The following is a 72,089-nucleotide window of genomic DNA, read 5'->3' as shown; positions in this document are numbered from 1 at the left end:
CTTTATAATTTATTAATTTTTAACTCTATTTATGTGTGCTACTACCAGTCTATAATATGCCAAATTTTTTTGTAATTTGTTGCTATATAAATCATAAATTTTAAATAAAAATGATTTTTAGTTTCACCTGAATTTAACGATGGATTTTTATATTTCAATTAAAAATCAATTATAATAATAATAATCAATTAAATCAATTATAAATATATTTTTGATAATACGCTCAATTGAGTAAATCTTTTTAACTACTTTGGTTTGATTGGTTCATTTAATTAAAGTAAATTATTAAAATTAATTAAGTTCTGAATATTTCAATTGCAGAATTTTTTTAAACACCAAAAGTTATTAGGATATGATTACTATTCTTTCTATTTCAGTTATCTATTACGATAAAAATGCAAAAAAATCGAATTTTTCTAATAAATGTAATTTAATTAGTAATTATAAAATTTCCAGATTGCATATTAATCTTAAAAATTTCATTTTTTTCAATTTAATAATGTCAATTTCAAACTTGCAAGTTGAACTATAAGTTATGGTAACAAATTCATTTTTTAGCTTCGATGCGAAGCTGAGAAGGTATTTTTCATTAAAACTTTCACTTTAAAAGACAATAAAAAATAGGTTCAAAATGATTACCTTTAACATATTAAAAATCAAAATCAGTATTAATTTAATACAATTTTTTTTGTTCTTAATTATTTTTTTTTATATGTAAATACTTATTTTTTAATAATAAGTAATAATATTAAAACTTAGAAGTAATAGAAAAAGTTTAATTGCACATTTGAAAACATCACGAAAAGTTTATTTAGAAAAGTATATTTTTTTTCTGATGAAAGTTCCTTTTGTTTAGTGTATTTATTCATAAGTAACAAAATTTTTTTATTAAAAAGTATTGCATAAATTCCTTTAAATTTGTATACGCATTAAAAGTATATGAATATACAACTCCTTTTTATTTTTATAATATCTCCGTAAAAATTACAATATTATATTATTGAATACCACTTTCATACTCAATTTAATTACTGTAATTATTATGTATTCATATATTATAGTTATAAATCGGGGTAAAATTAAGGGAATAAGTGTTATTGTTGTTTTTGAAATAATCTACCAATTTCATTTTTTTCTATTTAATAATATTTATTTCAAACTTGCAAGTTGAGTTAAAAGTTATGGTAATAAATTCATTTTTTTTTTATTAAAACTTTCACTTTAAAGAACAAAAAGAAGTAGGTTCAAAATGATTACTTTTAACATATTAAAAATCAATAATAATTTGAAAATAATTAATTATAAAAATTATATAATATATAATTAAAATAATTACTAATCTGGATATAATTAAGGAAATAGGAGTTGATGTTGGGTTGGGTTGGTTACATTTTTAACTTTATAATGCTATAACTCATTGAAAAGTGTATGAATCAACACAATTTTTTTATGAGAAATAATATTTTTTAATAATCCCTTTTTCATTCGACATACTTTATCTTAATCAGGGTATTAATAAGGAACTAGCAGATAATGCAGCTTTTGTAATTATCCACCAATTTCTTAGAATTAAACACTATCTACTGATTTGCATCGAAGCGTTTCTTATGATAGTGATTTTAATCACTGTCAGATTAAATCTATACTGGACCCAACTATGCAACGTCCCCACTGTGCTGGGTTTTTTTTTTTGTTCGTTTAGGTCTGAAAAACCTAAATTTAATTTTTTTTAATAGGAACTCCTATTTTTAGTTTTATTGATTTAAAAAAAAATCCAGCACAGTAAGTACATAGTAAATTTGAATACGTATTGATGATATCTCACAATGATTAATATTATTATCATAAAAATCATTCAATGGATATCTATAGAAGGTATTTAATTATTTGAAGAATCTATTAGAAATATTCCAAAAGCTATATAAACTCACATTTCTTTAATTTTATCTTGATTACAAATTTTATTATATATAAGTGTAGTATTTGAATAAATACTTATTGAAGTAATTAAATTTAGTTTATTTATAAAATTAAGTTTAGAAATACAACCTTGAATATTTGAACTAGTTTAAATTGTCCTATTTAGCTATAAATTATTATAACGTTCTGTTGCCGTGTCAATAACAACAGAGTGTTTTACGCAAGGGGTACGTAGTGTTGACCCCATCTATCGAAATGACTTTTATCTTCGACGCTAAGCTGAGAAGGTATTAATTTTACTATATGTTTTTTTTTTTGTATCTGTTACCACTTTTTCTCAGCTTGAATCAATTTTTTTATTATGGAAAACAAATGTCTTTTTTCTTTAAAATTGACATTGTCTTTATATACAATGTCTTCATTTATACGGTGGATATGGCTACCGTTTGTACTCTTGTGTTAAAATACTCGATTTCATATAATACATATATATTTGTATATTTTTAACTTTATAACGCTATAATTTTTTGATAAATCTATGGACCAATACATTTTTTTTATGATAAATACTATTTATACACCTCTTTTATTCGACATATTTTTTTTTTAAATCGGACCATTTCCCTCTATACAAGGTGTTTCAAAACTTAAAAAGCATACTAAAACTTAAATATTCCAACAATTTTTTAAAATTAAATACCATCTACAGATTTGCATCAATAGTGATTTTAATCACTGAAAAAAAAAATTTAAATCCGAAAATCTGTTATTTATTAAAAAAATATTTTTATTTTTTGGTTATACTTTTATAACCTATACACAAAGCTCAATTTTTTAGGGACACGAAAACTATTCTTTGTGTTCTTCGAGTGATTTATTATAAACATCATTATATTTAGCAATAATGTCTTTTATAAATTTCTTTTCAACATCATTCAATGATTTCTAGAAAAAAAAATTCATTTAGACAATATCAAATTGTATTTATTATAACTAATTATAAAATTTACAAAATTACATATTAAAATTGAAGTTTTTGAACCCACTAATTTTTATTTCATAAAATAGTTTCAATTCATAATGAATAGTTAAAAAAAAACTTTGTTGACCCTTAAATGTTTAACATAAGAGCATTTTTATCGTATTTTGAGTAAGTGTATTCTGGAATTTTTCACGAGGTCATATACATCAGATATCTAACTACTATCATCAAATATTACTTTAGATGTGTAATTATTACAGATGTCCATGCGATCTATTATCCATGTTTTATTTCCCTTAAAACGCCCTTAATTATTCCGTACAACATTTATTACAAACAATTTGAACTTACCCAAATTTCAATTGTAAATTTATTGCTTTCATGGTTAAGTAAGTCATAAGCAAAATTTTTAAAGCAAGATTTGGAGATTTTTATGCAGTCTTCTTTATCTAACGTATCATTTTTATTGTTATTAATTTCATTATTATTATTTTCATCGTTATTATTTTCATTGTTATAATTTTCAATATTATTAATTTCATCGTTATTATTTTCCTTGTTATCATTTTCAATGTTAGTATTGTTATCTTTATTATTTTCATTGTTATCATTTTCAATGTTATTAATTTCATCGTTATCATTTTCAATGTTTTTGATTTCATCGTTATTATTTTCATTATTATCATTTTCAATGTTATTATTGTCATTATTATTATTTTGATTATTAAGGTGTAATGTTATATTATCATTATAGCAAAAAAATTCAATGACTTTTTCAATATTTATCATTACATCATAATTTGTTTCCAGGAAATCATAACAAATATCAATTATCATTTCGTTACATTTACCTTCATTAGTTTTAATGCATAAAAAAATATATATTAATAAAATATTATCTTATTACAATTTGATATCTAATTATATGGTTATTATAATAATTCTTATACTATAAATAAGTGCACCAAGAAGTAGTGATCTTATAATTATGCATTAACAAATTATTTGTAAAGAATGGTATACCTAAATATTATATTTAAATTTTTACGTTTAATATAAGTAAGGTGAGCTCTTAACTTATATTTAGCTAACTTAAATATTATTTTGTTCTTAATATTTAAAATAACTTACCAACCATACGTAGTAATGTTCCAAAGGTTGTGTCTAAAATTAAATAAATATTCTTTTAAAACAAATTTAACTATTAAATTTCTTTAAGGTACAAGTTTTTCTGATAAAAAATATTAATTTTCCAACACAAAATTTTGTTCAGTCAGAATTGGTTAAAAAAACGAGTTTTCCTTGATATTATTTTTTTTTGAAATTATCGATATGCAAAGCAGTAATTAAAACTTAATGTTGAATAAATGTTTATAATGTACATTAATATGCGGACAACGTAACTACAGGTTTGAGTGCATTGGTAGTTTTCTTGCTAGTTCTCTAACAACTAAATGTACTGTGTTATCTTAGTATAATTTTTTTTTTAAACTATACCCATGGTAATGTTTTATAAAGCACATGATTTTAGTATGATAAATATTTTTTACGGATACAAAAATAAATAAAGTTATCTTCGAAATTTTTTTTTTTTCAATATGTATAGATAAACTGGAATTTTGTTGAAAAACTCTCATATACGTATGTGCCTATGATTGCAAGCTCAATATCTGTTTTATAACAAAATTCATTTTTATTTTAGTGCAATAGCATTCTTAAAACATAAATTAACTTTGATTATCAATCATTCAATTTTGAGCTCATTAAATCAGAATTTGAATATATTATTTACTTAGATGATCTAATTCTAATTACAATTTTCTTTAATTGTGATAAATCCATGTAAATTAATCATGGTGAGAGATGATTATCATAGATAACAAAGAAAATTTGTCGTTGTATATTTTAAATTTAGAACTTTGTTTGCCTAAAATTTAGTTTTGTAGCAATGTGTGTTTTAATGAAATGTTGTAGAAGAAAAGAGGCCTAAAATCCGACACCTTTTGAAAATTATAAAACCGAAGCCCATATATTGGTTTCGGTTTCATATATGAAATCTAAACAAAAACTGTAACTATAAAGGAAACTAGAATTCAGCATGATTTTTATTTTAGTTGTGTGTTTTTAGCATATATTAATACCACAATTAAAATAATGAGGAGATGGGACAAATTTTTTTTCCTTTCTTAATATTAGTATTAGAAGACTATGCTCTTTTAGTTTCTCTAGATCATTGATTTAAAAAAAAAAGGAAACATTATAGGGTTGCGGCACAGTTTAGACGTGGCGTAGATGGGACAAGTATAAATAATATCTGACAGTGATTAAAATCATTATTATAAGAAACGCTTCGATGCAAATCTGTAAATAGTGTTTGATTTTAAGAAAATTGTGGATTATACCAAATGCAAAATTAATTCCATTTCCTTCATTATTCCTAATTAGTAGTAATCTGATTTAGAAGTATAGTACATGAATAAATGAAGAGTGAATGTGTCAAACGATCTATGTGCCAAAAAAGTGAAAATTGTTTTATTTCTGATTTATGTTCTATGTGCCAAAGGCCACAATCTTGTATGTGTTTCAAATGTCAATTAAATTTTTTACTTGTACAAAATTGCATTCATAGATGGTGTTCGATATGTTAGACATGCCCATGTTACCATTGTTTTTTGTGTTTTCTGAACAAATATGTTTTTGGCACATAAAACGTTTGACACATTCACTATTCAAATAGTTATTATAGCAATTAGATATAGTATGATATTGATATTTAATAATTTAGTATTGTAATTTTTACGGAAATTATAAAAAATTATAAAGTAGTTGTTACTTTTATGGAAAATGTGTATAAATATTAGAGGGCTTGATATAAAACTTTTCATATGACAATTTTTTGATATCTATGAATTAATAGTTTTACAGGAATTTTCATCATATTCTAAAATATACTTTTACAATTCAATTGTTAGTGCTTATTTCAAATTTCATTTTTTGTATCACCACTAATTTTTGATATTATTACTAATTAGTTAAAAACTACAAAATATAACTATAATAAATATAGTTCTAAATATTTATATTATATCATGTATTTAAATACCAAGAGTTACATAGAAATAATTAATATCTCTATTGAAATGATATATTACAATAGTATAGGATAAGTATAAAAATTATAATAATTGATTTTGACAAAATGTCGGGCATTTTTCATAAATTTTTAAATGTAAATACTTGTTTTTATATATAAGTAATAATATCAAAAAAAAAAAGAGGCGATGGTTAAAATCTAATTGCAGTTAATCAATATAAATAAGATAAAAATCAAACAAATTTTGAATTCTTTTCATTGATGTAATTTTTATCAAAATTGGTGTACTCATTACTATGGCAAATCCTTGTATGGTATTTTAATACAAAAATTTTATAGAAATAAAAAATAAAAATCTAGAAATTCATCACAAAAATAGCATAATTTTGAATACGGTAGCCAATTTCACCTTGTAGACAATAAAAAGGTTTATAGTTTTATAAAAGTAAATGGTGTTATTTGAAAATTAAGTATGTCGTATAAAAGGGGTGTTTTAAAAGAATATATAAAAAAAAATTCTATTGATCCGTACATTAAAAAAAAAATATATATCAATATAAATTAAAAAATATCAAATATTAAATCGAGAATTTTTTTACAAAAATCGTACGTTTTCCTTTAACTTTGTTCTTCTTTTCTTGCCTTAATCCCAACTACTTAAAGTCGGTCACCCTTATCTTAAATTTCCACTTGACACGATCTTCATGGCATTATCTACGCTTACATCACCCGTCTTCATATTGCATTCAATTACATTCCTTCATCTCTTTTTTGGTCTTCCTCTATCTCTTCGTTCTTCAACATTCATTTCTATAATTATTCTTGCAGCTTCCGATTCCTCTCTCCTCATAACTTGACCAAACCATTTAAGTCTATTTTCTTTCATCTTATCTACGATTGATGTTACATCTAAACTCCCTCTATATGTTCGTTCCTTATCCTATTTTCTCTAGTCACTACACTCATCCATCTAAGCATTCTCCTCTCTACTATACTTATTCTCTGCTCTACTCTCTTGTCAACTGCTCAACACTCTGAACCATACATCATAGTTGGTTTTACTACAGTCTTATAGAATTTACATTTCAGCCTCGTTGGAATTATTTTATCGCTTAACATACCAGACGCTTCTCTCCATTTAACTACACTCACTTAATACTGTGTCTTACATCCTCGTCAATACCACGATCTCTTGCACAACTGATTCTAAATACTTAAAACTATCCACCTCTCCTATCACGTCCTCGCCTATTGTCACTGAACTCCTCATTTCACCTACCTCATGTTCTCCTTTATCAAACTCGTACTCTATATACTCTGTCTCACTCCTACTTATTCTTAAACCCTTTTCTTCAAGGTATTATAAATACGTAATTTTTAAATCGTAAATTTTTACATAATTAAAATTGAAGGGTTTTTTCAATTTTGAAGATGACTTCCTCAACTAGATTAAATTTGAGTTCTTTTAATGTATTTATCAGAAAATTGGTCCAGTGAAAATTCATAAAAGAGACATACATTTTGGTAAATAAAATACTTTCTCAGCGCACATCGAAGTTAAAAAGGTTAATAAATATTTCTATATCACCATAGCATTTAAATAACGTCGATTAATTTCATAACTCGCTTGGATATCCTATTTCACTAAAAAAAATGAAAAATTTTATTACTTTAAAATTTATTTAAAAACCACTCTTAACCATTCGTTATTAACCGAAACCAAAACCTAAACTGTAACTCAAAAAATCATTTTGGTTCATAGTCCTGGAAGGAACATGAGTCAACAGACACGATTATATTTAATAATGTTATCAATGAGTGGTAGAGACTTAAAATTACTTTTCATTATATAAAAAATTTGGTGATAATAATATAACGAATTTTTATTTTACCATCGAAAATACCAACATGAAACTCTTCGTTTTTAAATAAGCAATATTGTATGTTTTCTACGACGGTACATATATTTTTAGATATAATTGAATTTGCTTTAAGTATTAAATTTTCATTGGGTATATCAGTGTTGGTAACATTTGATACGTCTTCTTCATTAATTGCAGGTTCGTGTATTGAAGTAACAACAGATGTAGATATCTGAAAAAGTTGAATAAAAAAATGCAACTTAAGACTAATTAGTGGGACAGCGTGGCTGTTTAACAAGTTCCAATCCCTAGATTATGAATTAAAAACGATAATTGGCAATTTCTTTATATTGTTGTACTATTGAATCTGTACTTCAAAAATTGAATTTATTTTTTATTAAATAATAAATGTTAAACAGATTATTTTAATTAAAAAAAAGTATGTCGGATAAAAGAGATTTGTATAAATTACTTACAAAAAAAAAACATTTATTGATCCATTCATTTTTTAGAAAGTTATGAAAATTGGAAAAATAAAATATGAAACAAAAAATTTCGGGATAAGATTTTTGGAAATTTTTTTTTAAATTATAGTATGCCATAACTATCGCAAACTTGTATCCAAATGTTAAGTATGGATTTTAAGACCAAAGGTTCTCAAAGAATAACCATTAACAAGTACCAACTGCTAGATTATAAATTAAAAATGATACGTGTCAATTTCTTCATAAATGTTTTATTATTAAACTTGTACTTAAAAATTTTAATTTATTTTTATCGGAAAATGTCAAACAGATCATTTTAATTTATTTATAAATGTTATTTTAAGTTATTAGTATTTTTTGACTACAATTTGGAAACAAAATACTTTTTATATGATTTGAGAAGTTAAAAGACTTAGTATAAAGACCGAGTCCACTTTTATAATTTTTTCAGAAGAAGCAGTTAATGAAAAATTGTTTATTAATAATATTGGTAAAAGTATTTGTCTATATTAAATATTTCTAAAAATAACCCTATTATAAAATCCATGTTATTAGGCAAAAAAACATTTATTCGAAACAAGAAAAATAATGTTTTTTAAAAAGATTGGATTACAAGGGATGTTGTACTGAGCCATACAATATTGAAAAAACTTTGGCTATAAATTTAATTATTTAAATTTAAAAAGTAATTGAATTATATTTATACTTACAATTATTACCAAATAACTAAAATTCATTTTTAATTATTGAAAATAAACCAAAAAAAGAAAAATTGTAAGTAATAAATACACAACTTTTTTGTCGTTGATTATATAGAATTTAAAATTGTTTTTATAGGTAATAATTTATAACTTTATGACTTATTGCAAATATCAATCTTTCAACAAATTGTATTGGCCATTAAATACACTTAAATAAATAATTCGTGATATAATAGTGTAAAAAAACTTGACAATTCCTTGCTAATTTTATATGATTAATAATAATATATTGTTAATGTCACATCGAATTTATAAAACTACAACTAAATCAATAATTTCATCTTATTTAAATTAAAAATTCTAAAATAAATTAAGCACATACAAACTTTGACTCTGAAATACGGCCCTTAAATAAAAAATGTTGATTAGTGACGTAAGTAATAATATTAAGGAAAAAACAGAAAATTTCTATATTTTTATAAAACTATAGTGAACATTAAAAAATATATTTTTAACTAATAATAACGCTTATAACTTATGATACAACTATCACTTTATTGACAATTTTTAAAAATAACTATTGCCGCCTTCTTAGACGTTGTTTAATCCATATTTTTTTATTATTTATCACTTATAATTGAATTATTTTTTATTTTTTTCAAAATTTTAAAATAGCTCTTATTTAGTCCCTTTTTAAAAAAAATTGAATGGTTCCATAACAATTTAGCACAAATACTCATTGAGTTACACGCATTTTTATACATAGAATAGATATATAATGAAGGTTGGTGCAACTCGTACTGGTGTACGTATACTCCGCCTTATATATTTATAATAACTTTAGAAAATCAATTTTAATTTTAAGATTTTTGTAAACTAATGTTAAAAAAATCCATTAAATTAAAAACTTATAAATTATTGGTTTCGTAAAATTTAAGGAAACTCAAAAAAGTTGTAGGGATAATGAAATAATAAGGGGCTAAGTTTCTCTAATTTCCCCCTATTTTCACCATTGAGTGGCAGTATCATTGAATTATTTTTATAATATATTATATATATATATATATATATATATATATTATTTTATAAATGTCAAACATTATATTTTAACAAGTTGAAAACAACTTTTATTCCAGTATTTTGGAAGTTCTTTTTATTTTTATATTTAGGCAGAGTACAGTCAGGAATTGACCAGTGATAAAAATATCAGTACTCAACTCCTCACCACGGTCAATACTTTAAATTGTTAATTACTTTTGAAACATTAGTTCAAATGTTGTTATTTAATAGTCATTTTTTAAATTTGATTATTTTCTATTATATAAGATAGTTATATATATAAATGCTTTCATTAATCAAAAATCAAAGTTGATATAACTTTTAAAGTTATATGGATCAAAATCAATAATTTGAAAGACAATTGTATATAATATATGTAGTATGTATAAACATAAGAAACAATTTTTAACATCAATGAGATCCACTACATTTATAAAATGATAGGGAAAAATTCTTGAAGAAATAATATTAATTTGTTATATTCTTTTTCAGTTCTAGATTTTCAAATTGAGTTAATTTAGTTCAATTTTCAATCATATTTTAGCAAAATATAAATAAATTATAAAAGTTATTACATACTGTCACATTTAGTATTTCTTAATTCATAAATCATAGTTATTATCAAGTTTAAACTCTGTATTTAACTATGTTCATAATTGAAGACTTTTGATAAATACTACATTATAAGTATTTATATTTCATATATTAATGTATTGTTCTGTCATAATACAGAATTTAAAGCCAAAAAAATTGCTTTGGTTTAACGTTTTTTTTCAAATGTTACTGACGCTTCATATACATTACACATAATAACACTTATTATTAAATAGGCATCAGCTAACAATTTTCTTCATAGATTTTGATTTTATTATAAACATACATGTAAATTAACTCTTTAATATATTTCGAATTTTATTAAATCGTATATATGAAACTGTATATACTGTATAGCTGGTTATAATTGGTTATAAGAGTTTAAATTTTTAAAAAATCTATTAATAAATTTATTTTAACAATATCATCCTAAAATTTTCTTTAGAAATTAACGTTATATAGGTAAAAATATCAAGTTCAATTTGTAAACACAATAAGATGTTATAATCTATAGAAAGTAAAAATGTCCCAATAAGTTTCATTTTTTGGTAACATTCAAACTGTCTTCTCGGGATGATTATAAAGAGTTGTTAGAATTTTGTTTGTTGTTCATTGGAAAACCGTACAAAAAAAATTATATTCCATTCATCAAGAACAATTCATAGAGCAAGATGGATGGCTAAAATAATATGTCTTAAAATTTATATGTTTCGTACGCAATTTAAATTAACAGTTTCAGATTTAAAGAGTATTTGTTATTTCAATTTATTTGTTTTAAATATGTATATAAGATATTGGTTCGAAAGTTCATATCCAACAAGATCACCAAATAATGACCTTAAACTACTACGAGAACTAAAGCAATTTAATAATATTAAAAAGCATGTAAGTGAGGTAGGGATAAAAGCTTTTTCTGGGCATTTATGGTAATTCCATGACAGTGTCTATTTACAGAGGTAGAGTTACTTAGTTTAGACTTCCCGTGAACAAAATGTAATTAAACGGTAATGATACTAATTTTGTTGATAGAATGTTACCTCAAGTTTTAAGAAAAAAATATGTAGAAGATCATATTTTTACTTTATTAGTAAATTAATTGTAACAATATGATTTATTGAGAATACTAGACCCAAATTTTTAGACCAGAAATTCAATATAATGTATATTATGTTATCACTTATAATATTAACATAGTATATGATAACGAGTAACAGTTAAAGTAATTGTTAAAAAACCAGATTATGATGATTTTATCATTATCACATTTCCGACAAGCCAACCGATAAGTGACTCGGTGGTGCAGTGGCGACGCCACGGAGAGCTTACGGGTTTACAAAATGATGAAAACCAATGTCTGAAGTTATCAAGAAACATTTAAAAATTTATATTTTTAAAAAGATGACATTTAAGGAGGTAAGTAGTGCAAATGACGTTCAAGAGGGAAAAAGAACGGGGTGATTGTAGGCACTAATGCCGTCTAAGAGTTGATTTGAAGTAGCACACAGCCGACTATCTTGCATGCCCACAAACAAATCACATTACCTTATCATAGTACTGTAGATAAACAACGTCTTTGCAACACGTAGTCGGCTCAACCAAAGTAAAATATTAATAAAACATTTGCAAAACATATAAATAAATGAGGGCTCCCTTTTTGTAACCTTACAAAGTATAAATTGATCATGGCAGAGAAAAGAAGAACTGCAAGCAATGCGGAAAGCGGACGATTGGTGCTTGAAATGAAAAAGAACATTGAGAAAATAATGAGTAGACAAAATGCAGGCGAAGTGACAGATGACTATTATGGAAGATTCTCAGTCGATGATATATGGACACGACTGAACAATTCGTAAACGAATGGTAAGGGAAGATCAAATGATAAAAATTATCGTTCTCTAGCCAACAGAATACTTAATTAATCTTGTAAAAGGATTAGTCGAATTTTAGTTTGTAAAAAAAAAAAAACAAAGCATTTTTTAGGAGTGATTAAAGGTTAGTAAAACAACAGAGGTGTTTATTTTATAATATGTATATTTAAACATCTATTAATATATTAATTATAATAATTATAGTAATAACTCTTTTAAGCTTAGTAAAAAAAAAAAACAATTATTTTTTAATGGTTCTAGTTTTTTTTTTAATTGAACTTAAGACGTAAAGAGTTTTTAATGTCTTCCATATCTATAGGTTCCATTTCCTCTGTCCGTTTAAAGTTTTTTAGTGTAGTATTTTGAAAAGTATTTATTAATTGAGCTTTTCGTATTTCGAATAATTCATTTTTAACGTTTTCGTTTATATTATTTAAACAATGCTTATTAACATCATTTATCAGTTTCTTTTCTGAATCTGTCATTGATTTCTAAGACAAAAAAACCTATTGAAATTCTTCAAAATATCATTAAAAATAAAATACAACACCATATTTTTACACCCTAACGCTTAAAAGGTCACTGTTATTATTATATGCAGACAATATTTGTGGCTTATAAAATAAGTCTGCTGTGAAATTTCTTTCCAATAATAAACCTAAATAATGTATTCCATAAAAATTAAGTATAAACTAAAAAAATTACATTTTTTTTTATGAGTTATATTGTTTTGTACTTGGTTTTTCTTATTTATATTAAATTTTCATCAAAATTTATAAAAGTAGTTTCTTTATTTGGATGGAAAATATTAAACTATATTGAATTATACCAAAATTTAATATAATATAAATTTTGTTGTATGGGTCCTATTAAAATTATAGTGTGAAAAATCTCTAGTTAGTAATTTGTAGTAATTAAAACAAAATTTATTATAATAAATGATAATTAATTTATCATACATTAGTTATTCAGTGATATTTACAAGAATAGTTAAATCGTAAGTTAATAAACGCAATTGAAATTAAATGTGAATAAGAATATGATAATGAACGTAGATTTGTAAACTTTATTTACCCAAATATTTTTTGTATTGGTTTCGCTAATGGCAAACAATGTGCTGTAAATATCCACTGTACAGGCCTGAACAGCTATTGTACAGGGATTATTTATATCTATTTTACATAAAACCACATTCAATATTTTACTATCTTCTGACAACTGATATTCATTTTCCAAACATTGGTTAGTGATACTTTCTAGACTGGTGACTACTAGACTCATATTAAATTATAATTAAAATGAGAAGCATATTCGTGTTACATTAGTTTCATAATAATAATATATAATTTTTTTACTATAAAATAGAAAATTGTCTTAGTGAAGTTTTGCCTTGAAGATAGCTAGAATTATATTATTACTTAATTATATATTCTCTCTCCTAAAAAAAATGTTAAGATTCGGTAATAGAGAAAAATAACTACTAACTTGTATGATTTTATGAAAAAAACAAAAACAGTAGAACAGTGGAGTCGTAGCGCAGTGTCGATGTGGCATAGTTGGGAAAAATATAGATGATATCTGATAGTGATAAAATTACTATAATAAGAAATGCTTTCATACAATTCTGTAGATAGTGTTTAATTTATAAAATAAATTGTTTGATTATCCCAAAAGCAAAATAAACTCCTATTTCCTTCATTTATTCTGAATGGTAGTTCTTTGATATATAAGTATACTATATGAATAAATACTTGTAGTAATTACATGTAATTGATATTCAATAATTTTATACAGTAATTTTTACGGAAATATCATAAAAAAATATTAAGTAGTTGTATATTTCGTTACTTCTATTATAAACGTGTAAAAATTTAAAGGCATGATGCAAAACTTTCCAAAAAATAATTTTTTGTTACCTATGAATAAATACACTGATATACAAAGAATTTTCATCAGAGTCAAAAATATACTTTTCTAAACTCATTTTTGACGCTGATTTTAAATTAGATTTTTTCTATCGTCAGTAATTTTTGATACTATTAATAGTTAGTTCTAAACAAGTATTGGCATATAAAAAAAGATAACCAAAAAAATATAGGTTAAATTGAAATTCAACAACACATCGTCAGACAAAATCTTAGATGAAACTAGGCACGAAATATTTCTGAATATCAGTATATTATAGAATACTATAGGATATAGAACATAATTCAAAATATTTCAATTAATGTACATTTTTAAACACCAAGAACTAAGAGTAAATAAAATAATTTAGTATAATAATTTTATTCATTATAATGAATAAAATCATCTACAAATAAAGAAAATTAAAATAACAATAGAAATTACTCACAATTATCCCACAATTTATGGTTCCCTAAAAAAAATGGCCAAGTTATTAGGATATAAAATTAGGTTAATGTTTTCAAAATTAAATGTTTCGTTTTAATTAATTACGAATAGTAAAAGTACGATGAACATTGACAAAAGCCGAAGTATTTCACTAGTACTGGTAACTGACCATTGACTAGCCTGTACTCGTGTAGTACAGGCTGGTGTTTTATATAAGTACTGATCCAATGTTGGTGAACAGTACTTGACTGTCTTTGCCATCACAGTACTGGCGTAATACTGGTTATACAAAACCTTCATTACCAATCTGTCAGTGCAGAAAAACGTTATTATCTCAGACACATGCCAGTATTGATTGATTGACAACTGGTTGCCACTACTACGGCAGAACTACCAGTACTGCGCTATTACTGGGTAGTAGCGGTTGCCAGTGTTAACATATATCTAGTGTGAAAACGCTTTTTCTTGCAGGTAGACAAGTACTGTAAGATTTGTATTTCCCGTATTATGTTAGTATTCTGATAAGTATTAACTGCCAGTATTGAATCAGTAATTAAACAAGATGTCATCCGGATCAACACCAATACGGGAAAGCCAATGCTGTTTCTAGTACTGATGTAGTACTGCGTTCGTTGTCAATACTGATTCTTAACAAAAATGTCTGCTTGGGCTCTATTGTATTTGTTCGCATACGACATAATTAAGTAAATGATTGGTCGACAACAACTATTGGACTAGTATTTCAAAAGTTATTCACATTTTTACACCTAGACGGGAGGAAGGAGTGAAGTAAAAAAGTATCTAGTGATAAAAATCAAAGACTGGAACCATGTTTTTTAATAGGTTCCGGTTGTGGTTCTTTAAAAAAATATATTTAAAGGTACCGGATTGGTTAGATTTCCTTTAAAAATAAAAATATAGGTTAGGTACGGGTTCTTTAAAAAAATAGTTCCGATTCCCAAAAATAAAGGTTCCATCCAAATTATTAAAATGTAATTAAAATCATTAAAACTAAAGTGCAATTAAAAAAAAACTTCAGAAAATAGAAAATGTGAGATTTAAATGTCTTTCCAGTACGTTATATAATGCATTATAAAAGCATTATATAATTACATATAGGGCAGATGGTGATAGGTGATCTTTCGCTTTAACATAAGAATTTCTTTAAAACAGCATAGTTAACGAGTAATAATATTGTATAATATATTTTTATTTTAACCTAATTTGATACAAACGACTTTTTATATTATGAATAAAAAGTATTTATTCTATTTTGTACTTTAATAAACCAACATACATATTATACATACTAAATTTTTTTAGTCATCTCCCTCCCTTTTACAACCACTTTATGGTTAAAGAGACATCCATTCGCATTCATTTTTAATTCATGTGTAAATGTAAAGATATAATGTATACATTTGTCGATCACAAAGTCTCGGACACATCAAACCAAAATATTTAAAAGTCAAATTGTAAAACAAGTAAAATCTAATTATCATAAAAATTTAATTTGACTAACCGTAATAAAAAATAATCAGGTATAAACATAAATTTCAGAATTAATTTTGAACAGATTATCCATAAAATTTATTTTATAGAATTATAAAAATAAATTTTGTACATTTTTATTTTAAATAAGTTTAAAAATTCTTTCTTTTATTATATTATTATTTACTTTCATACTCATATTATGAAATATATCTACGAACAAACTTTTTTGATGCACTTTAGAGCAGTCTTTACATGTTGATGTCTTATTTATGTCAGAGTAGATAAAAGAATTATTAAATACAGATTTACTTCTACTCATGATATCTTATGATATCTTATAAATATATTATTAATTTTAATCAAAATCATTAACATAACAAAATAGCACGCGTTTATTAATGGGTATACATTAGGGTGGATAAAAAAAAGTCGATCTTCGAAATTTTAATGAGAATCATTTTAACTTAATTATATACATTAAATAGACAATTTTTGTACGGTTTTCCAATGAATAACAAACAAAATTCTAACAATTCTCTATAATCATTCAAAGAAGCAGTTTTATTGATACCAAAAAAATTAAACTTACTTTTTTATTGTATTATGTTTAATAAAAAATGAATTGTTTAATAAAAAAAATATATTTGAAAAATATGTAAAGACAAAATCATATTCATATTTTCAAGAATATCGTATATTTTAGCTTATGCATTAATTCTAAAAAAAGTATAAGTTTTTAAGATTAGTGAAGAATTTTTTGTCTACTTATAATAAACATAAATATCAGCCAAACTGCATAAAAAAAATTAATACAAATTTTAAGCTTACATGAGACCTACTAGAAATATACTATATAATGACGGTAATTATGATTAATCCACACTATCAATTTTCGACTTAAAATTTTGAAACTAAAAAATTTTTATTTTACAGTAAAAATTAAACTATTTTGATATAGTGTTCATAATATTTAACCAAAAATTGAATAACAGATGCCTTTTTTTGTTTTTGGGGTATTTTTGGTCAAAATACTAAAAACACGTTAAGCTACCGGTAAACATTTTTTTTAAAAATCTCAAATTTTCAAAATATGTCTATTTTAATGTATATAATTAAATTAAAATGATTCTCATTAAAATTTCGAAGATCAACTTTTTTTGATAGTATACATGTACTATTTGAAATAGAATCCATTAGCGTGCAAAGACGTAAAATAATAATAAAATTATCATCATCACCAAATCTTAAAAAAGTTAAATGTATTTTTTAAGTCGTAGAGCTGGATAGACTGTTAAATGTTTTATCGGTTGTCGCCTTAGAGTAAAACGCGAGCCAAAGTCCGTTAAAAAAAAACACAAGAAACGCAAGCATATAATATTACAATAACTTCTATTTATGACTGTGCAGTTATAAATAATATAATAATATAATAAATAATAATATAGNTCCGTTAAAAAAAAACACAAGAAACGCAAGCATATAATATTACAATAACTTCTATTTATGACTGTGCAGTTATAAATAATATAGAGCCCTATNTATTTATGACTGTGCAGTTATAAATAATATAATAATATAATAAATAATAATATAGAGTAAACAGACATACGGTTATTATGTTTTAAATATGATTATTTCATTTTAAAAATAGAAATATAATATTTTGTGTACGACAAACATTTCTTGAAACACTTTATTAGTTCATAAATTTTACTTTGACAAACTATAATAAAGCATTTACTAATTCTTACCAAAATAATTCTCATTTGTTATCAAAAATATAAAACGTTGTTAAAAATTAACAAATAAAATACTGCTTAACGGCTAAGAACCGTTTAAACGAACCATTATTATTACAGGGTTTGTTTGGTTCGGTTCTGATTCATGACTATCTGAAAATAAAAATTCCTATTTCGGTTCGAGTTCTTCAAAAATGTATAGGTTCCGGTTAAAAAACTGTTTATTTAGGTTCGTTTGAGTCCCTGATAAAAATAGAAGCACCCGGCTTCACCTTTAATCATAACTTCTGAAACACTGGTCTAAAGTTGTTATCTTCTTAAATAACGAAATAATCTAGTTGACTATTTATGTTGTCATTTGAAAAAATAAAGTTTTTAATAAAGGTATAATGGATGAATATAAAAAATACTTAATGATTGACAAATTAAGAATAACATGAAACCAAAAAAAGAAAATTATTAATTTTATTTTTATTTTTCCACCGAGTGGTTTGTAATAGAACAATAACTCTGCATGTTAGTAGCATGAAATAAAATATTACTGCCCTATGAAATGTAAAAAGTTACACAAAATATAAATAATGTCGAGAAACAGTGGAATTTTGGTAGTCTATAATTTTACTTTAATAAAATAGTTATAAATTATAAAACACTCTAATATAATTCAAGAAAGTATCTAAAATTAATAGAAATAATTTTAATATTACCATCTATAGAATCATAAGGAATAGAAGAATGTTTGTTATAACATGATATTGTTCCTGCTATTGCATTTATTTTATTCGCTGACACTAAGTCCAACGCGTTTTTGTTTGGGTTGGGTTGTATGTTGCGTCGTGTACCTGCTAATGCACACGCCGAAACCTTGAAAAATAATTGACCTATTTATATACAAAAATAAGATTCTAAAAAATCTTAATGCTAATTTAATTATATATAAACTTTACTATAAAATAAAAATAATAATATATGATTCAATATTGAAAACAATTCAATTTACAATTAATTTACAATTAATTTACATTTGAATTAATAATTTAATGATCAAGTATAATTTTTTCATATAAGAGGTTTTGTAATAAAAAAAAGGTTAATTAAGTTATTTTTTTCAAAGCTTCAAATTTACGCTAAAAGTAATTTTACATATTATTAATGACTAAATTAAAAAAAGTGATTCTACTGATACTTACGAAAATTGAATATATTAATGAAAAAATGTTATTCATGATGTTTCTTACTTGAAATTTATTTTATTAAATAATTTATTTTAAATTAAAAAAAATAAATGAATAAATTATATTAATAATAATCCATCTACTAAATAATATCACTTCAAAAAGAGTGTTGGTGGTGGGCAGCTTTTCAAATTATCAATTCTCTTCACAAATTCATCGTCATCTTTTATACTTATTGTACTTATATTGTATAGATTCTATAACTCAAATTAAAAAAAAAACAAATTATTTTAAATTTTATTTTTTAAACAAAATTTTTACAAATATTTCAAAGTTGAATTATTTACAACTAAGCAAATATTATTTAATTGTTACAAGAATTAAGTGCGTCATATATGTAAATCAAATTTATATTCATATGGTTAATCACATCTTTTATTCACAATTATATTTAAAAAAGTTTGTTGAAAAGATTAAATGGTATAACTATTAAAAATTTAATATATTTGTAAGTAAATAATACAATATAATAGTTATAAGGGTATTTGTTGTACTTTACATTAAAATATCAATGCAATAATATTTTTTACAAAATTATAATTTTATTTCGAGTTAAAAAAATATGCGCGACGAATTTAATGTTAATAAATCAATATACATTTTGTAATCTAAAATTATGATTATGTTCATAAATTATTTTTAAGTTAAAAACATTAATAAAAATGTGAACAATTCTGAATAACTAAAGAAATGCTGAGCTTAAAAATATTGTAATCTCAACTAATTGGGATCGGTGAACCTTATCCTAAACATCCATTTGACACGATCTGTCACATCATCTACGTATATATCAGCCAGCCTCATATAGCATTCAAAAATATCCTTCCATCTCCTTTTTGGTTTACTTCTATCTCTTTTTTTCTCAATATTCAATTCTATAGCTGTTCTTGCAGCCAACCAAACCATCTTAGTCATTTAAATCTATATCTTTAATATTATCCACGAATTACGCTACATCTATAAACCCTCTTAAATATTCGCTCCTTATCTTATCTTTTCTAGTCACTCCACTCATTCATCTTAGCATTCTCATCTCTGGTTAATTTTATTGTCAACAGCTCAACACTCTATACTATACATCATAGCTTCTCTCACTACCATCTTAAAGAACTTACCTTTCAGACTTATTGAAATTTTCTAAACGCATAACATACATAAGAAAACTTTATTGCTATAATAATTAAAAAACAACCTATTTATTTATATAATAATAAGTATATAATATATTATTACAGCTCAAATACGAGTAGTGTTACAATTGGTATATAAGATTTTTAGTAGGGATCATGAATTTAGAAACTTTAATATTAAACGATTCCAATATGAAACATTACTTTATATCTTTGATCATTCAACAAATATAACAGAACATTTGTAAATAAGAACATTTTACCGATTTTGTCGAAATTGTGTGTATTGTAATTTTACAGGATAATTATAGATTTACGATAAAAAATCACTATCATAATAAATGCTTCGATGCAAATCTGTAGATACTGTTTAATTTTAAGAAATTAGTGGATTATTCAAAAGCAAAATTCTAAGGTTACAATATAAAAAAAATTATTTTAAATTGTTAATTTTTCAAAAGTTATGGCAGTTTTAAGTATTAAAATATTTCATGTTAAAAAGTTATTTTTACATAAAAATTACATTTTTGTTAAATTCGACGGCCATTTTCCCATAGAAGAAAAAATGACTGAACAAATTTTTCTTTAACTTATAGTACATAAAATTAGCTTTATTTTAGCATTTTTTTGAAGCTCGGAGTATTCCCGAACATTTTCAAAACTTAAGTTAAAGAAGTTGAATTTTTGTTGAAGTTACTATTTTGAATCCCCCCATGTGGGCAGGTATATTGCCAGATTTTCAAAAAATTTATATCAAATAAAAGGATAATATCTAAGGTTTCAATTTAAAAAATAATTATTTTGATTTGTTCATTTTTCATTAAGTGATGGCAATTTTTAGAGAAAAAAGAATGAAAAAAATTTCAAATTTACCGATTATGAAAATCGTAATTGTTTGGGGGATTTACACTATTTACGAGAAACGGGGAAAATTTTTTCAATTTTTGAGGGTAATGTCTTCAACAAGATATGATTTGTGATCTTCTGACGTATAGTCGAGAAAAATCGGTTCAGTGAGAGCTGAGAAAAAGTAGTGACAGACAAAAAAAAATAAATAAATAAATAAAATATCATGGTAAAGTTAATAACATCTCAGCTTCTCATCAAAGCTAAAAATTATAACAGTATTAATAAAAAAAAGTTAAAAAAATATCGGAATTTACCAATTGTATAAAACGGATTTTTTTGGAAATTTCCAACATTTACGGGAAAGGAGGAGAAAGTTATTAAAATTTTAATTAATTTTGAATCCCCCCTGTGGGCAGTTAAAGGGTCAGATTTATATAAAAAAAATATATCAAATGATAGGTAAAGACATTATGCATCTATAAAAAAAATTTTATTGATATAATCATTATTGAAAAAGTTATGGCTATTTTTAAGTAAGAAAAAATGTTGCAATTATTAAATTTGTAATCTATTTTGGACATTTCCCTCATTTACGGGGAACGAGGGAAATTTTTTCTATATTTGAGGGTAATTTCTTTGATTAGATACGATTTGTGATCTTTTGACGTATCGATGAAAGAAATCAGTTTAGTAGTGACAGACACACAAAAAAAAAAATTAAATAAACACATCATGGTAAATTTAATATCTTCTCAGCTTCGCATAGAATCTAAAATAATGATGTAAAATATTCTTTGTAAAACAAAGACGCTATCACACGATATAATATAATCAACAGTGTTTGTGACTACTGGTCCACCTAGGTCTATGTTAAAGGCGTTCTTTATCAAACAGTTATTGTGAAAACAAGTGTAAATTAATTCTTGTTTTTCGACTAACAACGGACATTATAAATTTATAACTTTTTTTAATTAAATTTAAGTACCAATTGCAATGTGTTACTTTACTTATATTGTTCAAATTAATTTTTTCTAAAACATATTTTAAACTTCATATCCATTTTATTATTAATAGAAATTCAATGTATAAAACATTTGCTACACCCAAAAATATTATTTTATATATTGTTATTGGTTTTATAATTTTTATAATTAATTTTAAAATTCCATACAATTTTATAGAATGTTTAATGCATGTATGGAATTTTATTTTTATGTGAACGATTCTATTTATAATAATTCTTAACTTTTAGAGCGAATAATTACAATGGTATTAAATTTAACTTAATTCAATTAATTTATCAACTTTTAAAAATAGTTGATTTTAATTGGTTTTCTTTAATGAGCTTTTATAGAGGTTTTATGAACTCAAATTTGAAATACTCTGTGAGTTTGAATAATTTTGTTCTATTTTATATAAAAAAATTATTTTTGCTTTCATATGTTAAGTTTTATAATTTCACTAAAAAATTCATTAATCCTTTCAGATCTTTAGTACACTATTGTGAGTTATATTTTTTTTTAAATTTAAAATTGTAAATTTATAGTAAAACAGTGTTTCCAACACCAAAATTTAATAAATAATGTAAGCAACGAACAGTAAAATTTTTTTTTAAAGTTTTTAAAAAAATTTAAATTGAAAAATAGTTTCTTCAGAAAATAATTTTAGTCTATAACTGATGACCTAATGCCACCAACAGAACCAATTAAAAAAATATTGATAATAAATCATTTTAACTAAAAATGAAAAGTCGGGTCTGAAAAATAATATTACACGTTTATTTAACATGTAATATTTATTTCAGTTTTCCGTGGTGTCGTATTTTCTTAACATAAATTTTTATACAGCTGTGACTATTTGAATTTTGTTTACCCATCATTTTTTTCCTATTTTATAATTCAATTTCAAGTGTAACAGACAATTTTAATATGTATACATTATTAAATTTACTCAAAAATTTTTAATGGGATGTATGTTCATTACCTACAGTAAAATGATTTTTTGAAATAGACCGTGTAACATACACAAATAGTCAAACTAACACTCCTAGACATAAACCAACGTATAATTTCAGAAATGTACTTATATATTTTTTAATAAACAAGAGCTACAATATCTTAAATTAAAATTTTTTTCAATCCTTAATGTTTATACAAGTGGCAAAATTAATAATTGCACTGATGCAATATTTTTTTATATCGTGATTATTTGCAGATATAATTCATACAAACTTCTAAAAATAAAATAAAATCAGTTTAGTAAAATAAAATATTATAATATTAATATAATGTATTCACATAAAGTTTTCAATGATTTATTACGATGTTATTTAAATTTGCTCGAAATACAACAATACGTATCTGGGAGTTTAGACATTTGTTCATAATTTACAAATATATTTGGCGACTTTTACTTTCTAAATTTTTAATAAATCTAACTTTCGAATCTATAAACAGTGTTATAGGCTCGTGTCAATTCACTGACAATTTTCTGGGATTTTTAAATTATGTTTTCACAAATAAATCATGTTGGTTTAATAACACTTAGCTTATTTTCTTTTATGTTATCATTTTGTAGTTTGATATCAGTTATTAGATTAGGGCATGGAAAAAATGTGACTTAGGACGCAAATAAAAGTGGAGAACGGGTCTTTTTCAGGCAATTAATAAAATATAAAAGTGCCAGCTGTGATGAGTTTTATTAGACTCATTTAACCTATCTTTTTTCTTCTACATAAGAAGGAAATAAACATTAAAAATACACTTATTTTTCTTTATAATTTGTAGTAAATATTATGAAGATGTATATTTTCTTTGGCATTTGGCCAATTTTATTAGAGCCGTTGTTTTTTTAGAACACTTATTGTACCAATCTATGTTTTGAATGCGACAAATATATTTAAAAATTAATTAAATTGGGTGATAATCCTGTCGTTGTTGAACTTTTATTACCTAGAAATTTTTTAATAAACTCATTATTTTTTCATTCTTATATATCTTATATAAGTTAATACTGAAAAACCTTTATGGTTCCTTTATATATCATTATTAGATTCGATGCGAAGCTAAATCACTGAACCGATTTTTCTCAACGATACAAAAAAGATCAAAAACTTTATCTAGTCGAAGACACCTTCAAAAATTAAAATATTTTTCCTCATTCCCCGTAAATGGGGGAAATCTTCAAAAAAAATTATCAATGTATAAATCGGCAATTTTTGACATTTTCTTTTGTATAAACTTTACATAACTTTTTTAAAAATGACTAAATCAACACAATTTTTTTTTATAGATACATGCTCATGTAATGCCTTAAGGTATTAACCTATTGGTACATTTTTATAAATCTGACTCTTTACCTGCCCACACTGTATGTCAGGGGTACGAGGTTCTAACCCTACCCATCGAATAGACTTTTATTCTTAATACTATTAAAGAGAAGTTAATTTTGCTTTTGGAATAATCGACTAATTTCTTTAAATTAAACACTGTCTTTAGATTTGCATCGATTTTAATCACTGTTAAATATCCTCTGTACTTGTCAAAACTATGGTACGTTTACACTATGCTGTGACCCCACTGTGCTACTGTTATTTGTTTAATTGTATTCATGTATGGATAAAAAAAAACATATATTAAGTTTATTTTCTGCTTCCTTTTCAATTATATTGATATAAAATTAAAAAAACGGTAGCACAGTGGGGTCGAGGCATAGTGTAGACAAGGCATAGATGGGACAAGTATAGATGATATCTGACAGTGATTAAAATCACTATCATAAGAAACGCTTCGATGCAAATCTGTAGATAGTGTTTCATTTAGAGAAATTGGTGGATTATTCCAAAAGCAACATCAACTCTTATTTCTTTGATTATATCCTAATTAGTAGTTCTTTAATTTTAAAATATAATATATGAATAAATACTAATTATAATTATTAAATTTAATAAATTGATATTCAATAATTTAATAATGTAATTTATACGGAGAAATTATAAAAATAATAAAGAAGTTATATTTTGCTTTATTTTTATGTGTATAAAAATTTAAAGGGCTTGATACAATAAATTTCAATAAAAACTGTTTGTTACTATAAATAAATGCACTGAACTACAAGGAACTTTCATCAGTAACAAAAATATACCATTCTAAATCAACTTTTCGCGATGTTTTCAAATCTGCAATTAGACTTTTTCTATCACTTCTAAGTTTTAATATTATTAAACATTAGTATTTACATATAAAAAATTCGCATAGAAGCTAAAAAATTGGCCATTTAAGCTAACTTAAATTTAAAAATTACTTTTTTGACTTTAAAAAAGTAAAAAAATTTTAATAAGTTTAATTTCTTATGTCTTATGNCTATTTAAGCTAACTCAAATTTAAAAATTACTTTTTCGACTTTAAAAAAGTAAAAAAATTTTAATAAGTTTAATTTCTTATGTCTTATGAACTTTATTCTATGTCAATTAAATTATATAATATTCATGAAAGTCAATATATTCTCCTAATAAGATATTTTAAAATAAAATAAAATACAAAACCTAGAATTTTAATAGAAAAATAGCATATTTTTGAATACGGTAGCCATTGTGCAAATAGATAAAAGATAAAATATAGAAGATAGATTGTCGGGACAAATTTATTTTTCATTTTATAGTACATAAAATAAGCTTTAATTTGATATATGTTTAAATACATTTGAAAAATTTATTAAATTTAAAAAAAATAAATTTAATATATGCAGTATTTCCGGAACATTTTCAAAAATTAAGTTGAAAAAGTTAGTTTTTGTAAAAAAGTTACTATTTTAAATACCCCTAGTGAGCAGAATAAGTATTAGATTTTCAAAAAAATGATATCATATAAAAGGGAAATATCTAAGGTTTTAGTATAAAAAAAAATTATGTTGATTTGTTTATTTTTGAAAAAGTTATGGAAGTTTTAAGAAAAAAAAGTGAAAAAAATGACAAAATTTACCGATTTTTAAATTTGTAATTTTTTTGGATATTTCCCTCATTGGCGGGGAACGAGGGGAAATTTTTAAGGATAATGTCTTCATCTAGATACGANATTTCCCCCATTTGCGGGGAACGAGGGAATTTTTTTCAATTTTTAAGGGTAATGTCTTCAACTAGATACGATTTGTGATCTTTTGACTTATGGTTGAAAGAAATCGGTCAGGTGAGAGCTGAGAAAAAGTGTCAACAAACATAAAAAAAAAAAAAAACACATCATGGTAAAATTAATACCTTCTCAGCTTCGTATCGAATCTAAAATATATGATTTTTGTTTAATTGTTGAAATATTTGTGTATTGTTCATATTATTGTCATAATGTATATAATTATTAATATTATAATTTTCATATTTATTGTTAATTTCATAGATATTTGAATTTTATTTCGAAAATAAAGATGGTTTTTATTATTGTTGCCACTTTTTCTCAGCTCTCACCGGACCGATTTCTTTCAAAAGTACGTCAAAAGATCACAAATCGTATCTAGTTGAAGACATTACCTTTAAAAATTGATAATATTTCCCTTATTTCCCGTAAATGGAGGAAATATCCAAAAAAATTATAAATTTAAAAATCGCTAATTTTTGAAATTTTTGAAATTTTTTTTACCTAAAACTTCTATAACTTTTTGAAAAATCAACAAATCAATATAATTTTTTTTATACTAAAACCTTAGATATTTATCTTTCATTTGATATCATTTTTTTGAAAATCTATCACTTAACCTTCTCATTGGGGGGGATTTAAAATGGCAACTTTTTTACAAAAATTAATTTTTTCAACTTAATTTTTGAAAATGTTTCGGAAATACTGCGTCCTTCAAACATATATCAAATTAAAGCTTATTTTATGTACTATAAAATAAAAAAAAAAATTTGTCCCAACACTTTTTCTTCTACATTTAAACGGTTGCCGTAGTTAAAAAAACACTATTTTTGTGTTAAAATTTTCGATTTTCGATTTTAAATTTTCAACTTAAAAATGCTATAACTTTTTGAAAAATGTATATATCAGCACAAATTTTTTTTTTCTAAATACATTATAAGTACATCTTTCATTTGACATACTTTTTATTAAAATTGGACAATTTCCCCTTATATAGGGGGCGTTCAAAACTTAAAATATTGTAAAAAACATAAATCTTTTTCAACTGAACTTTTGAAAATGTTCCGGAAATACTGCGTCCTTTAAACATATATCAAATTAAAGCTTATTTTATGTACTATAAAATGAAAAAAAAAAATTTGTCCCGACACTTTTTCTTCTACATTTAAACGGCTGCCGTAGTTAAAAAAACACTATTTTTGTGTTAAAATTTTCGATTTTCGATTTTAAATTTTCAACTTAAAAATGCTATAACTTTTTGAAAAATGTATATATCAGGACAATTATTTTTTTTCTAAATACATTATAAGTACATCTTTCATTCGACATACTTTTTTTTTTAATCAGACTATTTCCTTATATACGGGGGGTTTTCAAATCTGAAAAATGCATATAGAAAGTAGAATTCTTTCAACTTAACTTTTGAAAATGTTCCAGAAATATTGCATCCTTTAAACATATATCAAATCAAAAGTTATGTTATATACTATCAAATGAAAAAAAAAATTTGTCCCGACATCTTATCTTCTATGTGCAAATGGCTGTCGAAAATTAAAAAAAAATGTAATGTTTGCGATAAAAATTACCTTTTATCGGGATGTTTTTTGTACTTAAAACTTCCATAACTTTTTCAAAAATGAACAAATAAAAATAATATTTTTTTGTATTGAAACCTTAGATATTTTCCTTTCATTTGTTATAATTTTTTTTGAAAATCTAACACTTATTCTGCTCACTGAGAGGATTTAAAATAGTAACTTTTTTACAAAAAATAACTTTTTCAACTTAATTTTTGAAAATGTTCCGGAAATACTGCGTCCTTCAAACATATATCAAATTAAAGCGTATTTTATGTACTATAAAATGAAAAAAAAAATTTGTCCCGACGACCTATCTTCTATGCGCAAATGGCTACCATATTCAAAAATATGCTATTTTAACAAATTTTTTTTTTTTAATTAAACACTATCTACAGATTTGCATCGAAGCGTTTTTTATGATAGTGATTTTAATCACTGTCAGATATCATCTATGCTGGACCCAACTATGCAACGACCCCACTGTACCGCCACCCCACTGTGCTATCGTTTATTTTTTTTTAATTGTGTGTTGTTATTGACAAAAAAATCGTATATATCAAATATATTACACTATGTGTGCAAGAGGCACTTTTTTTTATATAGGCGTTTCTTAATGAATGTTTTCAAAGTTCTGAATTTTCATATAAGTTACATTGTGTATTACTTTGTTTTTAACATTTATAATAAGCAAAATTTTATACAAGTGGCCTGCGTATATAGATACAAGGTAATAAACTATAATGAATTATTCCAAAATTTAAAAAAATTAAATTTCGTAATGTGTTTTTTTTGCATTCATAGTGCAATATATGTATTTAAATTTTTTTCATATTAAATTATTAAATAGGAGGCAAGTTGGCATTATGATAGCGTAAGTTAGTGTACTCCACTGTTTTGGGATCGATTCTCATAAACTCTAAAAACTTGTTCCAATTTCTCTTTGTTTTCTTAAAATGATTTATAATATACATCATTATACTTAGCGATAATTTCTGATTAATCATTCAATGATTTCTAGAAAAAAAAAATTAATTTAGACAATATCAAATTGTATTCAAATATAACTAAATTTATAAAATTACATATTAACATTGAAGTTTTTGGACCCTCTAATTTTTATTTCATAAAATAGTTTCGATTCATAATAAATAGTTAGAAAAAGACTGTCCGACCTTTAAACGTTTAACATACGCGAATTTTTATCGTATTTTGAGTAAGTGTATCCTGGAATTTTTCACGAGGTCGTATATATCAGATATTTTTTTACTACTTTCATCAAATATTACTTTAGCTGTGTAATTATTTTCGATGTGCAAGAAATCAATTATCCATGTTTTATTCCATGTAAAACACCCTTAATTATGCCGTACAAAATTTATTACAAAAAATTTGAACTTGGAGTTTCACTTGGATTATTGTTACTTTGATGATTAAGTATGTCTTTAGCAAAATGTTTAAAACATAATTTGGAGATTTTTATACAGTATTTTATATAATTTATTATTTTCGTTGTTATGATTGTTATCATTATTATTTTGATTATTAAGGTAGAATGTTATATTATCATTACAACAGAAAAATTGAACTACTTTTTCAATATTATCCATGACTTCATAATTTGTTTCCAGTAAATTATAACAAATATCTATCATATCTGCTTTCATTTGTTTTAGTGTTTATATAAAAAAATAAAATATTATCCTGTTACAATTTAATATCTATTTAAATGGTTATTGTTATAATTCTTATACAGAGTATTCAGAATGTAATGAAACAGGTAGATTATTAAAAGCAACGAGAACATTATAATACTATAAAAAATTGCACCAAGAGGTATGCTTATTATTATGCTTTACAAATTATTTAGTAAAGAATGGTAGACTTAACTACTTTATTTTAAGTTTTACTTTTAAAATAAGTAAGGTGAGCTCTTAAATTATATTTAGCTAACTTAAATATTGTTCTGTTCTTTATATTTAAAATAACTTACGATTCATATCTAGGAATGATCTCACGGTTTTGTCTAAAATGAAATAAAAATACTTATAAAACAAATGTAACTTTTAACTTTAATAGTATAATATTTTTTCTAACTACAAGTATGGTAATGTTTTATAAAGCACATAATTTTAGGTATGATAAATTATTTTTATTGATACAAAAATAAATAAAGTTGATCAATAGAATTTTAAAAAAGTTTGTTATAGTCTGGTATTAATTAAGGCATTCTAACTAAATTTCTAAAAATTCTAAAATTCATTAATTTTGAGCTAGATATATAAATATTGTAAATAATGTCTAAAGTCGATATTTAAATGGATAAAATTTTATTTAAAAATTACCCATCTTGAATAATAGTATTAAATAGATCTTTTAAGTCAGGCGCACAAAACAATTACTTCTTCGAAAATTTTCTATTTCAATATGTATAGATTTCCTGGTATTTTATTGAAAACCCCTCATATATAGTTTGTAAACTCAATATCTGTTTTATGACAGTTATATGTTATGTGATTACACAACAACGTACCTACAAGTCTGAGTGCATTGGTAGTTCTTGCTAATTCTCTAACAAGTAAATGTACTTCATTATCTTAGTAAATTCTTTTCTAATTATATCTATGATAATGTTTTATACAGCATGTATGTCCGGTGGTATTCACGCGGGTTCGTTAACGTTCGTGGTTTTCTTTTGTCTTGAGTCTTTGGCTATGTCGAGAATAAGGAATAAGGTGAGTGGACTGTATGAATGAATTTAGAATGAATTTTACGATACATAATTATAACAATTAAATGTATTATACAAGAATCATAAAATTTTATATACACCAATGTGGATAAGGGGGATATATAATACTAATTCCACAATAGCGCTGATATAAACAAATAATAAATTATAAATGTGTGTAAGTCTTACTAAGATGAACAAGCATTATATTTATCGGCAAATTGAATCAACTAATGACAATGTTGAAGATTGAAAGGATCAATTGTAGTCGAATGCAAGTAGCTGACCAACGTGTACAATATGCTGTGAATAGTACTGTGATGTATCTTAGAAAATATATAGACCCAACGGCGATATACTGAACGCACAGAGTGCGACAATCACAAAGGTGATATATTACTTTTACAGCAAAAACGAATACAAAACTTCTGGCTCGCAAGCGCCATAGAGCTAATAGCTGAAAAGCGCTAAGATGGCGGCCAGTGGCGCAACTACGGGGGTTCTAGGAGGTGCTGAAGCACCTCCAACTTTACTTTAAGCACCCCCAAGTTACACGTCTTTGTAATTTCAAATATTTATTTATATTCTCAATACGGCACATGACCAAATTTCAGTATAATAAACTTAACTTACATGTACAATAATTATATAAAATACAAAAATACAACAATTAATAATATAATAAATCTGATGGGTCCTTATTAGCAATACTCATCATTCTATAAAATGGCTTGTTTTTTAGGTAGTTGGTATTACATTTAGGTACAGAAAAAAGAATTAGATTAGCAACTTCTATACTATTAGTACTAGTAAACCCATTCAAATTAATTGTTTTAGGAATTGACTGTTGAAATTTACTCTTTCTAACAAAGTTCCAAAAATTTTTTGGATTAATACAAAAGTCAGATTCACTCACAGAAAAATTTTCTGTAACAATTTTTCGATAAAAATTTGTATTTTGCACGTAGAAGAGAAAATTTTCTGTAATCGAGTGGATTACGTGTTGCCTTAAAAATGGCGTGGGCTTTTCTTTTTTGGAACACTGTATCAATCAAATCCTTAGAAAATCATCAAGGAAAATTAGATTTATTATAGTTAACACGTGGAACCCAGTAAAGAATAGAGAAGTGTAATGCATCATACAAAGTTGATGTTGCGTAATTAACGTCTAGTTGAGTAAAAGTATTCAACCAATTATAAGATAGGAAAAATCTGAAATACGTGTATAATCTGCTTTCGTAATATAAAAATATGATTCAACGGCATGAAAGAACGGATTTTTTTATTTGTTGGGTAATCAATAGCTAATGCAGGATAATATCGATCTTCAGGAACAATTGGATTGTACACCATATTAACTTTAAAAAGATTCTTATTTGTAAAAATAAGATCTAACATTGAATTGTAAACGTTAAAAACATTATTAACTTGATTAAAGCTTTAAGAAAACAAAAGTCTCAGGAATAGGCTATTTTCGGTAGCTATTGAATAGAAAATACCTAAATTATCGTTAGACCAATTAATATTAGGTAAGTTAAAGTCACCATATAGAATCAAACTATGGGTGCTATAACAACAAATTAGATTTTTAATTGTGCTAGAATAAGTATCATAGGATTGAATAGGAGAGTTAAGAGGAAAATATACACCACCAACTATAAAATTGTCATTATTATAATTAAAACTAACATAAATTTGTTCAATACTTAAATTAGAGATAGAAACAATTTGTGAATGAAAATCTTTATGCACAGCAATAAGGACACCACCACCTCGAGTACAATTACTCATTAAAATACTTCTATCACATCGGTAAACATTATAATTATCCAAACATAATTCAGAATCAAATAAATCAGAATTAAGCCAAGTTTCTGTTAAAACAAGAAATACATAATTAAAGCTGGCAAGATTACACTTAAGAGTAAAAAATTTAGTCCTAAGATCACGACAGTTTTGGTAAAAACCAAACGGAACATTATCATTCGACGTAGTATAGCTAATTGTAGGTAAATCACGAGGACAAGACTTATTAATTTTTAAATTGTAGAAATCTAATATAAAAGTACTAAGAGTGGACTTGGCATTTATTATACAAATATACATGCTCATGCAAACCTAGTGTACATGGCTGAACTATGAAAGTTGAGAAATTTGGTGAATCTCTTGTTGTCGATTGATATGTTTTCACGGACCCGGTATTTTGGAATTAATTTGACCACAGATAGAACACCATTTTTATAATATATACGTAGATTTATTTCACCTTGAGCTGTACGAGACAACAGATCATTGTGACAAGCACGTAATAGTTGTCGTTCAAATTTGGTTTTATCCTTGACAATATTAAAACCATTTTGGAATTAAGTACCTGACCGCTTAACCTGGTTGTATGGTACAGCAAAAATTGTGTTTCCTCTTTGTTAGTATATATTAGCTTAAGTGAGCGGGTAATATCTGGACGTGGTTTCCCAATCCGGTTCAAATTAAGATTCGTTGGAAGGTAATTTCTAACCGGCAACAAAATATTTTTAATCATGAATTCATCATGTAGAACTCTCTCAGAATCAGTTAAATAGGTAGACTCTAATACACCATAAGCAATCACATTGTAAGAACAACGATCTCATTCAAATAGTTCTTGCAAAACCTGGCTAGTGATTGTGGATGGGTTAGCAGACGAATTGTTCTCTTCAAGACTACTAATTTTTGCCTTAAGTGAACCAATATCTCTTTTGAGTATTATATTTTCTGCTTTGAGTTCACTCACTTGCTCAGAAACTTTTAATATTTCTGCTTTAAGTGTATTGAACTGCAAAGATTGCGAGTCAGAAAGTGCTTTATTGGAGGCGAGGACTTTGAAGAACAAAATTTGCATTTAATCTTCATTAGAAATAGTACTTGAAGATTTCGTACTAACACCAGAACGGACAGAAACTTTTTTTAAAGTTGCATTGGTTGCACCAGGAGAAGACATATTAGAAAAAGTACTCGGGGTTAAATTCTTCAAAGTAAGCCACTACAGGTTAGTCTCTAACAAGTGGAACAAGAAACTAGCTAATGTTTTAAAGCGTATGTTGATAGTAGCAATATTATCAAAAAACAAATTATAAAAAAGATAGTACGACTTAATATACGAAAAGACGTAATTATTAAACTACTTATACTTGCATATAACAAATCAACGAAGATTACCACGACGCACAATTGAACACAAAAATATACTTAATACTTTAAACAACAATTGTAAATAAATTATTTGTATATACCAATTGAAATTGTTATAAAGACTGTAAGTAAAAAAATTTATATTATATTTTATAATTATATATTACATAACTAATATTAATTAGTAATTACTGTATATAATTAGTAAATATGTAATGTGTATGTGATTTGTAATTGTAGCACCCCCAAGATTTGAACTCTAGTTGCGCCACTGATGGCGGCGACAATTCAGACATACAGAGAAGACCGTCAACAACTCCATGTAGCACAATAATAGTGTAAATAATCACAACACAAGTTTTTGACAGCATATTGATGTGTATCCAACACGGCACATGATTTTAGGCATGATAAATTATTGTTGTGGGTACAAAAATAAATAAAGTTGATCATTAGAGTTTTAAAAAAGAGATTGTTAGAGTCATGATTTTATTTCGGTTGTTATTTTTAGCATTATTATAGTACCATTATAGGAAAATAATAATTGAGCCTAAAAATGCATTTATTTATAATTAAATAATTAATGTATATTTTCCCTCATTAAAATATGTTGTTGTTTAGGATTTTTTTTTGATAGATTTTAGTTTTATGTATTTCCTGATTTATCAGTTATCAACTAATATTTTAATTCACCCTTTGTATCTAATCGGGGCGTCATCTATTTATAGACAAAATATACTGAGTGATTAGTATGTAAGGTATGTAATAGGTCAATTGTTACAAACCATGAAAACAATAGAAAACCGTTTCCTTACTTGTTGCACACTCTATATATTTAATTAGGTAATAAAAATAATGATTTAATTTAGAAAATTACTGGTTACTTATGGTCTATTATTTTGGAATTAATTACCATTTTAAAAAATATAAATTTGACACCGAATATTTTGCGATACGTTTAATACACGGTCATCTCGCCTCTTTCGTCAGCCGTCTTTGTACATCGGAATCTAGCCTGATTAGAGTACCCCCCCCCTCTAATTAGAGTACAAAGTCTATTTACTGGAACGTGGTCGACTACAGAGTGCCGTCGATGAACGCTCTCTCATATTTCAGACGTCTTACGTGTGTGCTTATACTCTCCGCCACTCAGGGGCATATTGACATATTTTTTCCTAGTCATTTTAAATTGTTCCGCCATCCATAACGCAATGAAGTGGTGTAATTTTTATCTGTTTTCGCCATAAAACTACTAATTCCTCTCAAAAGAAAGTATTTAAGAATTCCATTGGTAAAATAAAAAAAATAATAATTTCAAATTTGTTTGTTCATTTTAGATATTATAATATATTGATGTAGTTATTATTATTTCAAGTTCTAATTATTACGTTTAATTATATTTGAAATAATTCAAAGATTACTATCAGTGTTATTCGTTCTTAAAATTCAAAAATTAATTTTCGTTCAAATAATTATTAGTTATAACTATTAATTTTCAATTATTCTTCTTGTCTATAAACAATGAAGACAAGTCCAGTGGACAAATTTTTTTTCTTAAACTATAATAGTTTATTACATAAGCATTAATTTAAGGTATATATAAATGTGTCAGTATTTCCAGAACATTTTCAAAAGTTAAGTTAAAGAGTTAATTTTTTGTGGAAAAGTTTCCATTTTTAAACCCTCCTTGTGCCTAGGAAAAGGGTCAAATGTTCACAAAAATATATCAAATGATAGGTAAATACCTAAGGTATCTATAAAATAAATTATGTTGATTTGTTTAATTTAAAAAGTTATAGCAGTTTTAAAGAAAACAAATTTCTAAAATTTGTAAATTTGTGGTGATTTCTTCCACATACGAGGAACGAGGGAAATTTTGAGAGTATTATCTTCAATTAGATACGATTTGTGATCTTTTGACGTATCGTTAAAAGAAATCGGTTCGGTGAGAGCTAAGAAAAAGTGGTAACAGACACAAAAAATAAAAGTAACAACATATAAGTAACCTTCTTTGCTAAGCATCAGCTAAAATAATTAAAAACAAAAAAAAATTTGTTGTAAAACATAAATGTTACCGATTATGGCAATTGCAGATTGCATTGGTCGGAAAATAAAAATAGCCATTTAAGCTAGTTTAAAATTTTTAAGTTATTTTTCTTGATTTAAAAAAAACAATAAAAATAAAATAAGTTTAACTTTATACTCTATGTCAATCATATTTTTACAATACTTATGAAAATCAGTGTACTCCCCTTATAAAGTATTTTACAATAAAATACAAAACCTAGGTTATAAACCTAGGTTATAACCTTAGGTTATAAAAAAAAACTTTTAGAACTTGCCCAGTGGATGGAAGTTTTGAACCTAAAATTTGAGTAGTCAAAGACCCTATTAAAAATATTTTATTGTCATTTCGTAATACTACGGACATTTTTACGTACACTAAAAGAAAAACACAATAGGAAGCAGTTCAACTTAATACGCGATGTGAGAGACTAAAGTGGTATAAGTATGAGTTCACTATATCTATTGCTGCGATTTATAATAAATTTATGATTTCCAGAGTTATTTATAATTTAAAAATAATAACAATACATTAATCCAGTCATACCATAGTATTATCGCCGTACTTGTATGATAAGTTTTGTAATGAACCAGATGATAACTAACAGAATCTAGCATTAAAATTCATATATTTAGTAAAAATCGTAATATGATCGAGTTATTTCAGCTATAGCAATAAAACGATCGATTCAATGGAATTTGTACTTATTACTTTTATTTCGTAAAATTTAATTTTAAACAATTTTTGTATGAAACATTAGGTCGTATCACATATGGTTCGTCATATATGATGAAATATTCGTAAATATACTAATTTCGGCAATTTTACGAAATATTATGTATTTTGACATTTTTCTAGAAAACTAATGGATTTAAAAGAAAAACTGTGAGAATTTAATTTATATAAAACAATTAGATCTATAATTTAGTTTTCATATTTTTTTTTGTGAGAGCGCTAATTTACGAGTTAATTGCTAAAAACTAAAAAAGTACCCCTTTTGGCCGATTTTCAACCCCAAGTCGGCACGGGTTAATCTTATCTGATCGGCCTGAAATTTTTTGTAGCCACTTTTTATATGTATACACACAAATTTGGGGGGTGAGCCCGAAGAATTTCAAAAATTTTCAAAATAAGGGACACCCCTTATCTNTGTAGCCACTTTTTATATGTATACACACAAATTTGGGGGGTGAGCCCGAAGAATTTCAAAAATTTTCAAAATAAGGGACACCCTAATATGTATATTTAATAATATATAAACTGTATAGTAATAGTAATAAGGACTTAATCATTGCGGATTGAACATAAGTACGCACGATTCTTGGTAATTTTATGTCTCGGTGACCAAATCGGTACATACGAAATTACACGAAGGTGATAAGGCCGTGGTTTGGATATTCTATTAAAAAGGGACTGTGGCCCAAAATAAATTGTCAAAACCATGGTAATGGTCATGACATTGATCGTCGACTTCTTGAATAGTTTCATATCCCTAGATAAACATCCTCTGTGTTTTCAAGGTTTGTTCAGAATGCTAATGTTTATTATAATACATATAAAAGGATTTAGAGGAGTTCGAATACAGTCGTTAGCAATACATGCACTTAAAAAAATATTAGATTTTTTTAAATGAAATAATATGATATTTAATGTTTGACAATTAAAATTAGATAAGTTATCCTAATATATGTAGCCAAAACGTTGCATACATTTATAATATGTGCCTTTATTTAAGTTAAATATGCTGCTAGAAGAATTCATATACATACAGAGTAATCGAAAGACATTCATTTTCTCAGAAACTATTAAGAATTTTAATTTTTTTTAAAGAGAAAAAATATCAAGTTCAAAAAACTCTACATTAATATGTAGTCAAATCATTATTTTTTCATCCTTTCAGGGATAAAAACCCTTATTTATAATTTTCTTAAATGAGAATTTTTAATTTTATATGATAGAAAAAAAAATTATAAGCAACTTTGTTCGTACAATTTTTTTTTCCAAATAACCGTTCGTCCGTTAGTTTGTTAAAGTTGAGTAATTTTAGGCCAAATTTCTATTGTTATATTACTGTATTAAATACAGAAGTCATTATTTTTATTTGCTCTTGCATAAACCAAATTTTATTGATCAAGTTATGATATGTAAATTAATCATAAAAATTTACGACGCACTAAATGAGTGATAACAATAATAGATACAAATCGGATTTTCGGTGTATTATTAATAGCAGTCTATGGGTATGTAAGACTAAAGCATAAATTTCTTAGTCTCCCTTCGCCATAGTATAGTAACTAAATACAATCAAATACTACGATAATGTTATCGTAATCATTCTTTACACAAAATAATCTTTTTAATTTTTGTTGACTGATATGAATTTAACATAACCATATAAACGCAAGTCTTTTAAAAGATTTTTGTTCGTTATTTAATTATTTTAAACATAACCATAAAAAACTAAACTGGTTCAGTACTAATTTGCCGGTTATACTACAAGCTTGGGTGGTCAAACATTTTTGTACATTAATAATGTTACATTTTTTAATTATCATCTAAATATAGTGTTTTAGTGTAGCATATTAATAAAAAACTGTTTTATTTGTATGTCGTTACAATTAATAAATTATATTTGAAAGTTTATTGAAATAATTAAATTAAAAGAATATCGAATAATAGCAGAATACAAAAGACAATGAAGTAAGCTTTATAGATTTGTCTTAATAATTTTATTTTATGAAATAGCAGCATAAAAAATGAAATTTACCGAAAAATTAAAGAGATTAATTTTTGAAGATATTAACAGTTTTGGATTTGCTGCTGTTGAAAGACAAAAATACCGAAAAACTTAACTTTTTTCTCTTTTGAGAAAAATAAGTTTTGCTGTAGTGACATTTTATTTAAAAAGTAAGTAAATATAATGATGTAATATTAGATGTGTAGTATAATTAAGGCCAGATTTAGAAAAACTCGAGGCTCCAAAAACATGTATTGATGTTTTGATTTTGGCCATAGATTTTTAATTTATTTTCCAACTATTTCAAAATGAGTATAATATACAGAACAATATTGGTATACTATATTTAATTTTATACCCATATTGAAATTAAACAATTTTGTATAATTGCGAATGTTATAAATGAAATGATATTAATAATATGATATTTTAAAAGATTTTGGATGTAATAAACTTCAATAACCTTTATTATGAAAGTATGTTAAAATACTATTTTTACATTGCTAAATTTAAATTAATGTAATTTTAAAACTGATTTTAAACTTTTCATTGATTAATTAAAATTATTTTTATCGTAGTTAAATTAGAGTTCTCAAATTGAATTATTGTATGGATCAGCTACTGAATATTAATACACAATTTAATAAGGAGAACTTATGATTGTGTTATGTTTCACTGTAGATAATAAATAAATATTAAGCAACCATTTTGATATGGTACTCATAGCTATTATTATTTAATTAAGCGTGCATGGATTAGAACACTAAGTAGCAACAAGTGTCCTGAAAATATATAAAAATTTACAGAAATTAAAATTATTTTGAATTTTGTTTAGAAAGTTGCCAACAGTAAATAAATTTGTTAAAAAAATTGTATTAATATAAATTCAGTTTTTAGTTATTATTTCATAATTAATAATCTATTCCTTAATTTGATTTCAGTTTTTAGTTTTGATACATGCTATTGTAAGTCATCATCTGTATTTTTAAGTATGCACTTGTAAGTAAACTAAGATACTTGGACGTCATAAGATTAATATCCTAATCATATTAAGAAACAAAAAAGATTGTAATGATGATTTTTTATTATTGTCTATCATAATAAAGTCATCTATCGAATAAACAAATAGTTCTCAAACAAACTAAAGTGAGTTTAATGAAACAAATTTTCCTTTTTTAGTATTACAAATTTTATTTCATGTAAGTTAATATATTTTGTTATAAATTTGATTTCAGTTATAGTTTTTGTACAATTTTGATGTCTATTGGTTTTGTATACACTTGTCTTAGCATACTACATTAGTAAGCTTTAATTTCATATCAGATCAACATTAGAATGAATTGTTATACTACAATGACAGTATTGTAGCTAAATTTCTCATTTGAATTTTCTTTAAACAATATTAGATTGCAAAAAATAAATAAATCTAATAGTAATTGTTAATTTTTTTAATTAAAATAGAGCAATGTAATAAAGTAATACATGTAGTTATTATAGTACTCTTTTTGTGATGTAATATTAGAGGGAGTAGTAAGAAAATATCTTAAAATTTAAGATATAAGTAATTCTTATTTTATATGTTACATTCAAGTATTTAAAAAAAAAACTATAGTAAAATGATTATTTAATTAGATTAATATAGATATTATGTTTACTACACTAGAATTTTGATATGGTTAAGTATATTCCGTTTGTTGAAAAAGGAAATTTTACTCAAAAGAAATAAATATTATAGATAATACAAATAAATTATTTGTAGTTTTATAGCTAAAATATTTGACTGTGGTAGGTTAGACTAGTTAATGCAATTAGTTTAAATTTTAAAAGCTGTTAATTATTAAAATAAATACATAAATTCATTAAAACTTCATAAATTTTAGTATTGCCAATTGGAATCAATCTGTTATATTTTTATAAATTAGTGTTGAATACAAACTTAAATTCTTAAATAATTTTAAGTCAATTTTTTTCTTTTAATAGTTCAAAAACCTTATTAAGTTAAAAAAAAATAATTTCCCTTGCGCTTGAACTTATCCTGGTTCTACTGTATTTTAAAATTGGAATCGGTGCCGTGCCAATAAAAGGGCATAGGATGATATAAGGTTCATACACTTTGCAATATTTAATTGTTATAATTGGCAGTTATTTAATATTAGAGGATGCTAACAAATAATTTAAAAAAAAATTATAAATATAATTTTTATAAATGAAAATAAATAAATTTTTACCTATTCTCTTTTCAATGTGTCAGTGCTAGGTTTTACAGTTTTTCTTGTGCTTGAAAGTGGTTTAGGTGGGATAAATTTCTTCCAATAAAAATTATTACATGATGAAGATATTATTTTTTTTTATTAAGGGAGAAATAATAGTTATTCAGAACAAAAACTTTATACTAGACCTAACCCCAAGACCTATAATAGTGGAGGCATGATTGCAATGCATTTTATGAGGAAACAAGGTTTTTTTTTGTGAAAATGGTTTTTTTTCATTAGGAATTGTTGAAATGTCTGTAGGAGGGTTATCTTAATACTTAATTTTCTATGGCATTACGCATATTCTACATGAATTCATGTATTACGCGTATTCTGTCATGAATAAAGTATAAAGTTTAACTTTCATGCAGGTGTTTCACAATTCCAAAGTGAAAAAAATTCTAAGTTGAGCAAAAGAAAAAAAGTTTTCTACAAAATAATGATAAAACATAATTGAAACGGTCATTTCAAAAATGATATAAGTAATAAAATTTTAATTTCCATGTATCAAAAAAAACTTAATTACTCTAGAAATCCAACTTGTTTTGCACTTACACCTATTTACTAATTTATTTTTAAGGTTTCTGGTATTCATAATTTATAGTTTTAAATAGTCTAACTTTGACCAAATTCATTAAATTGAAATAAAACATTTCTGATTTGCATTGTTTTTGCAGTGAATAGAAATTATAATATGAAATTTAAATCAATAAATAAAATAAAATAATATTTTTTTCCCTAAAAATTTAACTTATCTTAACTTGGCTATAGGTAACAAAACTTAGAATAACTTTTTTCAAAATACAAATTTTGTTGTTTTTGCTTAATAAACCATTGCACTTTTAATAAAACATTTAAAAAAAAATAAAATATTTCTCTTTAATAACAAAAACTTAACTTGATAAAATGTTACAATACAGAAACATTTTTGAATGAAGTCAATGACTTTTGTAGTAAACATGAGTCTGACAAATGAAATGTTTACACAAAATACATAAGTATACATAATAATGTATAATTATCAAATTTGACAAAGTCATTACTGAAAAATCAGTGACAAATGTAGTTTTTGAAATAACTGATTTAATTAAAGAGCTGGTTTCAAAAACAACCAGCATTTGTATAACATACAAATTCACGCAATTTTGAGCCTTAATGAGGGTTGGGTAATACAATTTATATTTGGTTTTATTTGTACAATGCATAATACACACATACTGGTGTTCAGTAAGTAAGGAAAGGGGTCAATTGTTATGAACATAAGAACTATAGATACCTGTTTCTTTACTTACAGAACATGTATACATGTTGATGTATAAAATGTATAATACTTTAACTGTTACTTTTACTGTTAAAAAATTTTTATTCTTTAATAGATCACACTGATTTTAAAACTATTTATTTAATAAACATCAGTTTATGATCTCATAAAATAAACAAAATATTAACTTTTTATGTTTTGTGTGATAAATTATGTGTTAGTCATTCTTGTGGAAATTTTTTGGGATTTCACCGATTATATGATTATATTTTTAAAGTGAAGTAAAAATTAATTAAATAAATACAATATTTTAATATAAATTAAAAAAATAATCTATTTTTAATTATGAATCATTTGTCATGATATGAGTATTGTTTGTAAAAAAGTCGATGTGTAATATGTACATCTAATACTTATACTTTTGTGTATTATACTGACCCAACTCTGACCTTAATAGACAAACGATCAAAAGTGTCATTTTGTTGAGGCCCACAAAAAATATAGTATTTGATAGTTGTTAATTATTTCTATGTACACATATTTATTCATTTTAAATGTAAGTATAGTATTAATTATAAATTTTTTGTTCTAATAATAATGTATTTATCAGAATATAGACAAGATATAATACAAATTAGTAATTATAACTTTATAATTAAAATATTGCAAAACATTTTTCTATACTAATATAATAACTTTATGGATTAATTATGTAATGGATTATTCAATTAAATTAAGATTACGATTGGATCCAAAAATATTTATGTAATGTAATTATTGTAGGAAATATCTAGCAAATTTTAATGTAAAAATATTAGTAACAATGTATTATAAGCCATTTAAAATTAAATTTTTTACTTTATTAATAACTAATTTTGTAAATATTTCTGTATAGTTGATTAAATTCTCTTTAAAAGTGTAATTTTTAATTTTACCTTGTTATTTTTTTATTTTAATACAAAATAATATTGAAATGTAAATAATATTATATCTATTATTGACTGATTAAGTATTAAGTTTATTTTTTTGTATCTTGTACAGCATTAAAAAATTGAAAATTGTACCATTTTAAAAACAATAACTGATTTGAATTTTTATGGTTTAATTTATCAAAATAAAATTTAATATGGTTTTGGTAATACNTCAAAATAAAATTTAATATGGTTTTGGTAATACAGTGAAATTCTAAGAATATTTAACATACTAAAAAATAAGTTTTGAATTTAAATCTATGATTTTAGTTTAAGAACAGTGATAAATATCAAATTAATTTAAACATGAAATAACAACTAATTAGATAATTGATTTACTCTTTATTTTGAAATTAGAACTCTTTTAAATCGTATAAATTGATTCTTGATATTGTGTAAGTAGTAAATATAGTTATTAAAATAGTTAATTAACTAACATACCAATGTACTGCAAAAAAAATAATGTACACATTGATAGCGATGAAACTTAGCCGAGTTCTTATAGCCGATAGGAGTTATAATGGGATAAGTTACTTCTAGCATCTCTAGGAAGGGTCAATTATTAATAATTTTTTTTTATTGAAAAATTATTAAAAAGTTATTTAAAATTTAAGTGGGTAAAAAGTATAAAAACACTGAATATTCATTATTGCCAGTATTCATAAAAATACGCGCTCTTTATCTTTTTTTTTTATATTAAAAAGTTTGGTTTTACCTGATTAGCGGGAAAAGGAAAAAAGGGAAGTTTTTATACGCGCAAATTGAAAACTGCTCCTCTAAAATAACTAAAATACTACCATATACATATAAGTATAATTATAACCTAAAATTAACCTTCTAAATGTAATCGTGCTTAGACTTACATGAATTTACAATCCTTTGCATTAAGAGTGTTGTGTTNTAATAACATGTATGTTGGTTAAACTATACATGAAACTAATATAAACGTGTTAAAAATGAATATCATAATACGTTATTGTTAATATTATAAAAATTATGGAATATTTTTCTTCAAAATTTTATGTTGAAGTACCAAGTATAATATACATATGAGCTATTCATAAAGTCACATCTGATTACTTTTATTAATAAAGCTTCACTTTCATTAATTAGATGTTTACAAAACACGTTTTACTGAAGTTTATTATATGAATTATTGAGTTGTTTTATTTGATTCTTCTACTATTAGTGAGTAATATTTTTTTTAAACAATTTGCAATTTTTTACTAACGCATCATTTATTATTCATAAATGTATATGTTTACGAGAAGATCAGTGAAGGATATGACACTCGATTTCTGAAGAACTATTGAGAATTAAAATTTTTGAAAATAAAAAAATATTAGGTTTTTAAAACTACAAAGATACATTTTATTGAATATGAAATAAACCCCTAATTATGTTTAACAAAAAAAGAATGANGAAATAAACCCCTAATTATGTTTAACAAAGAAAAAATAAAGATCATCTAAATAAAAATTTCGGTCATTTTATGTATTCTTACAAATTAGAAAATTTGATATATATATATTTTTTTAAATTAATTCAATTGATGCTGACTTAAAAAAATTAAAGTTAAAAATTATAATTTTTATAATTGGGAACCCCTATTTTTAATCTGTTAATATAATAGGAAACAAATTTGTTTTGACAATAAAAAATCATTAGTAAATTGATATCATATTACTAAACTTATTATTGCAATTTATGTGCTTTTGAAACAGATTTTTGTTGTTATAGTGGTGGGAATTAATAAATAAAAAAATTATGCTTTCATTAAAAAAACATAATTTTATATTAATTAAAACAATTAATGTACATCTAACATAAACGGTTTTATGATTATCATTACAGAATAATAAAGAACTCATTAAATATTTAAATAAAACATTAACGAGTTTATATAATTTGATTAAATTTTATAAACAAATTGACCATTGGTACTAAGATTGAATTTACCAAGGTATTATTAAAATGAAAAATATTTTAAATCCGCTGAAAAATTAAAAAAATCTTTGACCAGACAAGGAATGCATCTATTATAATTTTATTGATAATAAGTCATGTATAAACTCTTCAATCTGTGTCATTTAAATAAGTACATTTTTGCTTCATGACGTCACCGTGAGCACTAGCAACATTGGGTAAAATACCGATTTTCTGGTAGGTGGTTCGAATCTCGTCGCAGCGGTGTTTGTAACGCATTTTTCAGGATAGGTGAGATTGGGCACTTTTCTTCGAGAGCGTGTTTCGTAACGTCGGTGCGGCCAAATATCGCNGGGCACTTTTCTTCGAGAGCGTGTTTCGTAACGTCGGTGCGGCCAGATATCGTACCATCACTCAATGTCCAACTAGTGTCCACGCTACCACCAACATAATTCAGGGGGGTATACTTTCTTTCCCTCCTGATTTATGTTGGTGGTAGAAAAATAATTTTGCTCGTTTTTTCTTTTTTAGATTCTTTAATATTTTCTTTTTTAAATTTGCAATTGTTTTAAAAACATGATCCAATATACTATTAATAATAATATTGATTTAAAATTTTATTTTATTTTTCTAAAGATAAACTTTTGATTTATTAACTTTTAGAGCATTAAATCTTTTTATAAAATGTATATTGTCTATTTTATACATATATCATTAAGTGATATTCAAAATCACTTCATAATTATGTAATTTTGAAAAGCATAACGACTGACCATGGTACAAAGGTACTTTGATATTTAGACAGAATTTCCATATACATATGTTGATAAAAATACAAGCTGTGTTTACGATAAAACAGATAAAACATGTATAATTTTATTGTACCCATCGTATCCTATCTTTCAAAATGAACGTTTATTAAAAGACATACTCTTATACTAAACGATAGTTAATAATATACATTGTCGAAAAACCGGCCTGGATATTTTTCTGAATAACTACCATAAAAAATAATTTGTGAGCTATCATAACCTATTATTGTCACCACAGTGCAATCAAAAATACTGGTTGCACTGCCACCGACTTTATGAAACGTAATATATGACAATATTTATTCTTGAAATCAAAATCTTTAAACAATTATAAAACGTAAACGGTTGTTCGGATAAAAAAAATTGTAAGAACAAAATTATTTGTAATTTTTTTTTCTATCATATTATTAAATCAAAAATAGTGGTTCCCATTTAAAAAAATTATAAATAAACATTTTTATCCCTGAAGGGATAAAAAAAAATTATTTAACTTCATATTATTGTAGAGTTTTATAAGCTTAATAATTTTTCTCTTTACAAAAATTAAAAATTTTCAATAGTTACTGAGTAATCGAGTGTCTTATCCCTTATGAATCACTCTGTATATTACGAAAATGCCTAAAAGTATCATCTTGCTCGATCTACTAGTAACAATTTTTTAGGTAATGTTTATTCAATGAAGTCATAAAATGCCACACAATGGAATTATTGTTAGAAATATATGAAATCCCTTATTTAACTTTGCCACGTTCTCAAAACGCGTACACCCAGAGAAAAACCTCGATCTATATAATAAATTTATTGTTCAATTTGATAAATATATCATTACTATTGAACCTATAATATATTTATCAATATGATAATTTTTTTTCTTGTCTTGAACAATAATTATTCATAAAAATAGTTATTTTGTTCGTATTAATAAAACATTATCATAAACCCTTGATAAAATTTCTCTATCAAAATTGATTGAGGTTTTTCTTTGGTTGTAGGTATAGCTGTGGCAACTGTAAAAATAGTAATACTATATATATATTAGGGTGGCCCTCAAAAATCGAATGTCTTTTTTTTTTTACGCTACCCCTTAATTTTTTTTTAATGGTAAAAAAAATTAGCTGTGCAAAATTTGGGACCGATCCGTTAAGGTTAACCCGTCCCCCCGGGCCTATTAAGTTGAGTCGAAGAGTCAAATTTAATAGAAATAACTGATCTATGTCTCATAATTTTTTTTTCTATTAACTTAGAATAATAAAAGTAAAACTCAAGTAAAGGAAATTTTACAAGAAATTCAAAAATAATAACTTCATTGTTGTTTTCTCAATAAATAGCCCACAAAAACACTACATACAGTAAAAAACATGTAAAAGTCTTAAAATACGTTATAACTGATTTTGTTTATTTTTAATTATTTATTTTCATTTTATTTTTTGGAAAACGCATATTCGTTTAAAAAAAAGATTCTAGAAGTTAAATTTTTTATGCTAAGTACGATAATTATATTAGATTTATTATTTTATGGATAGTTAATTAATGGTTGATTACAAATTTAACTATTGCACGGCTCAAATTCAATCTGACGCAAATTTTTTTTTTTTTAATAGTAGCTTAAGAAATTTTCTACAACATGCATGTATTGGTGTAATCGTAATATTGCGTAATTTTGAGTTAAACTCTTTAAAAAACAATGTAAAATAAGTATTTGCATTTTTTTGTGTGTAAAAAATTATTAAAATTAAAAAAAAAAAAAATTTTTTCTGAGTAAATTCGAAAGCCGATGACTTTTTAAACATTAAAAAAAAAAAAAAAAAAATTAAGGTTTTTAATTAAGCAGGAAAAAATGATTGAAGAAATAATAAAAATCCTAGAAAAAAACAAAAAAAATACAGTGTTGTGATATTTAAATAGCACTCAACCATTACTGTATCAATTTATGGCCTTGAATTTTTGTACATGACCTTATAAGGATATAATAAAAAAAAAATTTTTATTAGTTGATTTAAAAATGGTACTTTTGGCCAGCTAAATCAGCGTTTGGTCCCACTGTGCATCGGTCACAACACAGTATATATTGTCAGAGGTATTAGATTCTAACCTCACCTATCGAATAAAATTTTTTTCTTAATATTATTAAATAGGAGTTAATCTTGCTTTTGCAATAATTTCTTAAAATTAAACACTATCTATAGATTTGAAATATTACTTCTTATGATGTTATTTTAATTACTGTCAAATATCATTTATACTTGTTCTAACTATGCCACGTTCACACTGTGCTATTGTTTTTAGCTATTTTTTTTTTTTTATTGGATTTTTATAAAAGTTTATAATTTAAAATTGTTGAATTTTTAAACATTATTTTAGCTCAACTTGTAGATTTTTAATTTGCACAAAATTGGGTATAGTAAAGTATATTTTGGTCTTTGGTGAAACTTCCTAGCAGATCAGTAAATTTATTTTTAAATAACTAACAGTTTTTTTTATAGTAATGCATAAAGCCATACAAATTTTTTTACACACTTAAAATTATTTTTGATTTACGTGCAGCATATGTTTGTCATTTACTTTTTGAGGTATTTATTAATATACAATTTGCTTTACAAAAACCTAATAAAATTTTTACATAAACCTGCGTTAGTTATTATAGTTGTTTCATTAAAAAAAATTTTCATAATATGTTGAAACAAATAGGCATTTACAATATATCTGAATGTATAATATATGAAGTCTTTACAAATAATGTTACTTTATGTATCACTTGTTATATGGAGTATTCTGTATATAATTGTATGATTATGATAAGGAAGTTTCTAAATTAATTGTAATATAAAATATTACAGATTTTTCGATATATGATATATGATAGATATATGATTTAGATTTATTAGCAAATGTCGAATGAGATGAGATGAAATGAGATGACTTTAATGTAAAAGCATTGATTGTTTTTTATTCAAAAACTGACTATTAAATGTACATTTTTTGAGTTTTATGAATAACACACAAAAACGATTTTTATGAAATTTTGACTGTTTCATCAAGTTTAACCAATTTTGTGTATCTTTAAAGTTGAGTTGGAGTGTTATCTCTGATAAAAAAAATCTATACTGTTGAATATAATATTTTCAAAGTAACTGAAGCAATAATACAATGTAATCTTATTGTATTTTAATGATTAATACGATGGTTTGTTAGATTTTACGTATAATAATTTTATAATTAATTATTTATATAATTATAAGAATTTGAGAGGCGCTATACTGTTCTGTGAACAATCTGTTAAAGATATATTCATTTTTTTTTCTAAAAGAGTATTCATATTTTATGCTTTAACAAATGTTTACAAAAAATTATTATTTAATACCATTTAATTATCATATGAAAACTCCGTTTATTTTATTTTCTTTTAGAAATATTTTGTGTTTGATGAAGTTGGTATATTCAAGAATAAAATCGAATGAAATCTAATTATTTATCATTAATCTTAACTTTAATGTTTTGAATTAATTCTAAAAATATATGTGTACTGTGACCTTCAGTAATAAGTTAAATAGTCTCTTGATTCTTCAATTAAACTTATTGCATTTTCGTACTCTAAATATTCTGTGAAAACTTAATTCAATCAGATGGGTATTTATGTGCTTAAAGTAGAATTTTTCTATATAAAAACACTTTTCTCATGTTTTTCATATGATAATATTGGTAGGCCTTCAAAAACTCACATGCCTAAAAGTATATTATAGTGCCTATACTAAACATTCATAATTCATAAGATGAACATATTTTTCATAATCCAATTGATTACTTCCAAATAAATACAATATTGAAAAAAAAAATGTTAGATTTTTTTTAGTTTTTTTATTTATAATCTAATTATTTTTTAGAATCAATCCATATAATTTGAAAGGATATTAACTTTTTTTTTTTTAATTGTATCATACATATTTAACTGGCTTATAAAATAAAAAATAATCTAATTGAGAAAATGACTGGCCGGTAACAACTTTTGACTAATACTTTCGAAGTTATTCTTATTTTTATACCTACGTGTGGAGTATGGTCAGGAAATGACTAATGATAAAAATATCAGCACTCAACTCCTCAGCACAGTCATAGCAGACTATGCGGACGATAAAGTCATAATATCATCCAGTCCGGATCCTATTATAGCCTCCAAAAACCTACAAAACCATCTTTCACTAATGGAAGATTGGTACAAAAAGTTACGTTTTAAAATAAACCAAGCCAAACCAGTACATACTACATTACACTTAAATTAGCACCATGTCCAGAGGTATCACCTTTTGGTAATCGGATCCCCTTATACCTAAACGTTAAATATTTCGGGCTGACTATTGATCGCCATCTTACCTGGGCTCATCACATCAAAACCCAAACATCACAATTAAACTCCCGCTTACAAATGCACAAAACCCTAATCGTCAACAACAAACACTCAAAACTAAATATCAAACTACTCCTTTACAAATCTCTCCTAAAGTCAATCTGGACGTACGGCTTACAGCTATGGGCAACGCAAAAATTTCTAATCTAAATAAAATTCAACGGTTCCAAAATAAAATACTAAGAAAAATTACCGATTCTCCATCATATAATCACTCTTTGCATAAAGACCTACACATGAAAACAATTCAGGAAGAGGCAAAAAATTATTATTAACGTTTCCACCTACGCTTTAACTCTCATCCAAACAAACTTATAAAAAATCTAGCTTCATTAACCATCCCTGGTAACCCTCCTCGCCTTAAGCGTAAATAGGGAAGAGACTTACTTAATTCCTAACAAAAAAAATAAGGTTAAAACAAAATAATTAAAAGGCGTAAGCGTCATCGGTAGGTGGCTTCATCATTCAAAATTTCATTCTTCATTGTCATTAGCTAATACTCTAATTGTGCTGATTGTGTATATATTAATAAAGAAAAAAAAAGATTATTTCCTGTTTTATAAGATAGTTATATATATATATATATATATATGTTGCCATTTAAAAAAACAAAGTTGACACACCTTTAAGTTATAAGGGATGATTCTAAAAAGTAATTATTAGCTGATCAAGAAATAAATGTAACTAAAATATTGTATTTATTTTGGGAGTAATCGAGTGGCTTATGATAAATTAATCATTCTGTATATTGTATCGTCTACTACGTTTTAATAAAATATGTTTTACGCATTAACTGTTAAAAAATCTATATTAAGAATACAACTACAAAAAAATTTCTTAATAACTAGATTTTAATAGTAATTTTACAATACAAAATGATATATTAAACTATAACAATTGTATAGTTAGTACATTACACTATAATTATTAAAAGGAAATTTTTGAAACAAGGTAAATTAGTAAAAAATATTCAATTTCCCTCTGTCATGAAGTTGACTAGTAGTGAAAAAAATTGTAGAAAATTTTTTTCTAAACGGACACCTAGGAACAAAAATCTTATGAAACTAAAATATCTACCATTAACTATTAAACTGTAAAAAAGACAATGGTGAAATCAAAGAATTTGTTTGCTGCAATAATACCTTACAGCATATAAGGAAACATAAAAATATATTTATTGTTAGTTATTTGTTGTAAATTTTTTATTTTTCGGTTATGAATATAATATTGACAATTAGAATGGATATTTGGAGGTTATATAAGACATTTTATTATATTCGATGCTAAGCTCAGAATATGTCCATTTTACCATGATGTGTGTATTTTAGCTTTGATGCAAAGATGAGAAGGTATTGGTTTTACTATGATGTGTTTTTTTTTTTTTNTTAGCTTCGATGCGAAGCTGAGAAGGTATTGGTTTTACTATGATGTGTTTTTTTTTTTTTTTGTGTCTGTTATCACTTTTTCTCAGCTCTCACCCAACGGATTTCTTTCAACGATACATCAAAAGATCACAAATTGTATCTAGCCAAGACATTACCATCAAAAATTGAAAAAATTTCCATCGTTCCCCGTAAATGGGAGAAACCTCTAAAAATATTACAAATTTAAAAATCGCTAATTTTCGAAACTTTTTCAATTTTTTTTACTAAAAACTGCCATCATTTTTCAAAAATGAACAAATCAATATAGTTTTTTTTCATAGATGCTTGATGTCTTTACTTATCATTTGGTATATTTTTTTTGTAAATCTGACACTTAACCTGCCCACAGGGGGGGATTTAAAATGACAACTTTTTCACAAAAAATTTACTTTTTCAACTTAACTTTTGAAAATGTTCCGGAAGGTCTGACACTTTTATATATATCTTAAATTAAAGCTTATGTAATGTACTTTAATTTGAAAAAAAAAATTTGACCTCTGGACTTGTCTTCGTGGTGAAAGTTGACATCAAAGTTAATAAAAAATTACGATTTTTGTAAAATAATATTTTTCATATTTTTAGCTTAATAATGCTCTAACTTTTTTAAAAAAGAACATATCAATATAATTTTTTTTATATAGATGTTTGATGTTTTTACTTATCATTTGGTATATTTTTTTTGTAAATCTGACCCTTTTTCTGTACTTGTCTTCGTGGTGAAAATGACTACCAAATGCTATTTTCGTGTGAAAATTCTTGATATTATTTTTTACATTTTTAACTTTATAATACTATAACTTATTGAAAAGTGTATGGATCAGCACAATTTTTTTATGAGAAATAATATTTTTTAATAATCCCTTTTTCATGCAGGATATTAATAAGAAAATAGCAGATCATGTAGCTTTTGGAATAATCCACCAATTTTTTAAAATTAAACATTATCTAAAGATTTGCATCGAAGCGTTTTTTTTTTTATAAGATCACATATTGTATCTAATTGAAAACATTACCATCAAATATTGAAAAAATTTCCCTTANTTTTTTTATAGTGATTTTAATCACTGTCAGATATTATTATACTTGATCCAACTATACCATGTCACCACTGTGCCGCGACCCCCCTGTGCTGGGGTTTTTTTTTTGTGTCTGTCATTACTTTTTCTCAGCTCTTACAGGACCAATTTTCTTCAAAAATACTTTAAAAGATCACATATCGTATCTAATTGAAAACATTACCATCAAATATTGAAAAAATTTCCCTTGATCCCCGTAAATGAGGAAGATTCACTCAAAAATAACGAATTTTAAAATAGGTAAATTTCAAAATAATTTTTCCTTTTATTTTTTAAAAATTGTCATATTTTAGTTAAAAATTAACAAATCAAAATTATTTTTTTATATTGAAATCTTAAGTAATTTCCTTTTAGCTTCGATGCAAAGATGAGAAAGTATTAATTTTACTATGATATAATTTTTTTTTTTTTTTGTGTCTGTTACCACTTTGTCTTAGCTCTCACCGAACCGATTTCTTACAACAATACGTTAAAAGATCACAAATCGTATCATGTCAAAGATATTGCCTTCAAAAATTGATAATATTTCCCTTGTTTCCCGTAAATGGGGGAAATATTCAAATAAATTACAAATTTAAAAATTGCTAATTTTTGAAATTTTTTAACTTGAAACTGCCATAACTTTTTTCAATAATTATTATATCAATATAATTTTTTTTTATAGCTGCATAATGTTCTTACCTATCATTTAGTATATTTTTTATAAATCTGATCCTTAATCTGCCCACATGGGGGATTTAAAATAATAATATTTTTACAAAAATTCTATTTATATCTTAAATTAAACCTATGTAATATAATTTATCATGAAAAAAAAAATTGGGACTTAAGTTTGTATTCTTAGTAAAAACTAATATCAAAGTTAATAAAAATTGTTATATTTTTAATTTTATAATGCTATAACTTTTTGAAAAATATATGGATTAATACAATTTTTTTATGATGAATACCTCTGTCATTCGACATACTTTATTTTTAAAATAAATCCATTTCCCATTTTATATTTGTATATTATAAATAATTAAATATATAATTTTTTATTTTTATACAATTTTCCTGTAGTAACAAATGTTAGTCCATGTTATGTAAAGTACAGTAGTACTTTGACCTCTGGATTTGTCTTCATGCTAAAATGACTACCGTATTCAAAAATTCGCTATTTTTGTGGTAAAATTCTGAGTATTGTATTTTATTTTATTTTAAAATACCTGACAAGGGGAGTATAGATTTTCATAAATATTATATAAATTAAAATTAATATAACATAGAAAGTTAAACTTATTTAAATTTGTTTGTTTCTTTTAAGTCAAGAAAAATAACTTTGAAATTTGAATTAGCTTAAATAGCCAATTTTTCGACCGACGGAAGCAACGTACAGTTGCCGAGTTGGTATTATTTATGTTTTACACGCTTGGGGTACGAGGTTCCAATCCGGTTATGGCAATGAATTTTTTGCATTTTTTCTTAATTCTTTTTAAGCTAGTATAAATTTTTAACTCGTTTGATTTTATCTCATTTAGATTCAATAACTTCAATAAAGATCTAGGATCCCATCACTTTAGTCGCCCCTTGCAAGAAGAAATTTCTTATTCGTATTAAAATTATTTTACTATATTTTAAGTTTTAGCTTCGATGCAAAGCTGAAAAGATATTTTTTTGTGACTATCATTTATTTTCTCTGCTCTAACTTGACCTACTTTTTTCAACGATACGTTAAATTACTACAATTCGTATCTAGTTGAAGATATTACCCTCAAAAATTGAAAAAAAATTCTAATCTATCAATTAAACAGTTAGTTATTCCATGTTCTCCACAAAGACAATTGAAATCATTAATTTCTAATGTTTTCAAAATATTTATTAACGAATGAAGTTTGAAATGATAGGTTTCAACTACAAAATTAAATCATTTTACTTTGTAATTTAATAATTTTATTAACTCTATTTGTGTGTGCTACTACTAGACTATAATATTACAAATTTTTTTGTAACATGTTGCTATATAAATCATTTTTAAAAAAAATTATTGTTTTTTCTCCTGAATCAACAATTTTATTTTTACAAATATAATCAAATTTTATAATACGCTCAATTGAGTAAATCTTTTTAACAACTTTGTTTAAATTGGTTCATTTAGTTAAAGTAAATCATTATAATTAATTAAGTTCTCAATATTTCAATTGTAGAATCTTTTCAAACGAAAAAATTTACTAGGAAATTATTACTATTACTTCTATTTAAGTTATCTATTACCATAAAAATGCAAAAAAATATTGAGCTTTTCTGATAAATTTATAATAAGTAGTAATTATAAAACTTTCTGACTGCATATTGATCTTAACGATACAATTTTTTTAATTGTCATAAAATTGTCTATTTAATTTTCGTCAATGTCAAACTTGCCAATTGAGCTAAAAGTTATGGTAAAATAAATAATTTTTANGCCAATTGAGCTAAAAGTTATGGTAAAATAATTATTTTTTTTTATTATAAACATTTACAACAATCAACTTTAAACGATTAAAAAAATAGGTTAAATATGTCATTTTCCTTATTTTTAACATATTAATAATCAAAATCAGTGTTAATTTAAAACAATTTTTTTTGTTCTTAATTATTTTTTAGCTTCGATGCGAAGCTGAGAATTTTTTATATGTAAATTCTATTTTTTAATAATATTAAAACTTAAAAGTGATAGAAATAGTCTAATTTCACATTTGAAAACATCGCAAAATATTGATTTAGAATATTATATTTTTGTTTCTGATGAAAATTCCTTATAGTCCAGTGTATAAACTTATAACTTTGTTAACTGTTATAACTTTATCAAAAATGATCAAATCAGTATATTTTTTTTTTTTAGATGCATGTCTTTATCTATCATTTGCTTTTTTTTTATAAATCTAACCCTTTACCTACCCACTAGAGGGATTCAAAATAATTACTTTTTTTTTTTAGTTAAAGTAAATCATTAAAATTAATTCAGTTCTGGATATTTCAATTGTAGAATCTTTTTAAATACCAAAAATTACTTAGAAATGATTACTATGTTTTCATTTTATGTGTTCTATTACGATAAAAATGCAAAAAAAAAAATGAGTTTCTTATAAATATACTTTAAATAGTAATTATNATGAGTTTTTCTGATAAATATACTTTAAATAGTAATTATAAAATTTCCTGACTGCATATTAATCTTAAAAATAACATTGTTTTAATTCTCATAAAATTTTATATTTAATAATTTATTCTAGTCAACGAAGGAGTAATTTTGACGAATAACAGAAAATATTCCCAACCAAATTTTTTTTTGTTTAAGTAGGAAATTGGTGGATTATTCCAAAAGCAACATCAACTCTTATTTCTTTAATTATATTCTGATTAGCAGTTCTTTGATTTTAAAATATAATATATGAATATATACTAATTATAATTATTAAATTTAGTATGAAATTGATATTTAATATTGTAATTTAAACGGAGAAATTATAAAAATAATAAAGAAGTTATATTTTGCTTTACTTTTACGTGTATAAAAATTTAAAGGGCTTGATACAATAATTTTCAATAAAAACTGTTTGTTACTATAAAAAAATGCACTGGACTACAAGGAACTTTCATCAGAAGCAAAAATATACTTTTCTAAATCAAATTTTCGCGTTGTTTTCAAATCTGCAAGTAGACTATTTCTATCACTTCTAATTTTTTATATTATTACTAATTATATATATAAAATAATAATTAAAAGAAAAAAAAATTTGTTTTCAAATTATTACTGATTTGATTTTTAATATGTTAAAAATAATCAGTCCAAATTTTCAATTTTAACCTATTTTTTTGGTTCTTTAAAGTTGATGAAAAATTTTTGATAAAGATTTATGAAAGTTTATAGTAAAATAAATTGAATATATTACCATAACTTTTAGCTCAATTACAAGTTTAAAATTGACATCTAGGCCAGTCAACAAAGGAAAAATTGCGGAAAAAATTTTGTTTTTTTAAAAGTTGAATTAAAATATGTATAATGACATACATAGTCCTCATTGATTGGAATTGAGCTTTTTTTTTACAGCCTCGCAAAAGTTCAAAAATATGAGCTTTTTTAATTTTCTAAAAAAATATTTAATTTACAAAAAAAAGTTTCGTATAAAAGATGTTTAAACGACAATTCTAAACAAAAAAATTATATTATATTTTATATGTTATGTTATGTTCATTACATTTAATATGAGTACTAAAATTTATATTCCATTTTTTTCATTTTACGGTTACTTTTTATCATGTTACACTTACGTTAGACACAATGTTATAAATGCATATGTGTGTATGTGTGAGTTTATTTATTTATTGTATCATTAAAGTGTAGTGTATATTAATATACAAGCGATAGAGTAGGTAATTGATTTGACGCTATATTATTTAAACCCAACTAAACGCTAAATTGTACATTCCGAAACAACAATCATATTATGTCAATTGCCACCGGAATTTCTGGTAATATTTTTCTTTTTCTTTGCCTTAATCCCAACTATTTGGGATCAGCCACCCTTATCCTAAGCTTCCACTTGACACGATCTCCCACATCTTCTACGCTCACATTAGCTGTCCTGAAATCGCATTCAATAGCATCCCTCCTACTCTTTTTTGGTCTTCCTCTATCTCTTCTTCCTTCAAAATTCATTTCTATAACTGTTCTTACAGCTTCCGATTCTTCTCTCCTCATAACATGACTAAACAATCTAAGTCTATTTTCTGTCATCTTATCTACGATTGGTGTTACATCTAAACTCCCTCTATATGTTCGTTCCTTATCCTATTTTCTCTAGTCACTACACTCATCCATCTAAGCATTCTCCTCTCTACTATACTTATTCTCTGCTCTACTCTCTTGTCAACTGCTCAACACTCTGAACCATACATCATAGTTGGTTTTACTACAGTCTTATAGAATTTACATTTCAGCCTCGTTGGAATTATTTTATCGCTTAACATACCAGACGCTTCTCTCCATTTAACTACACTCACTTAATACTGTGTCTTACATCCTCGTCAATACCACGATCTCTTGCACAACTGATTCTAAATACTTAAAACTATCCACCTCTCCTATCACGTCCTCGCCTATTGTCACTGAACTCCTCATTTCACCTACCTCATGTTCTCCTTTATCAAACTCGTACTCTATATACTCTGTCTCACTCCTACTTATTCTTAAACCCTTTTCTTCAAGGTATTATAAATACGTAATTTTTAAATCGTAAATTTTACATAATTAAAATTGAAGGGTTTTTTCAATTTTGAAGATGACTTCCTCAACTAGATTAAATTTGAGTTCTTTTAATGTATTTATCAGAAAATTGGTCCAGTGAAAATTTTTATGAATAATCATAAAAGAGACATACATTTTGGTAAATAAAATACTAACTAATAAAATAAACACCATTACTTCCTCTTATATTCTCGTTCCATATTTTATCTTCTCTAGTCACTCCACTCATCCAACTAAGCATTCTCATCTCTGCTACACTTATTCTCTGCTCTACTTTCTTATCAACCGCCCAACACTATGAACCATACATCATAACTGGCCTCACAATTTCATACTTAATTTAAAAACTATAATTAGTATTTATTCATATATTTTTAAATCAAAGAACTACTAATCAGGATATAATTAAAGAAATAAGAGTTGATGTTTCTTTTGGAATAATCCACCAATTTCTCTAAATGAAACACTATCTACAGATTTGCATCGATACAGATTTTATGATAGTGATTTTAATCACTGTCAGATATCATTATAGTGAGGTGCACTCACTCAATGTGGTGCACTGTTTGATGTTTTATTGTCCTGGGCAATCCGGTGGGACGTGTGATGTCCGGAAATTCTGCGAGAAGTGCAGTCCAAGGGGAAGTGTTGGCAACTGATTTTATGCTGCATTGATTTACAGAGGAAACCTTACCATTCACAGCCAAGCCTGTGACACCATCAATAAGACGTTTGGTACGGCAATCCGGCAGCAAGTGGTAGTATGCCATGAAGTCGGAACCAATGATAGGAGTACTCACGTCGGCGACAATAAAACTCCACGGGAAACTGCGTCGAAGTCCTAAATTCAAATTGAGATGGACCGTCCCGTAAGTTTTTATGGTACTGTTGTTGGCCGCGCTGAGGTCGTAATTGGTGGCATGGCGTCGTTCCCGTAGTAGCCGTTGAGGGTAACAAGATAAGTCGGAACCGGAGTCGACTAAAAATTGGCGTTTTGTTATTTGATCTGTAACAAACAGGCGGCTGCTCGGGTTCGGACAGTCTGTTGCCGCCGCTACTGACTGTCGTTGGAGTTTTCCTGATACTTGCAGGGAGCCTTACATTTGGCAGCCTTTTCTCCATAAGTGCTATGATACCAACACCATCCTTTGCCGTTAGTCAGTTCCACGTTTGAACGGTTACGTGACCTAGAGCGGGAACGTTGCGGGCGTTTAGCACATAATTCGCTTACCTGTTTTGCGAGTGCTTCAATGGCGGCTAAAACATCGAGTTCCTTTTTATTGTTCGTCGTGGCAACAGCATGGACGAATTGCGAGGGGGCTGGCTGCACTTCAACAATTTTGTCAGCCAGCTCGGCTACCTTATCCAGAGGAAGCTCTGATTGTGCGGTTAAAATAGCTTGTGCATGTGATGGTAGACGGCGGAGCCAAAGTTGACGTAAAATATTGTCTTGTAATGTAGTAGTGCCGGCAAGGGAACGGAGATGTCGTAAGAACTGTGATGGCTTACGGTCACCTAGTTCTTCTTCATTGATGAGTTGCCGCACACGTTGTTCTTCTGAGATAGACAACCGTTCAACGAGTTTTGCGCGTAGATGTTTGTAGCGTTCAGTAGGCGGTGGGTTAGTAATAATATCCTCTACTTCGGCGGCGTAACGCGTATCAAGCTGAGCCACAACATAATTAAATTTTGTTTCCTCACTTGTTATTCCCGAGATTGCAAACTGCGAGTCAACCTGTGAGAACCATAAGCTCGGTCTTTCGGACCAGAAAGGTGGCAACTTGACGGCAACGCGATTCACTGAAGCTGTTGGATATTGCTGTGCCTGTAGTGCTGCAAGGCGAGCGTTTTCTTGACATAACTCCTCCAATTGATTGCGTAGTTCTTCGGCGTTCATACTTATCACGTCGAGGTCACCAATATAGTGAGGTGTAATATATAGAAGTAATAAACACTTTTATGATTTAATAACAACTATACTATATTACAACGAACTAACAAATAACAGCGAGAAACGAAGCGCGTCTAAGGCAGAATGCGTAAGTGATTGACTGATCGACTGACTGACTGGAGCGACGATCTTGCCCTTAAATAGTCAGAGGAATCTTCTAGAGGCGGCGTCGGAACTCTCTAGACATTCGACCGCCACATCATCTATACTAGACCCAACTCTGTCACATTACCACTTTGCCGTGACCCAACTGTGCTGGGTTTTATTTGAAATAATATTTTTGAAAATCTGACCCTTTCCCTGCCCAAAAGAGGTGGGATAAGATAATTCAAAATACCAACTATTTTGCAGAAATCAATGTTCTCATCTTAACTTTTGAAAATGTTTCGAAAATACTATGTCCTTATCATTAATCCTTAATCCTTATCATATATCCTTAATCATATGTAAAATTAAAGCTTGTTACTTACTATAAATGAAAAAAAGAAATTTTTGATACAACTTATCGTCTACATGTAGACGGTTACCGTAGTTTAAAAATTACTATTTTTGTATCAAAATGTTCAATTTTAAATTGCTAGAACTTTTTGAAAAATGTATGTATCAACACAAATTTTTTTTTAATTAAATTTCATATTATATTAAAAGTTAAAAAAAAATGTGTCCGGATCTTTTTTACGCAAATGTCTGACGTAGTAAAAAAATATTCTTAATATTGTGTTCAAATTTTTTTGTTTATTTTTAAATCACTTTTAAGGGTTTTCCATAGTAATGAGTCCACCAATATACAGCGTGATTTTTTTATCATAACCCACTCAATTACTTGCAGAATAATAATAATTTAAACATTTTTTTTTTTTATTATCTTTAGTTACACATTATTCTTGAATTTTTAACTATGTAATACTTTTTAAGTTCATCCCTTATGCCTTGGAGGGGGGTCAAATTTGTTTTTTTTAAATGGTAATACATATTTTTAATTTAATAAAATGTTTGAGTTTTTAATTAAATAGTAAATGGCATTTGAATTTTTAATATAACTTAATTCGTTTATTAGATCTAATCATTTATTATTATTATTATTTAAATGATTAGATCTAATAATGACATTGCTGTCTCAGTCACGGATTGTTTATTATCAATTTTGATTATCAATAGATATACTTTCTGTATTATCAGTTAGTGTATTTATAAACTCATAACAATGTGTCTTACTACAATTGATAATAAAAATGTTTTGTACCTGCTAATATCGATATCATAAAAATCCAATTAGCTACCTGTATTTACAATCCTATGTGTATTATACATGTATTAACTCAAAATTTTGAAACTTTAAATGATTAGATCTAATAAACTAATTAAGTTATATTAAAAATTCAAATGCCATTTACTACTAAATTAATAACTCAAACATTTTATTAAATTAAAAATATGTGTTACAATTTAAAAAAACAAATTTAACCCCCCTCCAAGGCATAAGGGATGAACTTAAAAAGTATTACATAGTTAAAAATTCAAGAATATGTGTAACTAAAGATAATAATAAAAAAAAATGTTTAAATTATTATTTTGCAAGTAATTGAGTGGGTTATGATAAAAAAATCACACTGTATATAAAATTCACATTAATCAAATTTATATTAATTATAAATTTGTACTTGTTTTGATTAATATGTCACTTCAAATTTTAGAAAATCATTTTTGAATTTTTAAAACCAAAAATATTTGTAAAAAAAACTGCGTCTTTTAAATATATTTTAAAATAAAACTTATTTTATGTACTAGAATGTCAAAAAAAGAATATACCGATGACCTTTTATCTATGTACAAATGGCAATTGAAGTAGAATAAAAAGTAGTAGTTAATTTTGCTTTTGGAATAATACACCAGTTACTTAAAATTAAACACTATCTATAAGTTTACATTAAAGCGTTTCATATGATAATGATTTTAGTCACTGGCAGATACTTGTCCCACTTCCATTCTGTGTCACGACTCCACTGTGCTACAAGTTTTTTTATAATTATATTTTATTTCTTTATGGTACAAATAAATACGTTAAAAAAAAAACTACCAAATAAAACTTCATATTTGTAAGCGTGATAAAGTTTTTTCATTTATTTATAATATTTTAGCAACACAAAATTATTATTCCAATTATTCAACAAAAAATAAATTATATTGATGCAAATTATAATTTTATGTTCACTATTTTATTACAATTTTTATGACAGTGTTTCTTGTAATTCTGAAATGTTTCAGTAAAAGACAAAGTAATCTCAATATTATACTCTTCAAATATATTTTCTAAATACTGTAGATAAAAAATGATTTTCTTAAAGTTATCCCTTAAAGGTGGGTAATCAAACTTTTTTTGAAATTCGTTTATTTTATTTAAGTTTTTCTTACTAATTGTGTCATTAAGATTCTTGTCTTCATATGATATTTTATTTAAATCGTCAACAAAAAATTGGGCTTCAGATTCTTTATTGGCAAATGTTGGTAACAGGGTTGACATAATGTTTTCAACGTCCAAAATTTGTTCATAATGTGTCTTATTTACACCTTTTTCAATTTTTTTAAAACAATTTAAATTGTTTACAATATCCAACACTTTATTGTCATCGGGTCTAAAGAGACTTGTAAAGAAATGATTTTCTAAAAGAAACATTTTCATTTTTATATGGCCTACATCTAAAAATGAACGAAAAATATATTTTGATTTCCAATATTCATTAGCATGCAATAAGTGCTTTTTTATTAAATGTAATGCGACTGTTCTTATGATATTTAACATTTTTTCTTGATAATTTCTTAAAGCAATGACCCAAAGGTCAAAATAATAACAATTTTTCGCTATTTCATAATCTTTGTGAATATCATCATGTATTGCTTTATAAACCTCGTTGTCTCGATCACCAAATGTCATAATTATGGTTTTCAAAATTTCGTCATCTTCTATTATTTTGTGTAAGTAAATACTCTTTAGGGAAGCCCAATTTTTTTCTTTTTTTTCTAATAAAATATCATTGTTGTTTTGTATTTCATTTACTATTTTTATGATATTATTTACTTGTGTTGTTGGATTTAAATTATTATCATATTGAATACTCATTTTAAATTTATTACCCATTCTACACAATTCATCACTTTGTGAACGTATTTTGTATTTAATGTATGTTTTGATCTCATTAATACAATTAATATGATCATTGTCAGTTTCATATTGAAATATCGAACTGTGTATCATATACATGTGTGCAAACCAAAATGGTTTTACATATATTGTTTTTTTTATTTTGAAAAGTGAACCTATCATGTGTCTAGTAATTGTTTCGTTTAAACAGCTATCATGTAAATTTTTACAAATTTCCAAATAATTTAAAAGAATATACATATTACCACATGCCAAGTCACTGTATATTATATCAATAGGATTTTTTATTGTATTTTCATTTGGTAAATTCTCTATACCTAATAATTTCTTAAAACTAGCAATTCCAAGTTTATATATATCGTCGTATTGTGGATATTTAAATCCAGTTTTTAATTGTATTGCTATATCAAACTCTGAATCAATTGTGGGAATATTTCCAGAAAAACATGTATCAACTTGAATTGCACGGAAAAAAACCGTCACTACATATACAAAAAAAAGCTTATTGAAAATCATTTTTCACTGCTAAGGTTTACACATTAAAATAAATAATAATTCGTGAAATAGGAGAATTTTATTCAACTATTCAAACAAATTAGTGTTTAGCTTTTTATAAGTTAATTTTTCTTAAAAAATAATTTATGTAAATAATTTTTTTTTTATATTTAGTTAAATGATTATTTATAATAGTATTTTTAGGCTTTTTAATGTAATATTAAAATAGATTTTACTTATACGAATCAATGTTAAAACTGAATATAAAAGTTTAATAGTCAAAAATTAAAAAAAAACCAACACAGTGGGGATGAGGCATAGTTGGGTCATATAAAAATAAATTTTTAGAGACTTTTTTTGCAAAACCTCTTTTTTTTGTTTAACAATTTTTCAAATTTTGAGAGTTGAAAATTATGTTAAATTTAAAATATTTTTTTGTATTATTAATGAGTGAACCTTATTTCGTAATATTGGAAATTCTTAGATCTGTTATTTATGATCTCTTAATCATATGAAATTTGATTTATAAAAAAACTCAGCACAGTGATGACATGACATAGTTAGGTCACGTATAATGAAATCTGATAGTGATTAAAATCACTATCATAAAAAACGCATCGATGCAAATCTGTAGATAATGTTTAATTTAAAAAAATTGGTGGATTATTGCAAAAGCTACATGATCTCCTATTTCCTTTTAACATCCTGATTACAAGTTTTATGTTTTAGAAGTGTAATATATAAATATATTCAGAGTAGAATGGATCATAATAACAACTCATATAACTTATAATCTACATAACATTTTATACTTTTTTTTAAAATCAATTTTTACAATACAGAAATATATTTAAAATATGTTTTACGTTATTTTTTGCAATTTCAAAAAAATTATTTTAAAAATTAATTGTTTGATTAAAATTTTTTTTAAGATTTGATGATAGCCATTTTATGTATAAGTTTTAAAGAAAAAATTTGATACCAAAAACTCTTATTTTAATTCAATAGTTACGATTATACAACATTTTGAAGTTTGTTGAATTTTTAGTTTTTATACAATTTTCCTATGGTAACAAATATTAGTCCATATTATGTAAAGTACAGAAATAAACACTTATTAAGTTTAAATTGTACCTACTCGGCAACCGTACGTCGATACCGTCTACTGAAAAAATTAGCTATTTAAGCTAGTTCAAATTTCAAAGTTATTTTTCTCGAGTTAAAAAAAGTAAACAAATTTAAATAAGTTTAACTTTCTATGCTATATTAATTTTTTATTTTTATAATATTTATGAAAATCTGTACTCCCCTNTTTTTAATTTATATAATATTTATGAAAATCTGTACTCCCCTTGTCAGGTATTTTAAAATAAAATAAAATACAAAACCCAGAATTTTACCACAAAAATAGCAAATTTTTGAATACGGTAGTCATTTTTAGCATGAAGACAAATCCAGAGGTCAATCTTTTTTTTTTAACACGCTTATATTAGTTTCACCTGTATGTATGTATGTATGTTTGTAACTCTCCAAACGCCACGCGTTATCGCATATTCCGTCGTCTAGACTAGACCATAGATTAAATACACATAGATAGGCCACGGCATTCAGACAATTGGCAACCGATTTTTTGTTAATTTATACCCGTAGAGATAGCGCTATATATCCTCTCGGAAATATTAAATATTTAATAATAACTGTCCAGTTTGCTGATATTCAAATAACAGTCACGATTATTGATGTACGGCTAACACCGTTAGCGCAAATTAAGATAAGAACCAGTTATTACTAAAAGGCGATTGCTATTTGATTTAAATGAAACTTTTCGTTTTAAATACAAATTCGATAAAACATATGTTTTTTATTTTATTAATATTGATTTAAATTTGACTACTATTTATTTTTCTTAATTTTCTCTGTTGAAAATCTTAACTTATTACATAACAATTTCTCGCTACCGATTTGTCCACTGTCAAGATTTTTATATTATTTGGTGTTTAATTTCTTAACTTACCAGTAATCAAGTCTAATAAAGATATTTATTAATAATTACACATATTATAAGGATTTCATGTATAAAATTAGTAATTTATTTTTTCAAATATACAATGAAATATTAAAAAAAAAACAAATTTTAATAATATATAAATTAAAATATAAAATATAGTTTAAAATATAAAAATTTTAAAAACAAATATTTTAGAAAAAAATATTCAAACAAATAAAGCAATTTTAACCGAAGTTCAGATCACTAAAAATGATAAAATAAGAAGTTAAGATATGTTTTTACCGCAATTAAAAAAAATACACTTATTTTCATGTTGTGTACTCATTGTTATAATTATAATTATACAGATAATAATACAAATAAATATATTAAATGGTAAAACCACGCAAAAGGGACCTTAGTCTTCAGTACTCAAGTGAAAATATGAATAGTGATTATGATATAGGGAAGATTTTTTATCTAGTTGGATATTTTTACATTCATAGGTTTTAAAAACAACACAAAAATACAAAATAGGCATGATAATTCGTGTTACAATAAGATGTAAACATAGCTAATACATCCTGTTTTTAATGCAATTCCAAATATAATCCTGGCGCCGAGATATCGTATTATTAAATCGTACTCTTTTACGTGGTCTATAGTACAATTGTTTTACGATCTCTCAAAAAGTGTTAAATTTTATTTTTAATCGTGTTAAATTTGTAGGGTCACATGAATTCATGAAATTAGGCTTGTCAGAATCTATCATTAAAGTAAAAAGGACCCATACTAATTATACAACTGGAATTATATCTCTAGCTATATATATGATCTTATAGTAATTAAGAAAATGTTTTTATTGGAAGTTGTATAACATAAATCAAAGATAATTATGCAATCATACCGATTTTAAACACATCAGAAAAATATGTTTCGATTTCTATAAATAATATTAAATTTGATTTTTTACCACAAGATTTCGTGCTCATAAATAATATGTAAATACTATCAATTGTAATAATGTTAATGCTAATAATAATAATAATAGATTAACTCTTTTAAATCAAAACCTTAAATTAAATCATTTAAACGGCAAAGAAAAGTCGTCTATTAATAATCTATACAATCAATTTAATGATATATTAATTTTATCCGATGATAAATTATCTTATACTAATCAAATTGTACATAAAATAATTACTCCTAATGCTCATCCAATTAATATAAAACAATTGATACCCTATGTGTCATAACGAGGAAGTTGATAAACAATTAAAAAATCTTTTAAAGCAAGGTAGCATTGAAAAGTCAAATAGTCCATGGAACTCGTCTAGAATTCTAAATTTTATAAAGGAATATATATATATTATGTTTTGTCTGTTAATAAATATTTTTTTGATTTGTTTTATACTCTTTTTTTATTTTCATAAAAATTATAAATTAATTGTTCAAAAAAAGAGTTATATAAAAGATTAAATAATCTGAATTATTTTTACCATGTCAGAAATATTTATTAACGATATTTTTTAAAAAGGCACTAGTATAGAATTTACTCAATACCTACAAAAAAGAATGAACCAATAAGTTAATACTTATTTGAGTCATTATGATATCTTAACTATATGCTATGTTAAGTGGAAAAAATGATACATAATAAATGTATTCGTAAAAAATTATAAAGTTATGTTTATGAATAAAATGAAATTACACCTTTCAGAAAAGCTAGATACAAAAATAGTGCTTATTATTTAAAAAAAAAATGTATAAACATGCAAAATCATGTTTGAGTATCGTATTACTGGCTTGTTAAATTAATTAGATTAGAAACATAATTTTAAGTAAAAATTAAATTAAAAGCAAAGTATCAGATATCTTATTTTAACAAATTTTAAAATTTTATATTTTTCATAATTTCTGAATGTTTAGAATTTATAATACATGATTTCAAAATAGGTTATTTTATGTATTTATGTTATTTAAAATATGTTACATGTTTATATGTATGAAAACACTATTAATTATTTATTCTATGTATTATTGTTTTGTATTAACTTATATCAGTTTGCTGTGTATCCTATTGTGACTCAAATGTGTAATGTATTAAAATTTTTGAAATAATATTTTAGATATTATTTCTCTTTAAGGGCGATGGTGTCGTGAACCCATAATTATTTTGTAAATTTTAGTTTTAAGGAATTTATATGCAACATTATAATTACTATAAAGTATTATAGTATTAATATTTTAATGATTATTTAATGAACAATGTAAATGTAAAAGGAGCCTTGACCATCTTCTCAGTGGTCAGTGTTCTATCAGTGAATGCTATATTATAATTAGTTATTATTATATTATAATATATTATAATATTAATATATTTTATTATTGTGGACTATTAGATGTGATTATTATATATCTTGACATAGTAATACAAATACAAAATAAGTATAATATAAAAGCTTTGTGATATTGGGACACAGCTCACATGATGATTTTTATCATAAAGATTTTTCAACTCATCCTAATTACAAAGTAATTTATCTGCCACTGCTTTCTGTTTAAAATAATTTATAAAAATATTTAGAGACCAACAGTTTAGTCTTGTACTGTAATACCACATTTTATAACAAAGTCCTGTTAAGGATTCTTAGTATAGTATTAAAATAAAAAATTAAATAAAATTTCAATGAAAAATAATTACAAAGAGTTAAAATCATAAATAACCTTACATTATGTCATAAAATGCAATTAACGTGCATAACAATAACAGTTTAATTATGTGCATCATACATTCATTTAATAATTATTAAAGATTTAAAATACCACGTATATTTCAACCAATAGAAGCACTCAAAATTTACGCCATCTATCAGCATCATTTCCCTGCGTCCATTCATGATAAAAATTGGACTGCCAAAATTGTGTACGGCGTGGTCTATCTATGTGTATTTAATCTATGACTAGACTGTTATACGCATTCACCCCTCCCCACGCCTCGCTCAACTCACGACGACACACTATTCCTATAAAAATTTATTTTTAGTTATCGTACCCGTACACGCGTGCTTGTCATCAATATTATATATATATAAACAAATTTTTATTTTGACTGACCAATACCGCCCGCGTCTAATGCGCCTTACGTATATATATTTATATATTCCTACCACCGTTTATACCTCAGGTATAACGTTAGTCCGACCCGCCTACCCACAAAATACGGTTATACCTAGTGCATGATACCTTTACGTACTTAAGTCGCTTTACTTGTATATATATATATTCTAATTACTATTAAAATTTATTTATTAACACGTNTTCTAATTACTATTAAAATTAATATATTAACACGATTTATTCTAATTAAGAGATATAAAGTATTCATTCCGATTACGAGGGATGATTTCCGTATCGTCATTTTTCGTCACTACCTCCACGTTCCGGTAGTGAGTAATTTACGTGCCTGCTGCTTTCCTTGGATGTAGTAGCCGTTTCTCAGACTCCCTCCCCGGAATCGAACCCTGATTTCCCGTTACCCGTAACAACCATGATATTGATAGTAACTACTATCATAACATGAAACTAAAAAGTAAAAAATAAATATAGTTTAAAAAACTAAAAAAACACGCTTTTAAAGCACATCGAACTAAAAAGTTAAAAATAATTTTTAAAATAATTATGAACAAAAAATACTAGTATTATTGTGATAAAAGCGTCGGGCGCTCAATATACGAAAAATATGGCACAAAGCACCCACGCTTTTATCACAATAATACTAGTATTTTTTGTTCATAATTATTTTAAAAATTATTTTTAACTTTTTAGTTCGATGTGCTTTAAAAGCGTGTTTTTTTAGTTTTTTAAACTATATTTATTCAAATTAAAGTATATTACATAAGTTTTAATTTAAGATATATATAAAAGTGTCAGTATTTCAGGAATACTTTCAAAAATTAAATTGAAAATATCCTAGTAACAATACGAATGTTTAAAATGTTGACCTCCCTTGTTAATGGGGTATGATCCGATTTACAAAAAAAGCGTGCCAGATGAAAGGGGTATATAAATATTTATTATAAAAAAATAATAATATTGATCCATACATTTTTCCAAAAGTTATATAAAATATAAAATCGAGAATTTTTTCACGGATATCGTACGTTTTTCTTTAACTTTGATGTCTGTTTTCTCCACGAAGACAAATCCAGAGGTCAAATTTTTTTTTTCCAAATTAAAGTATATTACATAAGCTTTAATTTAAGATATACAGGGTGGCCCACCACTCACTTAAACTCACTCACACAACTTAAATAACTTTTGATCCAGTTAATATTTTTAGGTGATTTTTTTTTAAATAATAGTTATACGTTAGGTCTATAGCTATATCTCAATAATTAATTTTTTTACATTTTATTAAAAATATTAATTATTTTTTAATTTTAAATAAAAAGTAAAAAAAAAATCTAAGATAGCTATTTTGTAGAATAGAATTTAAGAAATTAATATTAAAAATATATCTTATTAATATTCAGTAGTAAATATTCTGTAGTATTTTAAAGTTTGTGAAAATTTGAATTTTCATGTATTATTTTACGGTANTATAACTTGTAAGGTTTCAGCCAAACAGAGGGCCTACTAATTACCCACTGCCCAGGGGGAACACTGGACAGTGACCTAGTAGCCGCGCCAAACAAGATATTACTTGCTGACGGAGCTACTAGGTTTTGATAAAAACAAAAAAAACAAATGTTAATAAAAATGAGGGAAAAGTATAGAGAAAAAAAAGAGGCCATGTATAATATAACAACATTTTTTAATTAAAAATTTAAAACTACTATTTTAAATATAAATATATTCATAGGAAATGACTATGAAAAGAAAAAAAAAAGAGGTGCTTGATACATAAAATTAAAAAAGGGGGTTTTATTGATGTTGTACTTGTTGTTGATTGTTTTGAGAAGTGCCGGCCCACCACCGGCCATAGTTGTGTCTTACGCCATCGTGGACATCTCGACGTTTTATTTTATACAAAAAAAACGGAGGACAAAAAAAAATACACAGCCTGGTTGACTTTTTTTAATTCTTTAATTTTTGCTTAATTTTATAATGCTATAACTCATTGAAAAGTGTATGAATCAACATAATTTTTTCATGAGAAATAATATTTTTTAATTNCACACAATTTTTTTATGAGAAATAATATTTTTTAATAAACCCTTTTTCATTCGACATACTTTATCTTAATCNTATTATATTTTAAAATCAAAGAACTACTAATCAGGATATAATTAAAGAAATAAGAGTTCATGTTGCTTTTAAAATATTTCACCAATTTCTCTAAATTAAACACTATCTAAAGATTTGCATCGAAGCGTTTTTTATGATAGTGATTTTAATCACTGTCAGATATCATCTATACTTGTCCCATCTATGCCAGGTCACTACTATGGCGACCTGGCACAGTCCTTTTTTTTCCTTCGCCTTACTCGACTTGATGTGGACCGCCCTGGAACTGCAGTGAGGCAAAGCTTCAGGACATTATCAATATAATTAGTACAACCAAATCCCACTAAATTAAATCAATCAAATAACTTCTTATAAAATACCTTGAGATTTTCCATTATTCCCTTAGAAAACGGCTTACCTATCTATATCACTTCGCCGCTCTCAGGTAAAAAATACATTTTTTTTATTTATTTAGCAATTGAATTTTTTTTATATCTGGTGTTTTATTTGAATTTAATTTTAGATTTTTTTTTTTTAATTTTAATATACTTCATATTAAAACGTTTTTATGATAATGATATAAATCACTGTCAAATATCGTGTATACTTGTCCCAACTAAGGTCTTGTTTTTTTTTTTTATTTATGAAATTATAAATAATTTTTCGTTGATTTAATGATACAATTATTATTTGCGTTAGCTATGTAAACTTATATGTAAAAGTATTTCGTTTACTGTGTCTCTAGAAAAATTGGATTAAATTACAATCTAATATTAATAGAAAAACATTAATTATTAATGTTTTTCTATACTTTAAAAAAAAATAAATAACTAATTTTTTTTTCAATATTTTGAATATTTCAAGATAACCATTCTATAGATTGGTTTTAAAGAATAATTATGATACTACATACGTTTTTTTTTTGTTTGCCTGTTAAATTTCTATAGTTTTTAAAAGATTGTTAAAATTTGAATTAGCTTATGGTTTTTTTTTGGAATGAAACATTGGTCTATATTTTTAAGTAAAAAATTAAAATATTTTCATACTGCTTATTTATTATACTATTGGCATTTTTCATGAAAGTTTTTGGTATTAATACTTAAATGTTT

At 25.1% G+C, this 72,089-nt stretch overlaps 3 protein-coding genes and 3 long non-coding RNA genes across 7 annotated transcripts; 3 read left to right on the top strand and 3 right to left on the bottom strand.

The window, feature by feature from the left end:
* Positions 1-2,674: 2,674 nt before the first annotated feature.
* LOC126896809 (probable serine/threonine-protein kinase dyrk1) lies at positions 2,675-9,187 on the bottom strand. The gene is made up of 5 exons (XM_050669906.1): positions 9,054-9,187; positions 7,889-8,090; positions 4,034-4,066; positions 3,254-3,753; positions 2,675-2,865 (listed from the first exon to the last, which is right to left on the bottom strand). The coding sequence occupies exons 1-5, from the start codon at positions 9,078-9,080 to the stop codon at positions 2,770-2,772; spliced, it is 858 nt and encodes a 285-aa protein (XP_050525863.1). The 5' UTR covers positions 9,081-9,187; the 3' UTR covers positions 2,675-2,769.
* A 3,521-nt stretch (positions 9,188-12,708) lies between these two features.
* On the bottom strand, positions 12,709-19,624 carry LOC126896858 (uncharacterized). 2 transcript variants are annotated; one of them, XR_007701973.1, is made up of 5 exons: positions 19,341-19,624; positions 18,858-19,031; positions 14,919-14,942; positions 13,640-13,836; positions 12,709-13,056 (listed from the first exon to the last, which is right to left on the bottom strand). XR_007701973.1 is itself a non-coding variant. In XM_050669995.1 (5 exons), the coding sequence occupies exons 1-5, from the start codon at positions 19,374-19,376 to the stop codon at positions 12,835-12,837; spliced, it is 636 nt and encodes a 211-aa protein (XP_050525952.1). In that variant the 5' UTR covers positions 19,377-19,616; the 3' UTR covers positions 12,709-12,834. The 2 variants fall into 2 exon arrangements, 1 of the variants encoding a protein (XP_050525952.1); XM_050669995.1 differs by having other exon boundaries at positions 18,858-19,014; positions 19,341-19,616.
* A 3,002-nt stretch (positions 19,625-22,626) lies between these two features.
* On the top strand, positions 22,627-24,771 carry LOC126896949 (uncharacterized). Its single transcript, XR_007701992.1, has 3 exons — positions 22,627-22,749; positions 22,851-22,867; positions 24,416-24,771. It is a non-coding gene; the product is annotated as an uncharacterized LOC126896949 (long non-coding RNA).
* Positions 24,772-30,169: 5,398 nt separating this feature from the next.
* On the top strand, positions 30,170-34,668 carry LOC126896944 (uncharacterized). The gene is made up of 4 exons (XR_007701990.1): positions 30,170-30,200; positions 30,567-30,642; positions 30,708-30,799; positions 34,204-34,668. It is a non-coding gene; the product is annotated as an uncharacterized LOC126896944 (long non-coding RNA).
* Positions 34,669-38,193: 3,525 nt separating this feature from the next.
* Positions 38,194-40,283, top strand: LOC126896924 (uncharacterized). Its single transcript, XR_007701981.1, has 3 exons — positions 38,194-38,935; positions 39,707-39,911; positions 40,001-40,283. It is a non-coding gene; the product is annotated as an uncharacterized LOC126896924 (long non-coding RNA).
* Positions 40,284-59,212: 18,929 nt separating this feature from the next.
* LOC126909161 (uncharacterized) lies at positions 59,213-60,055 on the bottom strand. Its single transcript, XM_050691608.1, has one exon. The coding sequence runs from the start codon at positions 60,053-60,055 to the stop codon at positions 59,213-59,215; it is 843 nt and encodes a 280-aa protein (XP_050547565.1).
* Positions 60,056-72,089: the final 12,034 nt, after the last annotated feature.

This window comes from Daktulosphaira vitifoliae, unplaced genomic scaffold (genome assembly GCF_025091365.1).
Source record: "Daktulosphaira vitifoliae isolate Bord-2020 unplaced genomic scaffold, ASM2509136v1 Scaffold_1, whole genome shotgun sequence".
NCBI lineage: Eukaryota > Metazoa > Arthropoda > Insecta > Hemiptera > Phylloxeridae > Daktulosphaira > Daktulosphaira vitifoliae.
Note: the sequence above shows the minus strand (reverse complement) of the source record. Positions and strands in the feature narration are given on the sequence as shown.

Coding starts and splice junctions, on each gene's coding strand:
- LOC126896809 (XM_050669906.1), bottom strand. CDS start 9,080: ATGAATTTTAGTTATTTGGTAATAATT. Junction 4,067..7,888: donor TCATGTTGGTATTTTCGATG/GTAAAATAAAAA, acceptor ATTTAATTTTAG/ACACAACCTTTGGAACATTA. Junction 3,754..4,033: donor AACATTACTACGTATGGTTG/GTAAGTTATTTT, acceptor AAACTAATGAAG/GTAAATGTAACGAAATGATA.
- LOC126896858 (XM_050669995.1), bottom strand. CDS start 19,376: ATGAATAACATTTTTTCATTAATATATTCAATTTTC. Junction 14,943..18,857: donor TCCTTATGATTCTATAGATG/GTAATATTAAAA, acceptor CATTTTTTTTAG/GGAACCATAAATTGTGGGAT. Junction 13,057..13,639: donor CCAATACAAAAAATATTTGG/GTAAATAAAGTT, acceptor TTTTTGTCTTAG/AAATCAATGACAGATTCAGA.
- LOC126909161 (XM_050691608.1), bottom strand. CDS start 60,055: ATGAACGCCGAAGAACTACGCAATCAATTGGAGGAGTTATGTCAAGAA.